The following is a 72,089-nucleotide window of genomic DNA, read 5'->3' as shown; positions in this document are numbered from 1 at the left end:
GACTATTAAGAGACACATTTTATTTGATAGTGTGTGTATACTGATTGTATACTAAGTAGGGCTGGGCACGTTAACGCATTAATTAATTTTATCGCATGGTAACGCAGTTTTTATTTTATTATTATTAGTTTGAAAGTCCCTTGCTCACTGGCTCTGAATACACATACAGTCAAACCATGGGTCACAGGAGGTGCAAGATGTTGTTCAGCCTGCAAATCATCCACCCAAACAAGAAGTGGAGGGAGGCTTCAGCAGACTACGCTTCATCTTTTTTCCATATTTTCCCACCAACACGCGCACCGACGCCACTACACGACCCCTTCCGTGGCATCGTGCATCCCGAAGTTTCAATGTAGTTCTGTAGACATCGTCCCAACCCTACTGAACAGACTGTTTCTGCTGCTCCCTGATAAAAGATACCTGTTCAGAAAAAAAAACAAACGAGAAAATTGGACTCTGATGGTAACTTGTTTTAACAAGCTAGATAAAAGGTAATGCCCTGGCAGAGGCAAATAGCTTTGGTTTAATATTTGATTTGATTACATTAATGTTTTGAGATTTACAAGAAATTTTATTGCTACTGTGTAAAGGGAATACTGCTGGTAAAAAGCACCTTATTTGTTTAAAGTGTTTGCAAACCACATGTTACTACACTTTTGTGTATATAGCAATACATTTAAATTAAAATTGCACAATACACTACTTTAGAATTCATTATTCAATTTTAAGCGTAACAAAGGAACAATTTCTTGCGATTAATCGATTAATCACGATTAAAAATTTTAATTATTGCCCAGCACTCATAATAAGATTTATTCAGTGCCCATATAAAAAAAACCTTATTGACTTGGACAGACCTTGCACATATCACACACACACCATACGTGACCTAGGAAATTAGCAGATTTACTTTGTCTATAGGGAAGCATATAGTGGCTGTATTTTTATGGAGAGAAATGTCAACTTGTTTGATAGACACAGTGAGAAGATCATTCCAATCTACAATGAACAGGCTTTAATAGTACAATGCTCAAATACCTGATGTTCTGCCTCTACTCTACTAGTTCTGTATAAATGCGGCATACATATACTGTGCAGCGCTGCCCACAAAAGCTCCACTTATCATTGAGGTGACAGGCACATAATAACATGGCTGTATGGCTAATGGCTCCCACACACTCAGGGCTTAAAATGTATTTCTCTGTGACTATATAACTCCCCCTCCTTCTCAAACATGATGGGATAATACATCCATTAAAGGCAATGATTCATGGGTAATGACTAGCGTCAATGTAGATGTACTTGTTCTTAGCTCAAAGCTAGAATCTCTACAAAATTAATTTGTTTTGTTTGCTTTCAAGTAAGATCGTTTGATAACACTACAGATTACATCCTGCAACATACAGTGTCCTTTTTTGTACTAACAGTGTACCAGTACAGTAAATACCGATACATACATGTAGGTACAAAGGAACAGAATGTAAAGTTAAGACATAATGACGTAACAATCTGGAAAATTAAAAAAGATGTACACTGTTGCCATTTTAAGAAAATAGACAGATGCTATATATTGTCATATAAAGTCAGTGTTGTTGTTCAGCCTGAGAACTCACCAGATCTGTTGCTCCGTGTGCCTGTGGTTTTCCGGCCTGCCAGGTAGTTAATTGTGTTCACCTGTTGTCCCAGATGAAAATCATGCAGGCTCTGATTATTCTGAATGACCCCATCGTTCTCCACACTTCGTTGTCATGCCAGAACCCATTCATGAGCTCAGGCCGTGCCAAAAAACAGTTGGGGTTTGGTTATCAAACAACAATTACAACTGTTTCATCATGACAAGATGACACATGACAGACTGACAGTAATAGCAATTTAGTTTTTTGTTCATCTCTGCTTCATGCTGTCCACTAAATGACAATGATTTACTTGGTCTTCTTTGACCTTACAGCTCTTATTGACAACAGGGCAGAATAGCATAGCTTGAGAAAATGGTACAAAGGACAATGAAAGGATTCATCAATCAGCCAAAATCAGCTAAGACTGAAGCTGTTTATGGGGCTAAAATGAAAACAATACATTGAAATCAGCGGAGTAGAGGACACTAAAGTATGGGATTAACAGGGCAACCGGCACTTTGGGTAATTATGAAATCCAATAATTGCAGTATCACTTCCCTGTCTTTTCCCGTGCGTGTGTCTGAGTAAAAATGGGAACATCTCCTCCCCGAAACAATTTTAGTCTAATTATTGACAACCTGACCGCGACTGGACTAGTTTATGTACAGGTAGGAGTGTGTGTATGTGGGTGTGTGCATAGCACCTAGTGATAGACCTTCTAAATCATTGTCCCAGTAGATGAGTGATCACTCAGGTGTGCTGCTGAGAGCCCTGTAAGCCATAAAATCAGGGAAAGAGACCATATTTGCCATCAAATGAACAGGGTATTTCAAATGAAATGTGTGTATGTCCGTTTAAGTGTGTGTCTGGTGATCTGTGTTTTCTAGCTTTAGCAAACAATGGGCTGTGGGCTCATGAATTGTACGTTCCTTACCTTCATATATATGTGTGTGTGTGTCTTTCCTCATATGTGCATACATACAGTAATTGTGTGTGTGTGTGTTACGGTCCAATAATTCACATTTTGCCATTATTATGGGGTAGTGAACATAAATCTGTCAGTCCTTTCATTGTGTGTGGTTTCTTATCAAAGTGTGTGTGTGTGTGTGTGTGTGTGTGTGTGTGTGTATGTGTTTGACAAGAGTAAAGGACATCTTGCCATTATCATGCTGCACTGAACTGTGGCAGAGCTGAAAATGGCTCAAAGGTCAAATTAGTTCCATCTGAAAATAAAAAGAATCTGGAAAGGTTTGTGTGCGTGTGCGTGTGCGTGTGTGTGTGTGTGTGTGTGCGTGTGTGTGCGTGTGTGAGATCGGGAACCAAGAAGGTTTATCACTGTAATGTTAGTTTGAGATGTTTTATGGCATTCATAGAGCTTCACAGCAGATGGTATGATAGGCGCCTTCTCTGCAGTATGTTGTTTGCTGTTCTGACACTTAAAATGGCTCAGACCATAAATGACTGACGGTAATGGTTGTGTGTGCATGTGTGGGCTTCTTCTACTATATTTGTGGGGTCCAAAATCTGGGCAATCGAGCAATAAATACTATCTTTGTGTTCAACATTTATAGAAAAAGATAATAATTTCTAGTGTGTGTGTGTGTGTAAGTGAATGTTTATTTAGTTAGGTGAATCAGCTGCTGGGCACTTTTTCAGGATCATGACATGATTTTCCCTGAGCAGAGTCAAAAACATCCAAAACTCTTTCCCTAGTGCAACAATAAAATTGTAATTGCACTGTGTTTGTGTGTTTGTGTGTCTGGGTGTATGTGGAAATGTATTACTCATGTTGTGGGGACAAAAATCTGTTAACATGGTGACATTGTGGGGAATCGCCCACAACAGAATACCCCATAAGGTAAATCACTTAACTTTAGGGTTAGGCAGGTAGTGTTTAGGATTAAGGTAAGTGTCCAGAAAATGAAGTCGAAGTTTGTGTAATCTCCCCAAAATGTAAAAGTAAAAGTAAAGGTGCGTGAGAAGAGTAAAACATGTGCTTCATAGAAGGAATTTAATTGTGGCTGTGGCCAAACCTGATAATCAGAATAATTTGTTTTTCAGGCTTTATACTGAAACTGACGCCTCAGTTTGAAGCAGCCATTGAGCTGCTTTCACCATCTCTCTAAATTATGGCTTTGGATAGGCAGAAATCTTTGTGTAAAATGTTGAAAAAAGTCCACACAAAGCATCTCACAATGTTTCCTTGACAACAAAGGAAACAAAGTCATTCAGGACCTGTGTGAGTGGAGTTTGTACAGCGTATACAAAGCAGCAGGTTTAATTAAAAAATTAATGCAGAAGGACAGTGAATCCTGTGGTGAGGTGATATCACAGTTTGGTTTAGAGCAGATGATTAATTATTATGGAATAATGGGTGGTGGGGTGGGGGGGTTCAACTTCAGTCTGGTGTTAGTCTGAAAAAGATAAATATTGTTTTAATTGGTGACATGATTATTCTTGAGGTTTGTTAATTAGTTTAGAACACTTAGTCTGTTACATAATACCAACAACGGAATTAGCTTCATTATTTTTAGGAGCATTTTTCGGGTTAATCAGACTGAATTGCCATCTTGTTTAACTTCACTTCATTCAGCCCGACATTATTTAAGTTCTTACATTAGTTAAGTTCTCGAGAGGATGTGTTTAATTTTGCCTGATCAATCTGTAACAAATGATGTCTTTATCCCACCAACTTTCCACCACCACAATTTTCAGTGGACACAGAAGCTGTGATAGAGGTTGTGGTTTAGGAGCAGTTTTTCACAATGGAAAGAAATATGCTAATTTAAGAGTTATAGATAGATAGATAGTGGTGAGTGACTGGAGGACCGGTGTACATATACTGAAGAGCAGGTGTGTGTAATCCAAGGTCTTCGGGAGCCAGGGGAGAGAGTGCGTCAGCGTCACAACTACAAACACAACAAAGAGAGAGACAAGGCAAACTCAAGGTACAGGGGAGGGGAACACAAAACACAAAGGAAACCAGGGGTCACCATTGTTCCGTCACTTACTGTTTCCAAGGTCATGAGTGAACTTTAAAATGATTTTTCCCCCCTGTTTTGACTGCTATATCAGTCTCCTCTTAATGTCATTAAGAAATCAAGAAGAATCCCTGTCCAATAGAAGCCAATAGCACAATTCAACACTTACAAGGTTGAGACCGTTGATAAAATTGTTGTTGTTAAAACCTTTGATGGAAAGCATCCATTTTGACAAGACACTCAAGCCTCCAACTACCAGTATAGCCAGTAACGTTGCTGGAAAAAAGCATGCAAGCTGCACTGACATTCTCTGCAGAAAATATAGGTTTGTAATTGAAATATCACCACAAGACAAATTCAAAATCACAATGTCAGGAGTTACATGACACACACCCTCACCAGCTTTGCCCCCACCCCGAGTCTGTTTTAATGATAATCTATGAAGCATCAGCGCCGAGGGAGTGTCAAAGTCCTGCTCAGCTGTCACAGCTCTTCTGTGAAACTGTAGATGGAGACAGAACATGACTGTAATTACAACACTTGTCATTTATGTAAAAGACCAGAACCAGAGAACGAGAAGAGGGCAGAGATACAGACAGACAGAGAGCAGAAAGGGAACAGCCTTTCAGTTTGTTCATGTAAAACCTTGTGCTGTTTTGGCTTTATGTAAATATGCATAGTAACAGTTACATATGCTGCATAGTGCAGATCCATTTAACAATATCTCCTTAGTCTGACTGAATGGATCATTTTGATTTATTACAAACTAGGTCTTATTTTTGCAGTTGTGACCATCATTCATTTCTATGTGTGAACAATCTGGGAACACAGTGACATCGCTAAAAAGAAATTAACATTGAACATGAAGGTTTACACAGGTTGTAATCCAACATCAATTCAAATAGAACATCACAGTTAACGGATCAACTTTCTGGTTCAACTTTAAAATACTATTCTGTAGTTATGTGCACACATACTTACATATTATTGACTTTACGGGTATTCTTACTTTTGGTTTTACTTCCAAATAACATGGTCTAGATAATCTGGCTCAACTGTTGACTTGATTACAACCTGTCACAAGACATGATGCTCATGCATTTTGCCTGTTGTGGTAGTTTCAGATTGCATTGTTGAGTAAAATGTTGTAAAATGTAACCAGAACAATGAGGGCCGAAGACACACATTTTAATAAACCAGAATTATCCTGTAAGCCAAAATTGTTGGCTGGCTAAACCAGACCTGAAGGCTGCTGGCTCAAATTCATTGAACTGCAGGTAACATTTACTGCAACAACCTGCAGCTGCTCAGTGGTCAGTAGTCTCTAATTAGACTCTAAGTGAAGGTCACCTTGAAGGCCAGTTTATGAGGCTGACTATAATTAAACTTTGAAGTACCAAAGTGGCATGTCATTGTATTACTAGTACTAAGGCATTGCATTTGCCTTTTTTGTTAGTGTTTTATCTCTTCTTTTTAGAACAGATGTGTTGTTCGTGTTTTCGTCATAAATCTTGGTCAAGGACTTTTACCAAGGGCAGAAATCTGCATGTTAAGTAACATTGTCATGTCGCATCCAGTGCTGAATGTGCATTAATTATTTTTGGCATATATATTTTCCACTTGATGAAGCAGTTCACATGTAAACAGGTGTTAGACATAGTGGGTTCCCTAATGAAAAGCTGACGATCCATGTGAATGTGAAGCAGATAGCTGCTGAAAAGGATATGCTCAGTCCACCTCTTTCTTGTAAATAAATGTTTAAAGTTAAAGTGTTTAGTGTTTAGAGTGTTACACTTCCACCAAAAAAAACATAAATGAGAATGAAACCCAGAAGTGTGTGCAAATAAAAGGGATATAAGCTTAACTTTTGCACACTTGGCAACACAGACAAGTAATTCAGCACCGATGTGCAGTTTTTATTCATTATGCTTTTTGTCTCATAAACAAATGTGTAACTCACACTATTAGTCTCCATAGTCTGAAAATGTTGCTGGTGGTCCAATGACCTTTCACTGTCCCTGACCTTGAGTGGGGAAAACCAGGGCTTCCAGCCAAGCTAAAAGACAGACGGACAGAGGATAACAGGATTATTTTATGGTGGTTGTGGTTCACTGATCTTGATTGTAGTGTACATGGTGTGGCTTACAGCTACATCCCTCCATGTCAAAGAGAATTAAAGTTACAGGAGTTAAAAGTAAATTTAATGTTCTGTCGCGATGCCCTCAGCTCTCCATGGTTCCACTTTTATCAGCCTGCTAACCCTCCTCAGTCTGGTTTCCACTGCAGGCCAGGGCTTAAACATTACACTGTTTACTGAGAGGGCTAAACATATTTAGAAAACGTTTTCCAATACACAGGTGCCTCTAAGCAAGGTTCTCAACTCCCACCTGTTTTATTAGAGATGCTCAATGGAAAAAACAAATGCATAACTAAATTTTAACATTAAACAGGTTTGCAGATAGGAACAGGAGAAAAAAAATACAGCAATTTCATTGAATAAAAATACTTAATAGTTATTGCACTCTCGGAGACCATAGATTTCCTGTGTCTGGGAGTTAGGCTTTAGTGCAGCGAGGGCAAGGGTGTAGAATTAGGGATAGCAGCAATAATTTTAATCGAAAAATGTAAATATAACCACATTTTTCTGTCAGTGTCTAGTCAATTTATTTGGTAGACTACACAAATGGTTAGTCGCACATTAACAAAAGAATAACATTAAGTAGTCTGTCAACTATGACTGAGTAATCATAATATTATTTTAATTATATAACTGAATAATCGAGATTTGAAACTGTCTGGTCTATATTTAAAGTGTCTACTTAGTTCCCCTTCGAGGGAACTCGACCTGCGTCGGTGACGACACTATGGGAACGCCTCTGGGCGTGGCAGGGCTGAAATCATGAATGAATCTACGCCAATCCTATTGGCGTTGCTAGAACGGTAGCGTGTGACAACGTAACTGGAGGCGTATGTAAGCACGCCAGCACACGGGACACATTAGCTTTTTTCTATTCAGCAGGCACTCTGGCATGTTTGAGACTACGCAGAAGAAAGCTACCACAAGAAGTTACCTGGACGGAGAAGCAGAGGAGATGGCTGGTGAGCAGTTCAGGCAGTGTGTCTTTCCATGCCCGCGCTACATCACGGCTGGGGACACTCATACAGTGTGTTTCATGTCTGGGGATGCCGCATGCCCAGGCAGCTCTCGAGGGGGCTGCTTGCAGCCATTGCGAGGCCCTGCCCCTGAGGGTGCTGAGGTCCCGTGCGGCTCTCCGGAGACGGCCGGATGCGTTCTCTCCGTGGCTCGGGCCCGGCGGTCACTGAGGCTGCGCGGCGGCTTCAGTCATGGGGCTCCCAGCGTGACATCACCGAAGGGGGACTGCCGAGGCTTTTTCCCGTTCCTCGTCTGCTGGCTCCGACTCCCCTCTTCCCCGTTCGGGAGCCCGCTTTTCGGCTTGTCCCGCTTGAGGTGTGAGCCCGGAGAGGCTGCAGCTGTTCGGCTCTGAGGAGCTGGTTGTGCTCAGCATTATGGAGGAGGAAGACTTCCGGGAACCAGAGCAACGTCATCAGTCAACGCCAAGCTATGACGACCTCTTAGAGGTGGTGACACGAGCAGGCCGTGCCAGACACACAGGCTGCCAGTAAGCTGGATGAGCGCTTCCTGCAGCGCTGCACGCCGGTCTCTGCCCTTTTTCCCGGATTTGCATGACGAGTTGTGCAAATCCTGGGGCAAGCCCTTCTCAGCACATCTGACTACTCCCCCGCTCCGGGTTTACAGCGACGTCGTGGGGGTTAAGGGTTTCGGTTATGGGACGATGCCCCGGGTTGAGGATGCTTTGGCCAGCTATCTCTCGCCCGGTCTTGCGTCGTCCCTTTAAGAGCCGGCGCTGCCTACCAAGCCATCTGCTCTGGTAGGCAAGGCGTACATGGCGGCGGGCCGGGCCGGTGCGAGCCTGCACACGATGGCGGTTTTGCAGGCATACCAGGCCGACCTGCTGAAAGACATGGACCCGGGAGGAGGCCCCTCTGACAAGGACATCGCTGAGCTCCGCAGAGCTACGGCTTTGTCTCTCCGAGTCACAAAAGAGACGGCCCGCGCCATTGGCCGCTCCATGTCGGCGCTGGTGGCCACGAAGCAGCACCTGTGGCTCAACCTATTGGGCATCCAGGAGAGGGAGAAGACCTTCCTGCTCGACGCACCGGTTGCGACCTCTGGCCTGTTTGGCGAGGCGGTGGACGCCGTCGTCAGCAGGTTTCAGCATGCCAGGACACAAGGGGAGGTATTCCAGCTGTATCTCCTGCGCCGGTCTGGGTCCAGGATGGCGGCGGCTGCAGAGGGACGGTCCCAGCCGTCATCCAGCTCCTACCGCCAGAGCCAGAGGCGGAGTGTCGCTTCTCGAGGTCCCCCTCAGCGCACCCGGGACTTGAGGCGGCGCTCTTGCCCACAGCCCCCCGAGACAACGGATCTGAGGACCGTTCTTCAGTCTCGCCGGGGTCGGGGGAAGAAGTCCTGAGAAGCCGCCCCCCCCGAGAGAAGGTGACCGAGGTCCCCTCCCTCGTGGCAGCTAAGGCAGCAGGCCAGTTCCAGCAGAGACTGCTGTCCCTCAGAGCGACATATGTCCCTGGGACCCAGAATCAGGGAGCAGACCTGCTGTCGAGACAGGGGCTGAGGCCCGGGGAATGGAGACTCCACCCCCAGGTGGTGGAGTTATTATGCGAAAGGTTCGGCCCCAAAGACGTGGACTTGTTTGCGTCTCGAGAGACTAAGCACTGTCCCCTGTGGTTCTCCCTCTCGCCCCCAGCCCCGCTAGGGCTGGATGCCATGGTGCAGACGTGGCCGAGGCTGCGCCTGTATGCCTTTCCCCCAGTCGCTCTGCTCCCGGGGGTTCTGGAGAACGGCTCGGGTTACGTATGTAACCCTTGTTCCCTGAGAAGGGGAACGAGACACTGCGTCGGTGACGACACTATGGGAATGCCTCTGGGCGTGGCAGGGCTGAAATCATGAATGAAACTACTCCAATCCTATTGGCGTTGCTAGAAGGGTAGCGCATGACGGCGTAACTGGAGGTGTATATAAGCACGCCGGGCGGGGCAAAGTGTGGCGGACCGACACAGTGTCTCGTTACATGGTGTGTGGTGAACAAAGATTGGCATCATCTGCTGGTACAACTCTGTTAAGGTTCTCAGTTATCCAGGTCAAAGAAGGTTAAAGTCAAGGGCAACGGGACTTTTTTGAAGATACTAGAAGACGTTTCGTCCCTCATCCAAGAGACTTCTTCAGTTCTGAAATGACTAGTCGGGAAACTCAGCTGTTTCTAGTATTTTCAACCAAGTGCAGTTGCCCTTGACTTTAACCTTCTTTGGATATATATATATATATATGTAACAAGTTGAGCAGATACAGTCCTGTCTTTCTTTTTACTCTGTGCACTTTCAAAGCACACGCCTGCCTGACCAATATGGTATTGGTAATATGAATGATACAAACCCTCTCAAATAATTTAAGAGAAAATGGAATGGCAATTATGAGGAGGGACTCTCCAGGGCCTGGCTTTAGCTTCCTATAGACTATATTCCACCTGCACTATACACTCAAAACAAGCATAAGTTATACCACAGGAACAGAAGCAGTGACTGTGTTCGAGATCTGAGCTCACATACCAATAAGTTTTCAAAATGTGTCCAAACCTTTTTTCTGCTCTGACATTTTCAGTTGCAGAAAGATTTAGAGTGGGGAAAAATTAGGTTGATGCATTAATAAAGTTTGACTGCAAAAGTGGCCTTTGCCAGGCCTTGTGAGAGGTACTTTGCGATGCCCCGCAAATCCCCATAGCTCACCTAATTAATTTCTAAAATCCTGGCTACGGCCCTCATTGTCACAGGTCAGGTTGGAGTTTCCTCTCACGGGTACAAGAAGTCGAGGCAAGGGTATGGAAGCCCTCTGTTGCCTATAGGCAGCATGTCTCCCCTCTTGGGCTCCCTGGTGTGTCCAAAGGAATGGTGAGCTGATACGTTTGGCATCAGTTCGGCTGCAGGAGTTGCCAGAACAATGCTTCAACTGCCCAACTGAGTGCTTGGCACTTACACATAGGTCAGTCTTAAGAAGGGCACAAAACAACAACAAACTACATTTTAAACAATGTGTGATTGTATATAATAATACATCAATTAAATATAATAATGTATCTATTTTCTGTCCAATATTACCTGTTTAATAATTACTGTGCAATATTCTCTGCTGCTATTTATTCACTAGTCCTTTTTGGTTCACCATAATAATTCTTAATAATGTAAATATTGTTCATACCCACACTCCTTATATTTGTCTTTATATTTTTATTTATATTATATTTATATACTCTTTAACTATCTACCTTTGACAAAAGAATTTCCCCTCGTGGATAAATAAAGTATTTCTGATTCTGATTCTGAAATAGGTAAATAAACAAAATTTAAAAATAGTTACGAAGGTTATATAGTCAGCAGTGATACAATATACATGGTACAATCAGATACACCCTGTCCATGCTATAAAAACAACAACAAAACAATACATTCTTATTTTTAAATGGCTTTATAAAACATTCACTGTTTCGATTCACTCTCACCATTCTCATCAACATTGTTTTCAGCTGCAGCAGGAAGCTGTTTTGAGCAAAAACGTTGATATACTCACTGTACGCTGCCTGTCCAGTACCAAACTGCTGAAAGACAGTTAGCAATTAGCTTGAGAACATAGTGGAGCATTTAGCAGCTAAAGAGCCAGAACTTTCCCTCAGGAGTTGGTGGAGCTCTGTGTGTGCTGGATGTGTAAACAAGCAACTCTGTTCACATGATTACCATAACTTTATACAATGATTGGAAGCGTTGTGCTTTTAGCTTGTTATTCTGCCCCCGACTGGCCAAATAGATCAATGAATCACTGCTTTAACAAACCATCATTTCCTTCATCTGGGTATGCCCTGCCTGGCCCTTATTCCATCTCTCCTTTCACGTTCATTCTTTTCTTTTTCATCTCTCCATCCTATGCCATCCACTCTCTTCTTTCTAAAGTCCTGTTCACACACAGCAAGTATTATCCGGGGAATTATCCTACAGCCCTCTACTTTTCATTGATAGGCTTTCACAGAGGCTAATTAAAACACAGAACTCACCAATGACTCAGGGCTTCACACAGGGCTTTCCCACTTCACAAATGGTGAAGAAGGAACCAAACCACTTTATGGCTGAAATTATATGCGCATCATGATTTGCACAATATTATCAAAGGAAAACTATACAATATCTATAGTTCTATAGTTCTTAGTGAAGAAAGAGGGATAACATAGCAGAAATGCAATCCCTTGGATGGCTTTTGCAGCAGGCTGATATAACTTTCAAAGCTGAATGTTTTGGTATTGCTTAAGGGTTAAAAGCAGTCAAGCTGCAGAGGAGAGAAAATGGAGGGAGGGGGAGGGAGTTTATATAACGTGACATCACAAGTATAGCTTTCCCCTAATGTTACCCCCAATAGCTACGCTAGAGGTGTGTGTATGTGTGCGTGCGTGCGTGCGTGCGTGCGTAGGTGTGTGCATCTGAGTATGTGATATCGCTGCTGACATTACAGGCTATTGACAAAAACCCTTCTGCTGCTGTGAGTAAAGTTAGTTTATCAGACGAGGCACTAGTTAATACTTATCCTATCATTCAAGATGCTGGCAAGTTGGATAAAGCCAATACAGAGAAAGACAGGTTTCATGAGTTCTCTCAGTTCCCATACAGTGTATTATATACAGTGATAATACTTGAAGACATGAACTGATTAACGCCCATTCAATCAAGTGATAACATTCAAAGAGAGTGAGACTACGCAACTTTCAACATCAGCAGATTGCTGTGTTGCTCAGACGACAGGAGTCTTGAAGTCATCATGACTGATCAGCAACAGGGGTCACATACTACATGAGCTGACAACGACTATCAATGACTGGTCTCCAAACCACATTTTGTCAAGAAAACACAAGCAAAAAGCAAAACGGGGAATGATGCACAATCACACGCAAAACCGGAGTTGTTCATCATTATTAAAAACAAACATTATAAAGACAAAGTATGGGTGAAAAAATGGATTATCACATGTAAGAAACAGGGATTATCTGTGCTACAGAGAGTGTTGGAGGTGAGTAAAAAATGGTTTGTAGTAAATAATTAGTTGCGTGCCTGCTCTCATTGGCTGGATGTGGATGTTGAGTCGGCTGACGGCGCCAAATATTTAGCATGCTAGATGTCTGTCTGGTGTTGGCAAACCGCTTTGATGCATCGTTGAGTAGATCACACATAACGATTGGCAAGCGCTGATTGATCGCTGGTGATCAAGTGGTGCTAATTAGCAGAGTTTCAGGAGCGGGACCACACATCAACCACGTTATCGCCAGCATTTCCATAAATACCCACACATCCTGACTCCTCCTCTCCTCACAAGCTACTCCATCCATTCACTTACAGTACCTCTTCGAGAAGTGTCGGTAAATCGCCATCAGACGATGAATTATTCCAACGAACTCATAATAATAATAATAATAATCTTTATTTGTAGAGCACTTTTAAAAAACAAGTTACAAAGTGCTTTAACAAGTGTAAAGACAATAATACCCAAGAGACAATAATACAAAAACAATACAAGATAAAAGCATGAAAACATTGAAAAGACTAAAATACACGTTTAAGATAAATATGAAATTAGTAAAATACAATAAAATAAAAGGGATAAAATAAATTCAAATAAGATCGGGAAAGGCTCTCCTATAAAAGTATGTTTTAAGAAGGGACTTAAAAGAGTTCACTGACTCAGCCGACCTGATTTCCTCGGGCAGGCTATTCCAGAGCCTCGGGGCCCTGACTGACTCTGTCCCCTTTAGTTTTCAGTCGAGACTCTGGAACAGACAGCAGACCTCTGCCCGAGGATCTCAAGGTACGTGCTGGTGTGTATGGGACTAAAAGTTCAGAAATATAACAAGGCGAGAGGCCATGAAGAGCTTTAAAAGTAATCAATAGAATTTTAAAGTCAATTCTAAAACATACTGGGAGCCAGTGTAATGAAGCTAAAATAGGAGTAATGTGGTCATATTTCTTTGTTCTGGTTAAAAGCCTGGCAGCTGAGTTCTGGACAGTCTGGAGTCGATCAATAGATTTTTGGGTTAAACAGGTGAAAAGGCTGTTGCAATAATCCAGGCGTGAAGCGATGAAGGCGTGTAAAATGGTCTCGGTGTCCTTAAAAGTTAACATAGATCGAATTTTTGCTATATTTCTAAGTTGATAAAAACATGATTGAACAAGCTTTGTGGTGTGCTGCTCAAAATTTAAATTACTATCAAACCAAACACCAAGGTTCTTTGCCACAGGCTTAATGCCTGCAGATGGCAGTATTTGATTTGCCATCTGCCGGGACCCAATGACCAGGATTTCTGTTTTGTCTGAGTTCAGCTGGAGGAAATTATTTGACATCCATTTTTTAACTTCACAAAGGCAGTTGTTAAGTGAACTCAGCATTCCAGGGTCTGTGGATCTGATGGGCAAGTATATTTGTGTGTCATCAGCATAAATATGAAAAGAAATGCCATGTTTATGGATAATATGTCCAAGGGGAAGCAGATACAAGGAAAACAAAATGGGTCCTAAGACCGCCCCTGAGGCACACCATATTTAACTGGACAGAACGAAGAGACATAGTTGTTTACAGACACACAAAACTTCCTATTTGACAAGTAGGATGAAAACCATTCTAGGGCAGTACCAGAGATCCCCACCCAGTGCCTCAGTCTGTCTAACATGATGTTGTGATCAGTGGTGTCAAAAGCAGCGCTAAGGTCCAGGAGTACCAGGACTGAGCACATGCCTTCATCAGCAGACATTAAAAGGTCGCTGGTGACTTTAAGCAGGGCAGTCTCAGTGCTGTGGTACTTCCTGAAACCAGATTGAAACTTTTTAAATATTTTGTTATTTTCCAGCACAGTGAGCAGCTGTCTGGACACAATTCTTTCTAGAATCTTTGCAATAAAAGGCAGTTTTGAAATTGGTCTAAAATTATGTGGGAGGGAGGGATCTAAACCAGGTTTCTTTAAAAGTGGGTTCACGCAAGCTGTTTTAAAATAATCAGGGACACAACCAGTAGATAGGGAGCTGTTGAAAACGGAGATCAAATGGGGCCCAACAGAATCTATTACTTTCAATAAAAACTTTGTAGGTATTACATCAAGTGGGCTGGAGGACACTCTCATTTGTGATACTGTTTTTAAAAGCTCAGACAAGTCGATGGGATAAAACTGGTTAAAACTCTCTTGTTGCTGGTGAGGAACCTCTGAGTAAGAGGCCGCGGGGGTAATAGAGGCTCTGATTGACACCACCTTAGTGGTAAAATAAGATAAAAACAATTCACAGTCATCATTACTTCCAGCTGAGGCACAAGGAGGGGTTGGGTTTACCAGCTGATCCACAGTCTTAAACAGAAACCTGGGATTGTGTTTATATGTAGTAATGAGTTCAGAAAAATAGTGTGTTCTCGCATCCTTAACCATGTTATTGTAGTTAATTAATAAATCCTTCAGACTGAGGTAATGGACTTGGAGACTGGATTTTTTCCATCGGCGCTCTGCTTTCCTGCATTCCCTTTTTAGGCTGCGAATGCTGTCATTTATCCAGGGTTGCTTACTAGCTTTAGACGTAGGCCTAACCTTTAGAGGAGCAGTAATATTTAGTGACGACAAGCAGATATGATTGAAGTGATCGACCAGATTGTTGGTGTTGGAATCAGACAGGTGTTGGCTTTGGCTCTGAAAGAATGCGCAAAACTTTGAAACACTTTGTTCATTAAAGATGCGAGAACACACGGAGCTTGGTGAGGCGGCATGAGTAACAGGCGAATCGCAGCTAAAAACAATACATCTGTGGTCAGATATGGTCATGTCCACTAATTCCACAGAGGAAATGCTGACACCCAGGGTAAAAACCAAGTCCAGTGTATGACCACGGTTATGGGTTTGGCCTTTGACATGTTGTTTAAAGTTAAAAGAAGTGGTCATATTTAAAAAGTCAGTTGCATTAACATTGGTGGGGTCATCAACATGAATATTAAAATCGCCACAAAGAACAATTCTGTCATAATTTAAAACCAGAGTAGATAAAAATTCAGGAAGTTAAAGATAAAAATCCTCCAGGCGGTTTTGTGGGGCGATAAATTATAACAAATATGATAGGTTGCAACCCTCCAAGTTTAAGAGTGAGAACTTCAAAGGAGTTAAATTCATCACAGCGTACTTGATGACATTTTAAATATTTCCTATACACGCTCACTAACCCATCACCACGACCACTGACCCTCGGTTGACTAAAACAATCATATTGAGACAGTTCAGCTAGCTGGCTATAGTCATTCATTTGCAACCAGGATTCAGTTAAAAACATAAAATCTAGATTTGCAGACAAGAAAAATCATTTAAGATAAAAGTCTTACTTGAGAGAGATCTCACATTGAAGAGAACCATTTTAAATGTGTTTGTTCTGGGTGCTGGAGTTGGTGCAGTTGTCTTAATCCTTAAGAGATTACTAATATTTCTGTGTGGGATGTGCACATTTCGGTTTACTGGTCTATGCGTGATGATGACAGGAATAGAAGTCTGTGGAACAGCGCTGGGAGCAGACAGTTTTACATGCCAGCAGGTGGAGACAGTTGTTTGTGGCAGTGAGGCAGAGATGTGTTCAGTGACCGGTGGTGTGTCCAGGTGTGCTGCATGAATGATTAGTCATTCACGTAAGTCATGTGTGGACCGCACCACATGCTGTATGTGAGCAGCTAACATTTCTGAGTTTGTTTGGGTGAAGTCCGTCTGTCTTAAAAAGAGACATTCTTTGCCAGAAAATATTAAAATTATCCACGACATCATGAAATCATCACAACGTCATTTTCAGTGTCCTCGACAGCAGACCCTGCACCAGAAGATAAACTCTTCTCTTCCGTCTCCATGCTGAGACCTCGTTTTCCACAATCGTAAAGCCGGCCTGGAAGTGGGTGAGTCCAGCTTAACTCCATCTCTTCCATGGTCCACTTCATCTCAGCAATCGGGAACATTTCACCTGAGAATCCTCCGCCTCGCAAGAACAGCCGATCCAGCGTTACCCCGCTCCAGTGAGGTCCCGCGTCGAACAGTCTTTATAAACGATTTCGAAATGGACTATAGTCACTCTTTAGAAAACTGTCGAAGATGAAAGAATCCCATTTACGGAACAGACAATACAACAAACTTTTCAACGCTATCATGTCAGCATGGCATCACTCAGTCGTCCTGAACCTTAGAAGCTACGTTCACACCTGCTAGAGTTTCACCACCCTGCATCTCCCCTTGTCTCAACCTTCAGTGTCATACTCGCAATTCAGACTCATTCCCCAAACAACACCGCATTCTACTAAAGAAACCATATAACTGGGCCTGCTTACACCCGTCTTTTCCAATGACCCTGAACCCTTGCAAGACCCTCATGAACCACTGCAACTCTGGGATCCCATAGTAGAACACGTCAGATCGTCTCTAAGTCAATTCCAGTGGCCTCTCAATTACCGGTGCCACCGCCACTTCCATCAAGCACTCTCTCATCATGCTTTCTCCCATCCATTACCCCGATCACTACCCTTTTAGCATCCAACGTCATTCCCGAGCACCCGATACGTATCATGCGCCGCTGATCCTCCCAAAACATATCATCATCACACTCATTCAGATTTCAAGACCTCAGATCAGCCAATGGTCTCACGTAACTAGAAGCTTTTGGGGGTCCGTTGTGCCCGGGTGCTACGGCGGATTTCCCTATCGTAGCTTCCCCACAACACCTCGAATGTCTATTCAGCAACTGCAAGCCTCGTACATCTTTCTGTTTCAGTCAATAAATCACTTAATCATACCTGTTGATTGTGTGGTCCTTACTAGTGAAATCAGGCTTAAAATTGTGTAGTGTGAACTAGGCTAACCTGGTGCCTTTAACTAAATACTATCAGCATGCTAACATGCTCACATTGGCAACGCTAATATGCTAAGCAGGTGTAGTGTTTACCATGTTTTTTAGCAGTAAAGACAAGGTACAGCAGAGGCTTATGGGAATATCTTTAGTTTTGTGATGAAACTATTCGAGAAAGTGAAAATTTTACACAATATAGGAGTTGGACAAAAAAACATTTGTCTGTGCCTTGCAAAACTGATACAAACAACTGCTGACAAATAATTCGATTTTATCACTTATTTTATAACAACGCTATTATTTATGACAGTTTGGTCAGATTTAGGCACAAACACGACTTGGTTAGGTATAGGGAAACTTTAGGGATTATTGTTTATTTTTCCCTTTTACATCACAAAGATCCATTTTCCCTCCTGTCAGGAGAAACAGAGGCAGTAATGGAATCTCCAGTGGAATATTTTAAATACATTTTCAACACATCGGGAAAGGAGAAAACTTTGACCTTATACAAATGTATCTGCAGCAGCGATGAGTTGAGTGAATTTCATTATCCTTCCTGAAATGGGAAAGAATGGTGGGAAATACATGTTTTAAATGTCTCTCCAACATAACATCAGTGCAAACTTGAAAATTTCAGATGTTACAGAGAGGAAAATTAAGATTATACTTAGGTTGCAGTATGTCTTCTGAGGACAAACCCCTTCTATTGGACAAGGAAAGTGTTTTTGCTGAAGGGAAATGATGAGGGCTTTAAAACATTCTCTCCTGTGGCTCAGCGGCCATTAACTGTTGGATTTAAGCCATGCATCACAAACAGGAGGTTTAAAAAGGGTCCTGGTTTATGCTGCCTGAGTCATTCTGGATGGATAGAGAAATATGACGTGTCCTCTCTGCGTTCAGTATTGATCTGGTTAGGCCATGACCAGATTAAAAATATCGCCTGGATGCAGTGATGTGTGTTGTTATGAATGTTGTGGAATAATTCATTAAAGCCTGTGTGCACGCGCGTGTGTGTGTGTGTGTGTGTGTGTGTGTGTTTTCATGTTTCTTTCAGTCTGCTTGTGTGCACTGTAAGGAATCACTGCTGGTCCTGTTTTTCTGCAGCTGTATCAATTTCCACTGCTGGAGTTTCAAGAAATTCAATGAATGAACATGTAATTCATTTAATTAATCTGGCATAACCCATGTGGCCTAATCCTAAACTATGCTGTAGAATTGATGTTCCAGTAATTTTGCAGTACCTCCACTGCCTCACTTTGGTGACAAGCTATCTGATTCCTCTGATTTGTGGTAATGTTACTGTTGGGCAGTTGCTATAATAAATAAATGTGAGATACTGTATTGGTGGGGGAGCGTGGCTTTATGTGCCATTATGTGGTATTGGGCGCCCTGAGATGACAACAGTGTGGGTGACTGGGTCTCTCTTTCACATTAATTCATTCAGATTTAATCGCAAACTCTCTGTCACAGCCTCTCTCTCTCTCTCTCTCTCTTTCTGTCACTAAAAACTAGCCTAAATCACAACCTTATTATTTTTGCAAAGTTAAATCCTTATTTTACTAACAAAGGTCTGTCTCTCTCTTTCACTCTCTCCTCTTGTGTTGTTTATTACTCACTCGTACTCTTAGCTAATTGTGAGCCCAGAGTTGAAACTGGAGCCATTTTTATCTCAGTAAATAATTTATTATCTTACATTATTCAACAAGTATAATAAGTGCAGAATGCTGGTTAAATGAATAATGGAATGGCAATCATTTATAAAACACATTTCTCACTCTAACTGGCAATAGCTTTCGCATGACTGCAGGGTGTTCAGGCTTCCTTCCAGAACCATGCCGTGTTGAGCTGTGCTGTGTTAGCTTATGTTACTTTGTGAAGCTATGCAGCTGCTGTCAATCAAACATAGTGACGGACATGCCCCTCTAATTACCTTTTTATCTTCCTTTTTATAGCAAAAACATGTTAAAAATGCATTTTAAAATATTTTGACATTATTTTGACTGCAATAAGAGTAATGTAATTTCTGCTGGACTTTAATACGTTTAATGTGAACAAAGTCGGGAATCTATGTTTCTATTAATTTCAATTCAGTTCAATTTTATTTATATAGTGCCAGTTCACAACAACAGTTATCTCATTGTGCTTTTCATATAGAGCAGGTCTAGACCGTATTCTTTGTGATATTATTTACAGAGACACAAAAAAAATCCCACCATGAGCAAGCACTTGGCGACACAGGCAAGGAAAAACCTCCTTGTAAGAGGCAGAAACCTTGAGCAGAACCATGGCTCAGGATGGGCAGTCATCTGCCTGGACCAGTTTGGGTTGAGAGAGAGAGAGAGAGAATGTGAGAGAGAACAATAAAGACAAGGTAGTAGTGGTACAGACTGAAAATGAATAATGGTACTGATAACTATAGTAATGTTCATGATAATAATAACAACAATAGGACTAGCAATAACAATTGCAGCAAAGGGTGTTGAGCAGGAACATGGTAGCAGCAGGCTACCAAGGTTATAATAAAGAAATTCTAAATAGTGTGGCTTTGAAAAATATGAGGTATGAGAAAAAGCATGTCACCTTTGTTTTTGCCTTATTTTGTCTTCAGAGTGACTGTTCATGAAGTTACTGCAGCAGCAACATATTGCCCACATTGTCCATCTACGATAGACTGGTGACCTGCTGAGGCTGTTTCCTGTACCAGTTCAAAATAGGATATGTTTTAAGGAATTAGCAGGTTAAGAAAAATTAATGGGCTACATGTTGTATGCAAGTAAAAAGTTAACCAGACTGTAATGTTTAAGTAAGACCTTTTACACATGAGCCCAAACAGTGTCTCACTGTGTCGTTGCAGCGCCAGACAGAGTGAGTAATGATGAATAATCACAGTCATGGCCAGCTCATCATTACTGCAGGTAAAAATTTGATGCTGTTTTCGGTTTTGAGCTACTTGGCCTCTCTCCCTTTACCACTGTGAAAGATGACACAGTGTGTTTGACATTAAGAGAAGTTGGCAGAGAAAGACAAATAGTAGATAATGAACAGCTGTCCAGAGGGAAGGTAGGGGGGGCTGTGGTTCAGGTGAGGTTAAATGTTCAATGTCAAGATTTAATGTAAGTTACACTCCAGGATGAAGGTAAGTTGGTTATTTTCTGTAGTACGATCTACCATGAAATGACTTTCAATACTTCCCATCCCTCAACTTTCCCTCCGCCATAGGTTACTTGCCCTTTTTGTTTCATGCTTTTATTCTGGTAATATTATGACTTAGTGATTCTCTTTCTTTTCCTCTCATCCTTCCTTTGTTCTCTCTTTTCTCCTTATGTTTTCACTCCCTCACTTTCTTTCTTTATGTCTCATTAGCTCTCGTTTCTGCTGCCTAGCACCCACACACACTTCCTCTTTTTGGTTTGCTGTGTTTCTTTCCATCATCCTGTCCTGTTTTTCATTTTTTCAAGATCCACTTAATTGACTATTAATCTCCCTTTGTTTCTCTTTAGGTCACCCCTGCCTGATGATACTGCTGGCTTTCTACAGCTCTGCCTTTGCAACTAACAATATACTTATGTACTTAACAATTCCCTTGTTTCGCCCATGCCATCTCCCTTTTCATTATCCTTTCATTCCTTCCCCTTTCCTCTTAAATTGCTCAATCCCTTTTTTCTTTTTGTTAATTCGTCATTCTCCTCATTACTGTCCCTTCCTTAATTCCTCCATCCTTCCCCTCATTTTCCTTTCCCCTTTTCCTATACTTCTACTTCCCTTCATCCTTCTCTCCTTCCAGCGCTTCCACCCCATTTTGCTCTTTTTTGTTCCTCTCATGACTAATTCCTGTGTTCTTGCTGCTTCGTCCTGAATGCTTCCCCCACCTTTTTTTGCTCTTCCAGTTCTCAATTTATCCCACAATCTCCTCTCTCCTTATTCACCATTCCTTCCCTTCCTCCCATTTCCCTTCTTTTCTTGTTTACTCCCTGCTCTATCTCCTCTACCTCATGTCCCCTCAATCCTTCTTTCCCTCTTTTACTTCCATTCATTTCCACCCCCCCTCTTTTTCATTTAAAAAACTCATTTTGTCCTCTGCTCTCTTCCCATTTTCTTCCCATCTCTTTTGTTCATGTCAAATACAGACACATACAGGCCAGGTTGCTCTCCTTTCACTCTCACACACACACACACACACATACATACACACATCTTTCTGGCTTTTCCACTCTGTATTTTTCAACCTAATTTTCCCATGTTTTTATGTCTATGTGACTAATTGGGACAACAATTTTTTGAAATTGGTCCAGTATTGAACGAGCATGCTGCAGTTGGAAGCAGCGAGACAAGGCTGCAATCCTTGCAGGCAATTGCGCCCATCAAAGCCCGTCTGCTAAAGTGCTTGTTTTCGCCACTGACAGGCTCAGAGTGTTATTACAAGTGTCTGACAACAATATGGAAAGGATCTCCACAGAAATAGACCTTTTTTCAAAAGAGCAAGATGTTATCCAGACTCCTTTAACAAAAATAATTTTACTCAGAAACTCTGTTGTCTGTCACGTTAGTGGACGTACTTTCCCGCAAGGATTACATTGCATGCCCTTCGCTGCTGCCGACTGCTGCATGCTTTCTCAATATTAATCAATTTCAGGTCCAGGTTAAAAAATACCAGTTACCAGTTAAATATCAAAGTTACTCTTTGAATAATTTTAAAAAGTACTAGAATTTGTATCTGAGATGAGGCATAGGGAAGGCAAAAACAAGGTTAAAATTAATTCATTAAATATTCTTAAAATTGGATCTATACTCCTTTACCCTCATTAAAAAACCTAGACTTTATCAACATGCAAATGCTTTTATTTTAAAAGGTTAACTACTGGACACAAGATGTCTCCTATTTCACAGGAAAGTCCTTCCTCAGTGTTCGTCGAGGTTTCAAGTTTCTACATCATGTGTAAGTTGCATACTGGACCAGTATAAGGCTAGAAGTGATGTCACAAAGTCATACTTGCAGGAAACTCTGCCTGTTTGTAGAAAGTTTTTAGTATCAAGCTCTGCACTTCCATCATTACGCAGAGTGAAGGCCAAACATCCAAGAGAAGCAAAACATATATTTTTGAGTATTAAACTGTAGATTTTCCTTAAATTAATTAATTACAGTTGTGCGCACCAGGGCTTTGTCTTCAATTTAAAGTGGCCTTCCAAAAAAAAGAGCAACAACATGTAAAGGTGTAAAAACACCCAGAAGAAAGCAGTGTGTTGAAACATCGATCTTTATAAGGTAAAATAAATAATTGCATCTGAGTTACAAGTGTGCAGGTTTCCTAGTCTTTCTTTGATGTCTGTCTCAATAAGTGTCCGCTTTCCTTCAGTTCCTTGGTAGAGGTCTTATGTAATACAATGATTTAATCCAATTTCCTGTACTTACAGTATTGCTTTAACTGTTCTCAAGGTGTTGTGGAGTCTACAGTGTTGCAGAAGTGAGAAGCAGAGAGCAAAGTCTGAACAGGCAGTCAGAGAGATGTTTTACATGTACACACAGTCAGAAGGTAAAAGGTTGAGAGTGGGGGCAAAGTGAAATGGGAAACAGCTTTGTAGTTTTAGAGCATGAATATTCAAATTAGCTTTTTAAGTATTATTGCCAACATACATGCATTCATACAACACCCATTCCACCTGCTTATTCTTCCTCCTCCTTCTATGCCTTTCATCTTCCATCTCAACCTCACCACTATAACTTTCTAGTCCTTTTTTTCCTGTCCTCTTTCTTTAACTCACCTCGTTCCTTATGCCATTTCTATCTGTTCACTGATTTTGCTTTCTTCCTTGTACTTGCTCATGTTCTTGATTGTAATCTTTACTCCTTTTCATTCTCATCTTTGCATCTATCTCCCTCTTCTCTTTCTCTCATATTCTTTCTCTCACCTTTCCAATTTAACCCCTCCTAGTCTCCTCATTTGTCCACCTTTTATCTTCTTCTGTCTTTCCAAAGACACTACTATAGTTTCCCCTTTGCTATGATTTCTGCAACAATTAGTGTTACATAATGTCTCACATGGTCAATTCTGACACTGAAGTGGCAGCATAATTTACAGTGTATGTAAGAAATTCGGAATCGTTTCTAACTGACAAGAAAAGAGGGGAAAGGACGTATGTAGGGAAGATGGACGACTCATTTCAGTAGTAATTATGGCAATTATCATCAGTGCTTTGTAAAAAGTGGCTAGCAAGGAAATGACAAAAGAGAAAATAATATGGTAGACAAACAAAGGGATTAAAGGCGTTCTAAACACAAGTAAGGTAATTTCAAAAATCACAGGAAAATGTGCTTGAAAGGGGATTAAACCACAGTCTTTATACTCACAGCTCCACGTCTATTGTCCTCAGCACTGTTACCACAGAACCTGAAAATTGGGCCCTCTGAATTCCTGCAAAAATCACCTCTGTGAGAGGTCACCAAATGACTGTGCATTTTGCACCCTAAGCTAAATTAGAACAAATGACTCTGGACTGCTGCTTGCTTCTGCACAGTAGACAAAAACATCAGGACCACCTGCTTTTTCTGTAAAAGAGCCAGATTCCATTTAGATTTCATCTGTTTAATCCACTCCACAACTCAAATACAGATAGTTTAGAAGGTGAAACGGAGAACGACAAAACCTCACTGGTTCAGTTAATGCAATGGACTGCAATGTCAGTTAATAAATCATAAATCTGAAACCTGCATTCGATTTTAGGCCACTCTAAACAAACTATTGACATTAACATATGAAGGTGACACAGACTCACATCAGTGTTCATTTAGAGTCGTGTTTCTGGCAACACGTCCTCATGCCAAACAACAGAATAGGTTGATTGCTAATTACTCCCAAAATGACATATATGACCGCTGGAGTGTACCAGGTCAAGTGATGTTTAAGTAATGTGTGTCCTATACCAGGTGCTATTTTGTACAAATGTGGAACAACTTTGGTATAATTTGATTTAGAATGGAGGTTGCTCATTGTTTCTAAATGGTATAAATTAAAATTGTTGATATTATTATGGTTTTTATTTAAAAGACATTGTCCTTGTTAATATGTAATTGGAAACATATTATGTCCTTTATTTTAAAGGAAAGCAGTGAGATTGAACGCAAACCGCAAAGTTGGGGGCTGTAAAACCAAAACAAACAAGTGACAATAAAGCACTCAAAAAGTTGGCTGATATTTTCTTTGGGTTAGTCACATTGGGTGATGGCTTTCACATTACATATAGACATTTGATCCTTTGTTAAACAAAATATATTATTACTGCAGCTTAAATGTCAAAGAAAAAATTGTGGAAACAGGGAGGTTATAGCTGCAGGGTAGCTACGTTCTGTAAAGCTAAGCAATATTCTCATAATGAGAGTACATATTTAGCCTAATTCTAAGAAAGTTATGATGTTTTCATGTTGACTTAAAAGCGAAAATGCACACGCAGCCAGTGAGAAAAGTTTAAGCTGTTTTTTATATCTTTAATCAGCCTCCATGCTGGACTAATTTCCCCAAATATCTGCTGAAACAAGGAGATTAAAACAAAGCCAGGAAGGATTTGGAGACAATTATTGGTTCGTACAGTTAAATCCAGGTGTGGTGTCACCTCCCGTCGCCTCCTGTCCCATCCTGACTGTGTGAGGAGAGCGGAGGAGAAGGAGAGGAAGAGGAGGTGTTAGAGAGGGGACAGCAGTGAGTTGCAGAATCGATCCACGTCAGGTTAAGATGACCTAAAGACAACACCTCTGGGAGAAGCCTTCAACTCGCTCTCTAACTATCTTCCCTTTTTCTATTTCCTGCTGCTTTGCGCTTTTGCTCACTCTGCTGGTGTGTCACTACTTTGTTTCAGTCAAACTCAAGCTTTAGAATTTAATAAAGTGACAAGACAATATTATGAGGACATTGTAAAATATATATAATTTAAGTAACATTCAAACAGTTGTCTATTTTTACGGCTCTATATATGATTGCTATTACAGTATTATGTTTGTTTTAGAAGTCTTTCACTATTTGAAACACACCTTTTTTCCTACCATTCCTACACAAGACGTTTTACAGTTATGGTCTGTTTGTAACCAGGCCAGTAGTCCAGCGATGATTTTTCCCACGGAAGGAAAGTGGCTTTTGAAGAAAAAAAAAATAGACCCATAAACCATAAACACAACACTGACATAATAAACTGATCCAGCACACATGGAGAAACATTAGCATTCATTTGGAGTTGTGTTTCTGAACACCTGATGAATTAAGTTGAATATTCGCTCTACATTTAGCTCCATTTTGGAGCTTCACTGTGTTCACCACCTAGGTGTTATCTTTGTCAGTCTGAATTTTGATGCTAGACAGGTAGCGTACAGTGGGTTTATCAGAGCTTTTTATTTTGCTGAAAATGGATGTCTGCTGCTGGAAAAAGGTTTGAAAGTGTTGAGTAAACTGAAAAAGTCAGTCCAACTGTGGTCTCAAAAAACAGCAATTTGACAAAAACAGTTTCAGCTTCATTTTAAAAAGCTTTCAAATACTATTGAAATAGATTGTCATATTTATAATGTGTTGCTGTGCCATTTGTTCAGTAAAGTTTTATTTAGCTGTAAAAGAGATTTTGTGGTTTTCACTCTGGTCAGTTGCTGTGCTGTTTCTTACTTCATGCTGTGGTTTTAACGGTGGATTATAAATAAAGCTTACTTAGGCACTTTCTTTTTCTCCCACACACAAACTCATACAAATAGACGTTAAATCACTACTCACCTCACACACATTGGCCAACTCTCTGGCCCATTCCCTAGAGACAGCAAGAGAGAGGAGAGAGTCTTTGGCAGGAAGTGAGATAGATGTGAACCTTTAATCTCTAAAGCCACCTGGAGAAGACAGATGATTGGAGGATTTTTCTATCTGTGTCTCTGTCCTTCAATCTCTGGCTGAATCCCAATCTCCACATTCACAGACTCACAGACTTTGAGGCGCATCCTGGTAAGTATTGGTACTGCGTGCCTGATTCATTTATTGTATTGATGGATTGTGTTGTATTTGCACTGGGATTGTTGATGTTGTGTTTTAAAAGGGAATTTATTATTGTTATTATTGAGGTTTGGAGTCTGTTTTTAGTCAGTTATATGTGGTTAGATTTGATATAATTTGGTATCTTATTTATTAAATGTAAGGTTTGGATTTGTTATTAATCTTTTATTGGAATATCCTGCACACTACTGGCACCTGTCCAGGGACTGCAGATGAGAATTAGCTTTCAGCTATGTCTGTTACAATACATATACTGTGCACTGTCCATGTCAAATAAATAAAACATAAGTCGGTGAGGGCCGTCAAATCAGCAAGTGCACGAGGGCTCTCTCGCAGACTTTTTAGCCCTTTATGCACACTTTCTGTAAGTCCACATTTCCACCGACTTTGCCTGAGGGAATTGCCAACACGTGCATTACCAGGGGGATGCCCGGATGCCAGAGAAAAATACTCGCAAAATTGCCCTATAACAGAAGACAGAACAATAAACAAACAAGTATGGAAGGAGCAACCAACCCTGACTTTAACATGGTAAGAAAAAAAAAGGTTTACATGTAAAGATAAACACAAAGCTCACTAATGGTTCATATAGCCAGAACTATGTGTAGTTTATCCTATGATGGCCTGATGAGGATTGACATATAGATAATTATTGACAATTACATCTTGTCCACTCTGTAGGGCAACAGCACGCAGGACGTATAAATCAGGCAGTTGGTCCCTTAACTGCCTTGGCAGCAAAGAAAGTAAAAACATAAAATAAAAACTCCCAAACCCACAATGGTGTGCATCATGTTTCAGAGCCGTCAGTGTAACGTGATAATGTGGCCAAGTGCTGTCCCATTCCTATTTATAGCATTTTGAGCCCTTGCAGCCTCTTGCACTCAGTCACTTACCAGGTGATGCCAGATACGTCTTTGGGGGTTCAAGGCTTAGGGTTAAAGGAGGGCATTTATATTGGGCCCAGGACTGGGGGAATGAAGAAGGAAAAAAGAAGGAGTAATTATTAAGATTTAGGCTGCATTACCTGAAAGCACAAATATTAACACGACATGTGCTGTTTTACAGAGCAGCCTCCAGGGGAGTCCAGCAGTACAAATATCAACAGTAGCTACAAAGACAGTAAAGGGTCGGCGTTGACAATAGATCATATCTAATATGGAGAAGATAGAATAATCTTGTGAGAAAAGATATATAGAGAAAAGCAATAACAGCTGAGGAGAGAGGTGGCGGGGATGTTTAAGTTCCAGATAGGAGTGCAGTGGAGTGAATAGAGGAGAGAGATTATGATTCAGCAGGTAGAGGTGATATGAGCTCTTACTTACTACAGTATTTGATGGAAAATGTGGAGTTCACATTCAAGTATAATAACTAGAGTATGAGAGTGGGAGTATAACAAGATGTAACATCAGTCATCCTGGGCCTTACAAAATATGTGTGTCTGGTAGGCTGCTAGTAGCACATTAGGAATTTTCTCTACTTTTCATCTGAATGAGATTTAAATTTGGACGTTTGCTAATTTTGAACATGCTAAACTAAGATGGAGAACAAGGTAAACATTATACCTGCTAATCATCGGCATGTTACAGGACTACATGAATGGCTTTAGAGTCCATCTTATTTACACACATTTTATGAAAGAAACAGATATTGTTTTAATGTAGTTGCTTATCTTCTGCACTTGTGACTCGTGTCTGTCAAAGCCTTGGAAGTTATCCAACTGCCAGTCACCAAACATTGTCTATGTACAAAATTAACTGTCTTTTACACCCCAGATCCTGGACGCCCATATAACTCATCCAACTTCACATTTCTTTGTAATCCAATCTAATATGCCATGCAGCAGACTAACAGCAGACTATTCTGGCTTGGAACGGCCCACTCACATGGTGCAGAAACCAAACTGCATCACCAATATTTTCTTCGTGAGCTGCACTTCTGTATTTTCAAGACAAACTTCTCTCACTTTGACTTGAGTAGCACGGAACTCCAGCAGCACTGTGTTTACCTCAAAAAAATATTCTTCCACTCTTCACTCCTCCACTCACTACGGCACAAAGCTGAGAAAAGTGACTCACTCTTTTACGTAAAGCCCTGGATGAAGCTGTCATTATGGGGCAATTATTTTGGAGAAAAGTTACTGTAGGAAAGGCGCGGATTCTTTCAACAGCAACTCCCACCTCCTGCTGTCACACAGCTGGGCGGCTGTTCATTCTTCAGCAGGTCTTTGATTGCGGCTCTCCTCTGTATTTTGGGGAAATGGGCTGTAATATTGAGGAAATTATCTTGAATAAGGTGAAATTGAGACACATACAGTGGATAATCACCAATCACTCGGCTGCGCAGCAATCATGTCCACCACATACATGCAAGATCATAAAAATGGCATATTATGGCAAAATAATACCTATTCAATACACAGAGATTTGGGAAACAGGAGGTCAGCAGGGGCCTACAGCTTGTTATGGCCGCAGGCCCCCTAGTGGGTTTATTCCATCTTGAATATACACATAACATAGGATTTTAAAAATATTCATAATACACAGAACAAAAACTCTTAATCAAATTCCTTCATTTAGGACTATTGAATTATTAGCCAATAAATGAAGGGGTACACAGATTATGCAAAAATGTATATACATGCAGGCTATTTAAATACATGAATACACAATCACATATACAAAGAAGACATGCAGTGCTGACTTCTACACATTTTTATCCGTGGTTAAATATTCATAAAATCAGACTGTATGACTATAATTTTTCTCAGCAGATTCCTACCCATCTCCAATGCAATTCATGCTGTGTGAATGATTAACATTCACTTCTTCCCTTATTTTATTACCATCTTTAAACATGATTTATTTCCTCCAGCCTCTCCCTTCACTGATCCCTCTCATACATTCCTCGTGTCTCCCCTCTGTCTTTTCTCTCAACTACTTCACCTTTCTCCTGCATCTTCTCCTCGGCTTCTCCATGTTATAATTATCTTGTTTCATCTCCTCCTGATGTGATAGTAAACATCAAAAGAAAGAAAACTCACCATTTAAAAAGCACCAAAGACGGTTCAATTTTGATGAATTAACATAATCAGATCTAACCAATATAATCAACGTAAAGTGAAGAAACAGAAACAGTAAACGCCACAGAGATACAGAGGTGAAAAGATGTGTGTGTGCGTGTGAAAGGAAATGATAACGAGTAGGAGAAAATTAATGAAGATGGAGGAGGATGAGAAAATGAGCAGAGGACCAAGGTCAGGACTGAGAAGGAGGATATTTGTGATTTTTACTAATCTATTATAATATTTTCCCTTAGTCCCTTCTATTATATTCATAATGGATCCAAAAGGTCCACAGTAAAGTTTACATCACAGATTAATTCACTGAATTTTATTTGTTACAAAGTAAACCATTTTTTAAAATAGTAACAAATAGTAAAATATATTTTCTGTGCTATAATTGCTGTAGAAATAAAATGTATTATATTATTATTATTATAAAGATTTTATTCTTCTAGCCTTTCAGTGTGTTTGTATGATTATGAGACAAATAATAATAATAATAATAATAATCCTTATTTGTAGAGCACTTTTCAAAAACAAGTTACAAAGTGCTTTAACAAGTGTAAAAAAGCCATACTAGGGAGTATAAGCTGGACAAACTGCACAAAACACTACTATTAGATAGATAGATAGATAGATAGATAGATAGATAGATAGATAGATAGATAGATAGATAGATAGATAGATACTTTATTTATCCTGAGGGAAATTCAAGTATCCAGTAGCATACGAAACATACATACATTAAATCTATATTAAAATAAAATTTAACATTTTAATAAAATTAACTTATAACAGTGCAAAACAGTAAACAGTGCAAATGGAAGTAAAGAGTACAGATGGAGGTAGAAATTGTTATTTTGTCCGTTGTCCTCCCTGCCTTGACTAGGAGCTGTTGTAGAGTCTGATGGCCAGGGGGACAAAAGAGTTTTTAAATCTGTTGGTGGAGCTGGGCTGGGACAGCTGAACACACTCCTCTGGTCGATGAAGGTGTTGCGCAGAGGGTGGTGGGTTTGTCCAGGGTCCTTCTTTCTGCCACCGCCACCAGAGAGCCCACCACTGAGCCAGCTCTCCTCACCACTACAGCATAAAAGAGGGCGCTGGCCACCACAGACTGGTAAAACATCTGCAACAGTTTTTTGCAGAGGTTGAAGGACCCTATCCTTCCCAGGAAGTACAGACGGCTGCAGACCCAGATATTGGCCCCTCCATGGACACAGGTTGGAGATGGTTGGAGATACTACTACTACTACTACTGATAATAATAATAATAATAATAATAATAATAATAATAATAATACCCGGTACATAAAAGAGAAAAAGTAAATACAAACCCTCTGCATTTTCATATTTTTAAACAGGCATAGCTCAGACGCCTTGTTGTCCTCTGAAGGACCCTTCATAATTCAAACATGGCGGCGTCCGTAAGGGTGTGCTGTGCCCTCCGCATCACATTCGGAGGTGAATTATTCTTCTTATCTTTCGCTGCCTGGTTGAAAAAGTTATATGTCGGAGTATATTTAGAGTATTTATGTTTAGAAGTGTGACTGTTTGGTTACGGTGAGTTGTGTTTACTGACACAGGGCAGGCCTGTCGTGATCAGGGCTGTCAGCAGGCAGGTCTAAGCAGCAGTAATTTCAGTGCAGTCAGAAATACTTCTTCGGTTTTACACACTTGTACAAGAAAATTGAATAAAGCCGCTGACATTACGTGTGTTTTACAGGTTGCGTGTTCCTCGCTGTCTAATAGTAATAATGGTAAACAGTCCCCCCAACAAACTTTATTCAAAATTGTTTGGATTTTAATCTCGCCCTGCTTATAAGTAGATTTAGACGCTTTTGAGAAAATAGTTGTGCAATGGTTGAGTAACTTACATGCTTTAATTCGGAAACACATTTGTTTCACCAGAACATCACTTTATTTCAGTGAAATCTCAGCTTTTATTAGGTTTTACTTTCCTCACTATCTCTATCTATGTCTTCTCTGGGTAGAAAACTTTTATTATGCAGTCTATGGTAGAAAACTGGGGAAGTGGCTGATGCTCTTTCTAAAGGAGAAGCCAATAAAAGCGTTGTGCTTGATTTGACGGTCTAATCCTTTAAATTATAATTTATAAGCCTGATGTAAGCTGTTGTCTTGGTGTGAAGTGTTTTCTGTGTGTGTATTAATTCATGTGCGTCTTTGTATGTTAAACCTGCTCGGCATTATGCACATAATCTAGTTCTGATACATCTGTCTTTCCTTTGGTGGATGACTCTCTCTCTTTCAGGTGCTGCACCACTCCGTGCAACATGGGGAGCAGTTCAGGTATCCCACTTTGCAAGTGGAGCCTCAGCTGCTTCTCTCCAAAGGACCCCCGCACCTCCACTGTTACCTGCAACAGTGTGGCAGCAAACTAGACATGGCAGCTTCTTCAATAAGTGTAAGTATTTGAAAAGCTTCCCATTATCCTTTCGCCATTTTAACTGTATAATTTATTGCTTCAAGTTGCTGTAGCTTCACTATGCTTTTCTAGTTGATCCAATACAATAATATTATAATTCTTGTAAACCAATTAGACCAAGGTGGAGACCCTTGGTAAACTTTTTTGAAGTTGTTGTGTTGTGAGTTTCAGTGACCCCTTAGTTTCACCGAAGGGAAATGATACAGCATGCAGTAGTAATTTAAACAATAGCATGGCAACTTCTAGTCCCTTTCCTGTTTTAACATGAAGAGAGAGTAGTTAGTTACCTATTAAGTTACAAGACGTGGATATTTTACAAGCACAGAACATGTAAAGCGAGTAAACACACCAGTGCAGATGTCATTCAGGACCACATTGGTTTTGTTTGTACGTCGTTAAAAAGGCTCCTCCACATGCGGCGTACCTGCTGCTTTAATAATGAATCACAGTAGAAAATCCAAAAGACAAGTTCTATGTCTTTTCAGCGACTGTAAAAAACATACTGCTGAGGGAGAAATTCATCAGGGCAGACACATACAGGGAGAGAGAGACAGGAAGAGTGGGGCACGCTGCTGTTTACAGCAGAGGTGTAGGTGTGTGCGTGTGGAGAAAAGAGAACTGAAGGTAAAGGCAGCAGATTCAAGTAGCCTCGGCTAGTGATTAAACACTAAAAAAAGAAGGATAATGAAGTGTAATTAAAATAGTGAAATAAGAAATAACCTAGGCTACTAAAAATAGAAATACACCCCGCTGATTTTCCCTTTAGCAGATGCAGGTACATGTTAGCAGAGCTTATTTGGACAACATGTCAGTTTGATGACAGCCTTTTTAAATGGGCATATATGGAGCTGCTATTTACAGTTACTCAGACATGTAAATGTGTTTTCTAAACATGTCCGCCTTGTGATCACAGGAATACGCACACATAAACATTGTGAAACACCAACAACCTATCGTGTTCCACTGAATCTGTATCTGGGCTCATATTTCTCCATGAAGAGTTTTAAAATATTTACTCTCAGCAGAGTTTTGGTTTATTAATTTATTTTCATTGTTTTCAAATGGGCCTTATCTGTTGATGTACTACAGGTGCTAAACTGGACCTGCGATACTGTATCTCCACTTTAGGTGCCAGGTCTTTGTAAACACGTGTTCAGCAAAGTTGTTGGTAGCCATTTGTCTCACAATCGTTGCTCTTTGTTTTCTGTTTTTACACTGATAAAATGGAGAAAATATATTGACTGATCTTTAGAGCTGTTTATGTTTGTTTGCTCATAAACGTGTGTGTTTACAGTGACGGCTGAGGAGTTGTGGAGAGGTGTGTTGGCGGAGTCAGGCGCCGGAGCCAGGAAGGGTCGAGGGAAGAGAACCAAACGCAAACTGAAGAGGGACCTGAACCGAGGACAGAGCATTGGAGAAGGTGAGACACCATCTGTCTGTCTTTCTTTTGGTAAGAGCAGGGCAATAAAACAATAATGATAATGATTGCAATATAATTTTCCTCAATAACAATATAACAAATTTTGCTATGTATTGTTAATAAATGTTTAATTTAATTTATTTGAATCACGAACAAATTAGCAATTAATTTTTCTATTAAGATGTTTATTTTGTTGAGGAAAAGGGACTGAAAAAAGATGTACTAAATATATAAAAAAGATTTTATCATGATGTTCTACCTCAGATTTGTGAAGTGATCCACTCTTTGGCATAAGTATTTGTCACGTTTGGACCATAAAGAGTAGTTTAACCACTCTGTTAACCATATGTTTTTTTATTTAATTTTCACTCAGGAGCAAAAAAAAAACTGCCTTTAAACTTGAAATAAATAAGGATTTGACATTTATTGTGAATTATCAATATCAAACAGTATGAAATGTTTTTATCGCAGTAACATCTTTGGACATATCGCCCTACTTTTGGTCTCTGCTTGATAACATTTATCTGCTAAAATTTCTCCTCCTTTTCTGTGAAGTTGTGTGCTGCTTTGCTGATGGACACGACACACTCAAATATTCAACAAACAATGTTGATGAATTTATTACACTGCTCTGCTAGGAGAGCAGTTAGTCTTAATTCATTCTGCCTGTTCTCTTTTTCCTGTTTTCACTTTTCTTTTAAGAGGAAATATCAGTCTGCATTCAGTCTCAGTCTCGATGTCACTGTCTTGTCAGCTTGTCTCTGCTCGTCTTTGCTTTCACTTTAATTAAATGTCTCTAAATTATTACTCAATCCCTACTCATGATGGTGGTGAAAAAGTATTAAATTATCTCATTTAAAATTAATCAAATTAATATTTTGTATTCAATTGTAATGTACTTAGGTATATTTAGGAATACTTATACTTAAATAATTCTGCTCATACCTCATAATCATGAGGAGTATTCTGGGTATTTCCACATAGCAAATTTTATACTGTCAATTTTTTTTAAACATGTAGACACCTTAAACTCAAATATATCTGTGGTAGATTACCTGTTTGTTGATGTACTGTATTCAAGTAAGATGTAAATTTTTTGTTATTCGCTCCTCTCTCAGTTCTCCATGTACTAATAACAAAAGACATGATGTACTCGCAATAAATAGGTTTATTCTATGTTTGTGCTGGAATTTATTTTCTAGCGTGAGATATATAGCGATCTTTCCTTCTCTTGCACCCTTTAAGTCTTCCTCTTCTTGTGTTCTCCAATTTCCTGATTGTTTTTTCTCTCTGGCTGTATCTTTAACCCACAGGTCGCGGCGGTTTTCTCTGGCCTGGTCTGAACGCTCCGGTGCTGAAGGATGGGACTCTGCAGAGCATGAGTCGAAGAGGCGAGACTGAGCAGCAGGAGGTGCAAGCTGAACTAGGTACAGAGGCAGAATGCACCGAATACTAACAAGCAGGCTTTAGCTTCTGCAAACACAGACGTACAAAATTACATAAATTATTTATCACATACTGATGCACCTTAACACTGCAAGACTGACAGGCCAATAGAAAAAATACCCCCAACATTTTTGTTCTCTTTAGCAAAGCCAAAGAGCAGTTATTTTATGGGAAAATAGTCTTTTCAAGACCTACTAGGAAACAACAGCTTGGGAAATTATGTCTTGAAGAGGCCCTATGGGGTTGTCTTGTCTAAGTTCAGTGTTGCTAAAACCCATTGTGTGTATCCTTAAGGTCTAACAAACGCCTCAAGTGCATTTCATTCCTTTTAAATTTAAATCCAGCATTGTTTACATCCATGTTTACTAGCTTGCAATTTCTGGGAAGTCAAAAACGCACGTGCTCTACTGAACTGTTCGGAACTAATACATGTACTGTTACGTGAGGACAAAAACTCCACAGGGCACCTTTTAATTTTGAGAAACATGAGCAGCAACAGCACCACTGGTGTGAGATGAGAAGCTACCAGTTTGTCTCCCCTGTGATCTCATTTGTTAACAGTAATTACACAGTTCATTTGACGATGACAAATAGCTTCAAAGTTTCATGTGTATCATGTGCTCTTGGAAATAAGTGGTGGCCTCGGCCTGTATGTTCTCGGGGCTTCAGCGCTAAATTTGTTGGTTGTGTCTTTCTGCAGTGCGACTGAGAGATGAGTGGGAGAGGAAGAGGAAGATGAAGGTGAAGAGGGAAAGAGGATGGACGGGAAACTCCTGGGGGGGCATCAGCCTGGGCCCCCCTGACCCTGGACCAAATGGAGGTAAACAAAAATGCAAAAACTCACACAGTGTAGAAACATGTAAATGTTGGATGGATGATGCAGTAGAGGAAAAGCCTATTAGGACTGATGAGAATGTGACTAAAGTGGGACAATTTCCTAATTTTGAAAGACACAGACTCTGTTTTTGGGTGAGAAACCTAAATGACCACACTGTTTCATTCACATTTAGCACTAGGGATGACAATGTTGGTTGGTCAGTCACCTACTTTGGTCCCGACTGAAAAATCTCAACAACTATTGGATGCATTGCTAGGAAATGTTGACTCCTTACTGTTAGTCAAGCGCAATCATCAAATAAAATTTCTTGTTGTCCGACACCTGAAAACTCTTATCAGCCTTATCTAGGGCTAAACGACTTTGAAAAAAATATCTAATTGCGGTTATGTTTACTAGCATTGCAATTACAATAGGATTTGCGATATTGGACGGAATGATAATTTTTACATAATTATTCTCATTTTCATTGAAAAACTTAATTTAAATGATTATAGTGTGATTTATTTTTTATTTTTTTTGCAAAGATCTGTACCAAACAAAGATGTTTTCTTAAGTCTAGAATATGATGCGTAGGCCAGGACATCTCTGCAACATGACAATATTTAATTTAATATGGCATTTTCACACATGGCATTTTGATTTTGATTAACTGTTCAGCCCTAGCCTTATCTGTACTTTATGTTAAGTGCTAATTAGCAAATGTTAGCATGCTAACACCATAAACCAACTCAGGGAACATGTTGGACATTATAACTGCGAAACATCAACATGCTAGCATCATCAGCACTCTGGTGGGAGCATATAGATCGAGTACGGCCTCACAGAGCTGCTAGCATGGCTATAGACTCTTGTTGTGTTTTTTTAAATAAGTCAAGTGGGTCTGACTAATGAGTTTGCAGATGCAAAAGTCTATGTACATAAATGGACATAATCAGGATCCAGACCCAGTGGCATTCACTGCAGTTTTTATTTTCATGTACTATATTGCCTACCAGTTGAGTTCAACACGTTGCTCTAACCTTTCAGATTAACTGCAGGCAGAGACAAAAAACAGCCAGCACCTGTGAGTTTGTCTGACCGATTTAGTAAGAAAAACACGAGAGAGTAGCAGGAAGTCTATGTAGTGCCCGGGGGTCATTTTGTAGAAAAAATATTGGCGGACAGATTGGTAAACCAAGCAAATTCATTAAAAAACTGTACACGGATTATCAAACTTAGTGAACGGATTGCTAAACTGAGTGCGTGGTTTAAGGGAAACTTTGCTTCTGGAATATGCATCTGGCATTCAACATAAACACGGGGAATAGACACAGCTACGAGTGGCTGATCGTCACTCTACAGAAGAGGACACGCATTTGAAATCCTTAATTTATTTGAAAAAATTATTAGTGCATGTTGATCGTTCTGTGGGTATAAATGACAAATCATATAACCATAAAACTAACTAATCCTGACTCCTTTTGTTCTGAAGGCCAGAGGTCCTTATCAAAAGTCTCACTGTTCCATAAACACAATTTGACAGAGAGCTTCTCCAAGTATTGTTGCACCTTACAATTTGTGTGCTTAATTTCCATTGTGTGTGTATATATATATTTATTTTTTTCTAGCAAATGACCCCAGGGGCCCCATAAAAAGCAGCCAGTGTAACTAATTAGAGTAATGATGGCTCAGTTCCATTCAGGTGTGGCAGCGAGTCACAGTGCACAACACCGGGTCCCTGGCACACATAAATGCCATTATTAATACTATTAGTTACACCTGTTGGTTTTCCTGCCTTGCCTTATAGGTGGTTTTGTTTTTTCCTCATGATCTTTGTTTTTTAATTGACGGCCAGCTGTACAACGAATTCAATCAGTTTTCCCCTCGCCATCTTTTCAGCTGTGCCTGCTCTACCAGGAGGATTTATATCAGAACTTTGCGTTGAGGTTGATGTATGTAATATCACTTTCAACACTTTATTACAGTCCTGAGGAACACCTCTGGTTGAAATCAACCTGATTCACTGATGGAGCTGCTAGCCTGCTGTTCCCAGCCCTATTACACTGTTGGATTTAAACTTTGATCTTTGCTTGAGTTTAGTCCAATTACCTCAAATTGCCGACAGATGAGGGACGAGGCTTTGCAATCGCAAAGCACATTTTCTTGCTTCTTGCTCCATCTTCTTGTAATCAAGTGTCTTCTTTGCTCGCTGTTCCTTTCGCATCCTCCTCTGGTTTCTTTTTTCTAATTTCCTATTGATATTACGTTACGTATTACGCCGTGCTAACAAGCGCTCACACAGTGAAATACACTCGTGCTCTCTCCTGCATGTATTAACACTTTCTGTCGCTCTCACTCACACACACAGTGCACACTGGGACTGGTGACTGTGATGTAGTGAGAGCTGTAACTAGGTTGCTCGTCTCTGATCAGGTTTAGTTTCTAACAGATGGTGAGCTAATGTCCCAGCTGAGGGGTGTGTGTGTGTGTGTGTGTGTGTGTGTGTGTGTGTGTGTGCGTGCGTGCGCGTGTTTGAGCGAGAGAGAGAGAGACTGTGTGTGTGTGTTCTCTCTCCTTGGAGCCTTTGAGTCAGCTCTCCTTTGTTTGTTGTTAATTGGTTAGAAGTGAACAGGCTGCTGTTGGGAGACTAACACCCTTCAGAGGTCACTGACAATGAAAAGTGTCAACTCTTTACACTGCTGCAAGGACATCTGGGTATTTGTTACGCTAGCAGGAGTCTGGCTTAATCTGTTTACAGGGTCTGTGAGTGTGTGTTCTTGTGCCGAAATATGTTTGTGTGTAGAAGCTTTTTTTAATCTAAACATCTTTCTTTCTTTTCCCCTCTCCACAGAAACCTACGAGGACTTTGATTCACGTGTCATTGAGGTGAGTGTCTCTCTTTCTGTTGACTAAACAAACCGACATAATCAAACAGAAGCTTGACTTGTCAGCCAAATTGTTCTACTTCGACCGTGTAGAGCGCTGCATCACAAGTTTATATGTTGTATTTTTCTACTTACATATTCATTAATTCTGTTATTTTTATTCCTGAAACATTTCCTGTCAAGTAGCCTTGAAAAAAACTTACCAGTGGATGTTGTTCCAAATAATTACACACAATGATCAGTCAACACATAAAACTAGACAGCTACATCGATAGATACGTTATTGATCCTGAGGGAAATTTAGCTACATTCAAAACTGATTAAAATATTAAGAAAACAGCACTGAATTTGTATGAAAACACTACCATTCCGCACACAAACATATTAACTATCATAAAAGTGTCACATTAGATATATTGAGAAAACTAAGAAGGCCTCATAGTGGGGAGCTGTTTTCAGGAAACACAAAATGGTGGAAAATCCAGTGTTGCGTGTACACATGGATGGTGTTGGAGGCACATTTTCTGAGCAAGGATAGCTGCAGTTGAGCATTAAATGTGATGTTGTTTTGCAGCTGCAGTGTGGGGAGATTACAGTTCAGTCATGACTTGTTTTTTTTAGCGCTTCCTGAGGCCAAATAGTGTAATTTCTAGAAAGTCACATTTGCATTCATGTTTGAAACATAGGAAATGATTTCATCAACCCCAAAGCAGTGTTCACTCACACACCTAACTGTCCACCCTGCCAAAAAACAAAAAGATTCTACAGCAGGGAGCTCATCCAGACCTTTTCAGACCTGAAGAGAAATTAGCATGTTTTAAAATAATACGTTAATAGGTAGTTATGGATGATTCATATTGAGAAAAATCTTGTTTTGAAGTTAGAGAAATCACCTCTTCTCAAATGAGAAGTGTTTTTATTTATCATGTTTTTATTAACACCAAATCTTCAAGCTAAAGTTGCAGTGGCCGAGTAGTACTAACTGAAAAAGATTAAAGAGGGAGAATCAGCCGTATGGACAGACCCAGATCATTTAGCTTCTCTCTCTGTCGTACTGTTTTTGTCTTAATTCAGTTAGCACTAATGGACCCCACTAAACTAATGGGGGTAATGCCACAAGGTCACACTCATGTACACAGTAGTTTAATGCAGGAAGACCCAAATGTGCACCTGCCCCACAAACGCACACACTAACTTGCACCTGGGTATCCCACCCATGCACAGATTTAGTCAAATACACATTCCGTACAAAGACTTTCGCGCCGTATCCACACACACACAACATCAGATTGTGTGTGTGTCACATTGCTAGTCTTCCCTCGCCCTCCTGCCTGCATAAATAAGAATGGTGTCACAGACATTAGGCTTCCCCCTGGAAACAGACGCTTTTATGGTGCCATCTCCCTCTATAAATATATCTTACATGTGTGTATCTCGGTGTGTGCGCCACCACTATAAATTCAGGCCTAATGAAATGAAAAGGGCTTACTGGAATGAAAGCCTTGTCTCCCAAGGACGATGATGCCGGCATGCCATTACTGAACACTTCCGAGAGGGAGGGAGGGAGGGAGGGACAGAAAGTAAGGGAGGTAGAAGGAAAGTTGGGAGAGAGACAGAGGAAAGTGAAAAGATAGAGGAGAAAGGTTAAGGATATTTATTAAATCTATATATTCAAACATATTTAAAACATGGACTCCTATAAACTGTTCGGGATGTAATGATAATTATTTACTGTAAAATATACTTATTGTTGGGTACATTTTACAATACTATTGGTATTACGTTACACACGTTCAGGTACAGATACCATAATGATACTTTTTTCCCATACTTTATATTACATACATATATTTGAGGAAACATGTTTTTTTTTTTGTCTTTTAACAAAAAACATCTAAATCAGCCCCACAAGAACTTAAGTTACAAAATTAACTTTAAATTTGTCAAAATTTGAATTTAAATCCTGCTTTGTCCTGTCTCTGAACAGACATTTGATGCCAACTTCTCTTACTTGACCGTTTTAAGCGCTCAGTGCTACAGACATATTTCAGTCGAGTTCCCAAAATCATATTGAGGTTTGACGACCAGCTTTAAAATAGATGCTTCAAAATGAATCATTTTAGCTGTATAGATTCAAATGTTTACATCTAAAATTTGGGGTACCTAAGGGATTATTATATTCTCTGAAACATTTCTAGTGCAGGGTTTTGTGCGTCAGTTGTGTGTGACAAGGTCTTAACCCAGATAACTATATTTATTACGTTACTAAATTAAAAGTTAAAAGTAGTGGTAATCTTTCCAGGTGGTTGGTAAATTTGGGTGTCAAACAGCTAGTTTATACAGTATCCATTACAAGGCTAGTTTATGCAATTTCTACTTGTTAAATAAAATGAAGTTCAGGTGAAACTAGCAAAATATTAAATCGCATTCATCAATATATTATATGTAAAATATAATAATAACACATGTGTTATCAATATGAACCTGACCCATTGTGGGGAAAAAAACAGTGAGTCAAATTTACAGTGTGTAATGTGAGATGGATCACCTGACTTTGCAGCTCCCCTCAGCTTTATGGAGCTTTCTGCTGTCTTTAAGTACATCTTTTGGTTTTCCAGCCCTCAGCTTCACTGTTTTGGTTTAGTCTCACTGCTCTCATCAGTGTTGTTTGCAGCAGTAACTGTTCTGAAAAATATCTAATAAATCCACTGTATGCTACCTGCCCAGCACCAAAGTTTGGTGGAGTTTCTTGAGAGAAAGTTAAACAGTTAAAGAAAGACTCTTCTTCTTTTCAGTATCAAACATCTAACAAAGCATTGCAAGCCTTCTGCTAACTGCTATTGGCGGTCTTTATGAGTAAATGAACACAAATACAGCAATTTCATGGTGGTAGTCTTCTGTTCAGTAACGAGACACAGCGAAATATTTCTTTAACTATAAATCAAAACCCAGGCCGGAGAGAAGTATGGCGGGAGTCCAATTAACCCCTTGCATTGGCTATAAACCCAGCTTCACATGGACCAGAAATCTAAATAAATAAATTTTGTTGATGCTCCTATATGCTGGATGTGTAAAAGCAAGGTAAAATTTAAAAATATGTCAATGTTGTCTTTATAAATTGTTGTGCTGCCCCAAAGAGGGCAAAATAATATAATAAATGCAGGATCAGGTAGAGGTGTGTTAGGGCATGCAAGAATACATCAATTAAAAACATACACAATAATGTATACATGTAATCCAATACAATAACTTACAAACTACTGCCTCGAAAAAATCTGCATGTCTGTGGTATGGTCTCAGTAAGAAGTGCAATCAGTTGGACCTTCGAGAGATGAAAAGGAGAGCGAGGGATGACAGAGAGCAGAGGTAAGAGTAAAGAAAAGGAGGACAGTTAGAGTGGAAGAAAGAAAAGAGATGTTCATGGCCTCTCTCCAAGTACAGCAGCCACTTGGACAGGACTCAGTGATTTCATTAACAGAGATGGAACGTTGTCTGTGTCAGAACAGGGGTTTTTCTCTTTTTTCCGAAGTCAACAACCTTGAAAGTTTTGCTGAAAGTAAACAGACAGCTGGCCGGATGAGAGAAACTTTGCGAGGACATTCAATTGGATTAAATGTTGTGCCTAGTGGAGCTCACCGAGGCACCCACAAAAGTAACATCTAAAATTCATTTCACATAAAGGGTATTAATACAGCTTGATAATTAATTGGTTAAAAGCATTACTTGTGATTCTGGCTTTTAAAAGTTCATATCCTATCTCTTCTATATGTGTAATTTGAAGAAATAAGATCCTGGTGCAATTCATGAAGATGTTTTGTAATTCAAGAAACTACTGTTGTTTTTGTCTTAACAACATCAAAGATGGCCACTTTAATTATAGTACTTAAGATAATAGAATTTCATGTACTTTCTATTCATACATTTGAAGATTAAAGCCTTTCTTCAGGAGCAGGATGGTTTGTCAAAATTTATTTGGGAACATTGCGTTCATTAAAGTTCATCGAAGTATACACATCATGGTGCATAATAGTTTGTTTTAAAGCACACTTTCCAAAATAGTTAATTATAAGTTTATTTTAGCCACCAGTTGGAATGATGTTAAGTAAAATGTAGGCCTGTTAAAGAAGAACAGAAATTAATCACATTATTATAATGGTGAGTTGTAGCGTTGACCCTGATATGAAATTGAACATCCAATAATACACATTTTACTTTACAAAGATGTTTATAAGGACAATAATGTTGAGTTGTTGAAGAGCACATTTCTCATGAAGTCTGTATATTCACTTAATTTGACTGTAAATTGCTGACAAACAGCTGTTTCAATTAATTGTGAGAAGTTCTGTTGTAAGAGATTTATTTACACTTTTAACTGGTTTAACTTTTCCTACATAGTTCATACACCATGTGGGAAAAGTTAAGACAGATTATGTCTGTTTAAATTATTGTGGACTACTGTGGATTCTCTTTACTATTACAATAACAAACACATTCACTTCTGTGTGATTTGCATGACACATGGTTTCCTGAGCCTACAGGATTTCTTAAAATACTTCACAACAGACTGTTATTTTGATGGTCTGTGTCTGAGATTTCGGCCATTATTACCTATTTTTAGCCCAAGTTTTTAAATTAACACAGATTGTAGACATAAACAATTAGCATAAAAATAGAAGAATTTTAAATCTATGAACTATAATGTACAAAAATATCAGAGCAGGTCCTGAGAATAAATAGGCTACATGACCATGATATTAAGTACTGATAAAATGGATGTAATGTATTAAGTCAGATATTAAAGCTGCTGTAGGCAATTTATTTCAGAAGCATTTTTGAAATTTTCTTTACATCCTGACAGCAATCAGTAAATCAAATGCTCTGACACAAAAAAATTCCAAAATCCAGTATCTGTGGCTCTTGCAGGACAGTAATAAGTATGGTCAATTGGCTGGCCTAGCTTCCTTAACTAGCTACCAGCCTAACTAGCTACCAGCCTAACCAGCGCACTCTGCCCGGGCACTCATGCACATGAAATTGTATTTGGGGGGTGTGGCTTTGGAGGCTTGAATGGGGGTGAGTGGGATTTTTTTGGTTGGATACCTTCTTCTTAGTTTCTCCAACGTTACCTATCCCAGTGTTGATATGTAATAATTCTACAACAGGGATTTGTCCTCTACAGCACAGGATTGAAGAAATCCTTTCAGTTGTGCTGGAGTAACTAGACTCTTTAAACTGTTCAGTGTTTTTGCAGAGTCAACAGCACTTCAGAGAAGTGTTATGCATTGTTGGAGGCTTGTGCTCTCGCAGCACCTTCTGCTTCCATGTGGTGAAAACTCCTCCCCCTGCGCTGCAATGTTACAGACAGATACAGATAGGGAGACATGCAGCAGCAGATTGAGAAAATAAGAGATAAAACAGAAGTGAGAGTGAGCTAGAAGCATCCTCCCACCGCCATGCTGTCGCTCATCTGGTGGGAAAAAAATCTCATCTGCCCATCTGCTCTGCTGCTAGTGCTGCGCCAAAAACTGCTGCTTCTTCACCTAAAATGAAGAATGCAAAGCCCAAAAGCTCAACATCACCAGAGACATTCACACACACTTCTATTAGAAACTGGCTGTAAGTAGCTAAAAGCCAAGTTGAAACATGAGAATTAATAACTTGTTGAATTTTGATTTACAAAAACAGCGTTTGAGATCCCATCTGGTCGGGATTCCATGATCTGTAATTACACACAAGCGGAATGCTTACACTTCAATTTAAGCGATAGATAGAACTAGTAATTACTGTATACACTTAATGTATACGTGTTTGTTTAAGGTAGAGAAAGGTAAGAAAACATTACAAGTCTGTGGACCTAAAGAGAGACATCACCGTGTGTGTGTGTGTGTGTGTGTGTGTGTGTGTGTGTGTGTGTGTGTGTCCTGCAGGGTTGTGTTTTCAATGTTTGGTGTGTGCTGCTACCCTGACCCCAATCCTGCTGCGGCCCTGCAGTCAAATTATAAATCCTTTACTGAAATGTGTGTTATATAACTAGCGAAGCTGAAGGCAGATCTTGACTTTGAAGTTCCATCAACTGAAATTCAACACTGTTCGGTCACTTTACGCTTTCTCTCACTGATGAAAGCGTTAAGGTGAACTGTGGGGCGGGGAGGGCTTGGCCCTGAAAGGCTGCCGGTGATCTATGTACAAGCTGCACGTAGAAAAACATGGCACAATAGATATAAACAGACACATAGCACATGTGGATCCACTTAACGGTGGTTCTTTTGAGATACTGAGTGGAAAATTGGCTTTGGTGGATGTTTTGATGATAGAGGTTTAGTTTTATGCTTCTAAACTTTTTGTTTTTGACTTTTATCATTGGTTTTAGGGTCAGTGTGTAAAATTTTTTGTGCCTAATTGTTGATACTTATTGATACTGCTGATACTGTTGTATAAAGGGGTTTGCAGTATAAATTGTCAATATGAATTCTCCCACTGTCTCGTTTGCCATTGTTTCTGGTTTTCTCTCTTTCTTGGTTTTGCCCATTTTTCTTACTTCATTTTCTTACTCTCTGTTTGTCGTACTCGCTCACACACAGTCACACTCACAATATGAGCAGCGAAAGCTTTAAAATCTCCGAAGTCATAAAAGTCATGTTTGCTTTCGTGTCTTTTCCACAGGTTGAATAAATATTTGATGATGGATTTTATTGAATGTATTTTCACTTCTTCACTTGTCTTCTCACCTCACTGTTGGACTAAATATTCTTGTATCTGTGTAGAATTTTAGATGCACTGTTGGGTGTTTACTATTAACACAACATGAATTCAGTACACCACCACAAACAGAAATAACCACAGTATTTTAAAGTTGTTGTTTTTTTTCCCACAACAACAAATCTGATATCGGCACAAAAACAAAACCCACCCACTACCACACAGCCTCAGCAAAGCTAGCACACCTCCAGAAGACGCAACACAGATTTATAAGTGAGTGTTCAAATGACATCTCTGACTTTTCAGAAAAAAAACCTTCACAAAGATAATATTTCCTGCAGAGCTTCTTTATGAAATCACATTAGATTATACAGGTCTTCATATTATTGTGTACAATAAACCCTGTTTATTTTAATGAAAACTAATACCTGTCACTGTAAATTGCATCATTTCACTCTTTTTAGAATTAAAGCTGCACTAATCAAAATGTTTATATGAACAATGGATTGAAAAATTTTCACTTGGAAAGCATTTTAGTAACATACAAATGAGATATCTCCCTCAGGAGGTATTGGAGCTAAAAAGAGTGTTTTTATTGGACTCGTATTCGCCAAGAAGCTAGCCGTTAACATGCTAACGTTGCTCCATATCTGTGAGATGTGTAAACAGGCAATTATTTGCTATCATGTTTGCCATAACAACGTTATAAGGTTATAATTCATAGCTTGTTGTGAAATTCTGAAGAATCAAATTAATGCAGCTTTAACTATAAAATGATAAAATAGCTATAGTTGGCTTATATGCTTAAAACTACTTTTTTTTCACACATTGTGTGAAGAAGAGCACGCCATGAACATATCTCAGCGGTGCTCTAATTATATTAATTAACTCAGCTTAATTACCTCATAAGTTGTTAGTTTTATATATCACAGTGAAATTCAGCACATCCGCTCACACTCTATGTTAGATTTGTGGTGCATTTATATCTCCGCTACAGAAACCTTCTACTCTTCTCACACTCATACTCAAAACACCATACAGTCTCTGTTTCATAATTTATTATTTTTCTCTCTCTCTAACACACACACACACACACACACACACACTGCATGCACCTATCTGCATGCTCAATAAAACACACCCAAACTGTTCGTGACAGAGACCTTTTTACTGTCTGTTGTTCTGCTGTGTCACTCTGCCTCCTCTTCCCCTTTTTCTGTTTCTGTTGTTATCTTCTTTCTGACCGTTGCATCTCCTCCTTGGCCCACTCTCTCTCTCTCTTCACTGGTCAACTCCACACCTCCTCTTTCCTCCTTTTTCTAATTACTTACACCTTTGCTCCACTCTCATCTTCCACTCCTTCTTCCTGTGAGTGGTGTATCAATGCTGCCCCCTGGTGTTTCCAAAGTCATATTGCAGATAATTGATCGTACTATAATTGAGACCAACACCATAATACTTGTTGGGGCAGCTTTGTGGGAACCAAAAAGCTAGATCTCACAAGTTGAAAGCGCTGTTTAAGGGTTAAGACTTAGTTTTAGGGTTAGGAGTAGAATCAGGTTAGAGTTCAGGTTTGGTTAAGGCATATGGGAATGCATTATGTCAATGACGGGTCCCCACAAAGATGGTGACCCAAGGGTGTGTGTGTGTGTGTGTGTGTGTGTGTGTGTGTGTGTGATGGATGACTGTGAGCTCTGCTTACTAACCAATCAATGAAGGTCACTTTAATCTGGACAGGCATTCCAGACACACACGCGCACATACACAAATGAAATGCTTTAAAAGTCTGTCGTAGAAGAAGCTGCAGCACAACAACATGAGGGAGGTCTGGGATGGCATGAAAACCATCACAGGCTGCAAGAAGAAGGGCAGTATGGCAGGAGAGGGGGATGCTGGGAGAGCAAACCAGCTAAACTGTTTTTTTAACAGGTTTGATACTCCATCTCCCACAATCAGCAATGGCCCACTTCACACCCCCATGTCCATCACCTCCCCCAATGCCACCCCCATGTCCATTACCACCTGCAGACCACCCCCACCCTCCACACACATGGACAGTTCAACACCTCTCCCCACCACCATCATCAAGGATCAGGTGAGCAGAAAGCTGAGGAGGCTCTGTCCAAGGAAAGGAGCGGGCCCGGACAGAGTGTGATCAAGGATGCTTAAAACCTGTTCTGCTGAACTGGGGGAGCCACTCCAGCATGTCGTCAACCTGAGCCTGCAGCTGGGGAGGGTGCTCTGGAAGATGTCTCATCCCGGTTCCAAAGAAAAAACACCCCAGGGAGCCTGGTGACTTCAGACCAGTAGCACTGACATCACACATCATGAAGACCTTTGAACGGCTGCTGCTACATGTCCTCAGACCCCAGGTTCACCATGCACAAGATCCACTGCATTTTGGATACCAGGAGAAGGTGGGCGTGGAGGATGCCATCCTCTATCTGCTCCACAGGGCCTTTCTCACATCTGGACAAGGTGAGCAGCGCTGTGAGAATGGCGTTTTTTGATTTCTCCAGCGCCTTCGACACCATCCGGCCGCTCCTGCTGAGAGACAAGCTGACAGAGATGAGGGTGGACCCACGCTTGGTGACATGGATTACGGACTACCTCACAGAGAAACCACAGTACGTCAGACTGAAGGGCCACACGTCAGACACTGTGGTCAGCAGCACCGGAGCACCACAGGGGACCGTGCTCTTTCCTGTCCTCTTCACCTTGTACACATCTGACTTCCAGTATAACACCGGGTTCTGCCACATGCAGAAATACTCAGACGATACTGTGATAGTTGGCTGTATCAAGGATGGACAGGAGGAGGAGTACAGGAGCCTGGTAGAGGACTTCGTGAGGTGGTGCAGGACCACCCATCTGCAGCTGAACACCTCCAAGACCAAAGAGATGGTGGTGGACTTCAGAAGGAAGAAACCACATCTCCAACCTTTGTCCGTCGAGGGGGTCGATGTGGAGTTGGTCAGGACTTACAGATATCTGGGGCTGCATCTGGATGACAAGCTGGACTGGACAGAAAATATGGACACTCTCCACAGGAAAGGGCAGAGCCCTCTGTACTTCCTGAGAAGACTGGGGTCCTTAAACTTCTGCAAAAAACTGCTGCAGATGTTTTACCAGTCTGTGGTGGCCAGCGTCCTCTTTTATGCTGTAGTTTGCTGGGGAGGAAGCAGCAAGAAGAGAGATGCCGGTCGACTGGACAGACTGGTGAGGAGAGCTGGCTCAGTGGTGGGCTCAGAGCTGTCCATACTGGACAACACCAACCACCCTCTGCACAACACCTTCATCAACCAGAGGAGTGTGTTCAGCTGTCCCAGCCCAGCTCCACCAACAGACTTAAAAACTCTTTTGTCCCCCTGGCCATCAGACTGTACAACAGCTCCTAGTCAAAGACAAAGCCAAGACAAAATAACAATTTCTACCTCCATCTGCACTCCATTTTGCACTGTTTACTGTTTTTGCACTGTTTTACTGTGTTATAAGTTATTTTAATTCTTTAATAATTTATTAAATTTAATAATTTTCTATTTTAATATAGGTTTAATGTATGTTTAACGTATGTATGTTTCATATGCTGCTGGATACTTGAATTTCCCTTGGGATAAATAAAGTATGGATCTATCTATCTGTAGTGTTAAATCTGCAGATGTTTTCACACACACACACACACTTCTTTTTGTCAGTTTAATAACTATTGGCCTGATGAGCACTGACACAAGACACTGGACATTTTGAAAGGTTTGCTGTACAAGAATATTTAATGATTATAACATGTTATCTACATTATGAGCCACATATAGTTGTATTAAAGCTGTGGTTGGCAACGTTGGACAACAAATAAGAGACAAAACACCCCTTCCCTCAAGTCTCCCCAGAACACAATTTAATGTGCAGACAGTGCACAGACAGAGAGAGCAGGGAGGTAGAGAGGCAGATAGGCCAGCCAATCATTTCAGGCCGTCCTGTGACTTTGACAGATACCAGATTTTTTTTAATGTTTGTCAGAGCATTTGATTTATTAATTGTTGCCAGGATGTAAAGGTAATTTCATCCTCCTTCTTCTACCTTAAGTAGGTTTAACATGATGGCGAAGCAGAGCTGAAAGCGGCCTGTAGAGGTTCGTTGTTGTTTATTTTTGTTTAATGTCATTTTACAGGTGAAGAGTGTGTTCAACATGACCGCCAAGGAGGGCAGGAAGAGGTCCATTAGCTGTCTGGTCGCCGTTGGAAATGGCAACGGAGCTGCAGGTTTGACACTGATAATTAAGCATAGATTATGACTCTGGGAACAACTTTAAAATTATATATAAAACTTTGAGTTCTAAAAACATGGAACAGATCCAGAAATGATTTTGACTGTTTGAATGTTTTTTACAAAAGTTGAAAAATATCTTAGAAACCCTTCAGCGTCTATAGATGGGGAATGCAGGAAATGGTTTTGACAGTTTTTTAGCTCTTCAGAAGTGCGCGGCAAAATAAAATAAAACTGCTGAGGAAACTCCTGAGATTCACCTGCCTTCAGCCTCAGCAACAAACAATACCATGAACTTTTCTTCAACTTAATCTCTTTTCTGACACACTGAGCTCCTCTGCCAGTGTGACCTTACAGTGTTATTCATTTTACTCCCAGAGGTGTTTTAAAACTGACTCTCCCTCCCTCCACCAGGTTTTGCGTTGGGTAAAGCAGCAGACAGAAACACAGCTCTGAGGAAGGTACGACTTCTCATTCTAAATAAAATAATCATTAAGTCAGTTTTTGTGTTAATATCCCCCAGTTTGTGGCTTTTGTAATGTCTTGTGTAGTGTTTTGTCGTATCTTTTTACATGTTACAACACTGCAAAAACTGAGCTCTCAAAAACAAGAAAATATTATATATAATATTAATTAAAATATGCAAGATATTTTGCCTTCAATTAAGATAATAAATCTTACTAAGATTTTAGTTTTTGCAGTGATGTAAAATCAGACATTGAGCACCCCATATACAAAATGGCATGATCCTTGTTTCACTGCGAAGCTTCGACTGTGAGATTGGCAGTCGAATCAGACTCCGCTCATCGAAGCATCGAATCTTAGACTATTCGGCGTCAGCCCTACCACATTACAATTTGTTGGCCCTCATTTTATGCATACAATCCAAAGATCAACACAAAAACAACTGAATTGCTATGTGGCCTAATTAACTGATATTTGCTCCCATCAAATTTTTGTAATACATTTTGTGTATTACCCTGTGTCTGATTCAATCCTGGTACATTAGAGACGTCATAAAATCTACTTAACCTGGGGCGCTTAGTGACAAATCCCCAGACCCTTTCCATGTTAGAGTCCCTGTAGAGTGTTCTGCTAATATAGTAACATAATTCAAACTTTCCATCAACAAATGACACTGTGTTTTTGTTTCTGCCTTTAACTGTGATCTGCAGGCCAAGAACAGAGCTATCCACTACTTGTACTATATAGAACGATACAACAACCACACCAGTAAGTGATTGTGTATGTCCGTCATTCACTTTTCCTCCTAAACCTTCCCCATCCTCCTCCTCCTCTGTTCATTCACATCCTTCCTTTTCATGTTTTCACCGCCCTTGAGCCACTCGAAGTGTTTCACTGCCTTCTTTTAACAACATAGTTTCTGATATGTTTTGTCCATCAGTTTGGAAATTTACAGCTCTAAATGCATCAATATGTATGAGTCCGGCTGCGTGGCTATAAAGAAAATGCTAGTCTGAGAGGTGAATCAGAGCATTAGCTAATTCAAAACTCTTCTTTTTCGCAATTTGTGTACAAAAACAGCACCATAGTTCTTGTATGTATCCAAATTTGACCCAGAATCCAAAAGTTTATTGTAGGAATGCACCGAAATGAAAATTCCGAAAACCGAATATAATGAAATACTTTCCTGAACACTGAATACCAAACAAGGTGTTTCAAATTTTTTCCATTTATTTTGCCTTTCTTTTTACTGTTGCATAGATTGAATAGTCAAAATGTGCTTTTTACTCAGTGTTTCCCACAGGATTTGGAGAGACTATGGTGGGTGGGTCCGAGGCCCGAGAGGGTCCGATAAAGGAAATTACATGTGTCCGGTTACTTTTAATGGACACATGTAATGTTTTATGCTATCTTTGAATATAATCCAATTAATCTTATTTCCATACTGTATAGACACCTTATTGTGAAAACCGGACGTTGTCACATGTGTATCCTCGCTCTAAATTCATAAAGTCCGACCCAATATGATAAATGTTGTATGTGGTTCTCGTATCGTGTAACATGAAGACTTCATAGCCTCTCTTCAGGTAGGACTCTCCACCTGAAACACTTGTCCTTGTAAAGAGAGAAAATGACAGGATGAAGTTGCCAACCTGCCTGTCAGCTCGCACTGGTCCATTTCGGTGGATTTAACATAAAGGCTTGAGTACGTGTGCACTCCAAATGTAGGTGTGGCTAGATTAATTGCCTTCTCATAAACGAGTGACAGAAACACTAAAAGCGGGTCAGACCGTTTGTTTTGTAAGAAGTCAGCCACAGATGGAGTGGATGTGCTAGGAGACAATTCAGCGGGACAGTGTCTACAAATGGCGATTTTTGCGTCTTTCACAGACACTTAAAAATAACCTAACCCGGAATGTATATGTTTGCAGCGGTGATGTGGAGAAACTCTTGACTATGGCGATCCTACAGAGACTGATTAAAAGCCTTTTAAAAAGGTTTTTACAGTACAGCAGGATCAGCCCTACTTACTTCCTTTAAATGTGTTTAATATTTTTTATTTGCTCCCAGTCCGTTTCATACACCCTGATGCAGCCGTTAAAATAAATGGGTTTATGAGCAGTTTGGTAGGGATATTGAAATACTGAATTTTAATATGAACATAGGCTATCTGTTTAGGTTAGTATAGCTTTCTAAGGCCTACTATAGAGACTGTGTTCATGTTCCATCCCACCTTTTGCGATGTGGGTGGGATGGTGAGCACATTTTATGGCAATGAATGAGTTTTCATTTCATTGCTTTATGAAGTTAATTTAGAACAATGTTTGGAACACTTTTGAGTGTGTTAAATAAATTAATCTCATTTTTGAAGTGGCGACAAGTTTTTTTTTTTTTAAAGTGAGGGAGAACGGCCCGAGTCTTTTAATGTGGAAACGCCGACACACAGCCGAGCTGAAAGAATAAGGCTGATAATTTTTATACAGCTCATGAGAACACTTTTTATCAACGCATTATTATAGACTAAGCCTGTTCATTTAGACATTCACACTGTCAACGACTTTCTGTCTCCCTGCATGTGTCAGATGCGGGCATGCTACTGTCGTATTTCTGAAGTGTTAAAGTTTAATCCTCGTTTGTGAGCAGAGCGGGACACAGCAACACAATAAATCTGTATGTGTGTAGGGGAGGGGCGCTGTGACTAGCCTATCACAGAACACGGACACAGTCAGCTACCCAATGAGGATTTTTATTCAATCCGAGCACAGATATTGACTCGTATTACTCGTATAATACTTGTACTCGGCAAAAGTGCTTTATCCGTACCGGATACTCATTTTAGCCGAGTATCCGGCTCAACTCTAGTAATTGATTTACGCTGTAGACCGCGTTAATAATTTTCTCAACATCATAATCTTTAGCTTTCACGTCAGCAGCGTAAGTAATACAATTTTAAGCTCGTTGATTTTGTATGCAGTTGATGACCTTTTGTTCTCATGATTCAACTGGTTTTATGCTGATCCAAGCTATAGAAGTGCTCCAACTGTGAATCGCATAACAACGTCCAAAGGAAAAATTCAAAATTAATGGGACTTAACTTCCCTTCTCTTTTAGTCATACTGCCCCTACTCTTTTCTTATTTTCCCCTTCTTCCTCCTTAATCTCATCCACTACGGGGGCTCTTTCTCCCGATTCCTCTTTCCTCTCCCCTCTTGTCTACCACTGTCTGCTTATATCACCTGCTTGTACTCTACAAGTGACAAAAAAAGATTTGTGAAAGGTATCAGAGTTAAAATGCATTGCTTGTACTTTATTATTGTAAAATGCCATTTGGCTGCTGCTGCTGCTGCAGGAGAGCAAAGCCAGAAAGATTAATGTGTATGAGTCATCAACTCTCCACTGCGCCCACCGGAGAAGAAAGTTAGCTTCCTGCTTTGGCCCCAGACCAGACACAAAGTGTCTGTGCAATCCTATATTTCCACCCAGTTTGAGCCTTGAAGCCAGCTGTCACCGTGCGACCATCTGCAACCTGTCTGGACCGTTATGTGATTGGTTGTTTGTTTAGTTTGTAACATAACATTAAATTTAATGACAGATCAGACAGCATCAAAGTCATTTTGTCATCATTCCTCTGTCACCTTTCAGGGGGCACTCACCGAAGCCATTGTCGCCTTTATTGGGAAAAGATTTTTTTAACCCAGCTGTTTGTTTCTAACACGGTCAATGTTGTGAATGCATCAGCCGTCACTGAATCCAGGGACCAGATTACCTGCAGGCCGGTAATCACTCGGGTTTTGGTGGCAGTCCAGATCTGGGATGTCTTCCATCAGAAGATTAACAGTTGTCGTAATTGTTATGCTGTTTCAATGTGTTGGGTCGGAAAGTCCAACATCTGGACAGCTCCGAGTTGGCCACTAAACATGTTTTGATGGGAAAACAAACCTGATCTTTTTTTTAAAAGGAAAACATAAGGGAGGTTTGTAAGTTGGAGAATTGGTAAGATCTGACAGATGTTTTAGCTCCCCCGACTTTCCACTTGTTGTTCTGGGCACTAGTATTCACACTCTCTCAGGACCAGGTGAATATTCATGTGGCTACAGTGGTGATCAGTAGAAATAATTGAACAATCCAAAGCCAAACAGAATTAGAATAAATTTGAATGTGGCAGCGAGTTTGGTTGTTTTTGTTTTGGGCATTTCCAACCTTTTGGACTGAACAACCAAACAAACCATTGTCAGTTCTTTTTGTTTTGGCTTCAAAGTCAGGGTTGACTTTTAGATTGGAGTTCTTGATTGAAAAAAAAATCCTAATATCTGAAATATATGTGCCAGGGAAGAATGTGTTTTTGTCTGCTTTGAGTTTGTCGCTGTTTAGATCTGTGAGTCATACACACTCTTCTAAATGAACCTGGACCTCCTGCAGCCACAGCAAATGCTCAGCTCCCTCTGTGGTATGCATGTGTGTGTATTTGACATTTAGGTTTGCATTTTAGATTTCTTCACCCAGCGGGATGTCTTCTTAGCACCAAATGTTCTACTGCTTTTACTGCTTCTCTTCCGTCCTCTCCTTTTATTCCTCCCATAACTCCTTCCTCTATTATTGTCACAGCATCCAAGTGCAAAACGTACTTCATTAGGGGTATTAAATTCCAACTGGATGTCTAGAGGACGCAGGGACGGCAGTCAGTGAGGTGTTTTTAAGAGTTGCACAAGAGCAAGATTTTAACCTCAAGCTGTGGGGCTTTCTCAGGATTAATTTAGCAGCACACAGCTCCCATTCAGGGACTGTGTTTCTGAATAACTTATTAGCCACAGCTGCTGCAGTGAGCAGGAGGCGCTGGCAAGTGGAAGGACATCTGGTGGGCAGGTAGAGAAACACAAGACCTGAGGGAGAACAGGAGAAAAGATGCATAACAAAACACAAGTGCCTTCACTGGCACAATACACGCGAAAATAATTAGAATTTTTGTCCTGTTTATTATGTACCAGTTTGGCTGTTTTGTTCTCTCCCTTTCCCCTGGTAGATGTCCAGCGTGCGTAATTGTGTAATTCAATTGTCGTTGTCTTTCCTCTCCCAACAGTTTATCATGACATTGAATCCAAATTCAAGAGGACAACGCTCCGCATGAAGAAACAAAACGAAGGTGCGTCTTGAATTGCTAAGTATTTTGTTGGTAGAATATTGGTTAAGTTTGGTGTTGAGGGGAAACTGGTTTTACCATGATAAATACTACAATGATAGAATATAGTGCTTTGTTTCAATGGATTTTTTTTTCTGTGGTTGTGTGTGTGAAAAAATTATAGAGAAATTACTATATTACACTGGATGTCAATATTAAAAAATGTACACATACCATAATAGAAAACTTAGCATTGTTCACCAAAATCAATGATATCAATGTGTGCATGTTTGTGCTTGATTCTCTGTCTCTGCAGGTTATGGTCTTCACTGCCACCGGGCGGTCATCACTCTTTGCAGGCTGATCGGCATACAGGACATGTACTGCAAAGTAGAAGGATCAGTCAATCTCCTCAACATCACCAGGGCCCTCTTCACAGGATTAGCCAATCAGGTGAGGTCATGTTGTGATAGTGGGAAGGAATGTGGGAGTTTTCAGGAATTTGTTTTTATTGCTACTTGAAAAAGCACCACACAATAAAAGAGAAGTTAGGACCTGCTGAGTTTGGAGTCTCCATAACATCTCTCCTCTTCTTCCACTCTGCAGGAAACCCACCAGAAGCTGGCGGACAAGAAGCAGCTCCACGTCGTCGAGTTTCAGTCGCAGCGAGGGCCGCTGCCCATGGTGGTTGCGAGTCCTAAAGACGGGGCACGACCCAACCCGGAGCCTGAGGACGAGATCCCCAACACCCGTCTGCACTGGGACGACGTACGAGCCGCACAGGGAACCAAACGCTCGATCTGGGCGGGTGTCAAGCGTACCATCTGGTAGTGTGGGAGTGGGAGATGAACCACAAGACAGATGATTGGACTGATAGAGGCCACAAGTGTCAGATTGAGGGTCGGACTTTTGGCTTTGTCCAGAAAAGCTAAAAAATATCTGTGGAAGAAGAACATTTTTTTCTCAAGCAGAATATCAGTTTTTGTTAATTATCTATCAAATCTAGTGGATTGTGATTGTTATGTCAACTGAGGACTAAATTACATGTTTCTCAAACTGAAGGCATCTCATCTGAAAACATAATTCTCCGGACACACCCAGAATTGACGCTCAGCAAAATATTAACTCCCAAGATATCAATGTTTCCTTTATAACTGTAAAAGATTATTCTAGTTCCCTATCCACATGAAATTGTACTAATGGAATAAAGTATGGATATGTAAAAACGTGATATGTACCTTTCTGTCTCAGATGCATTAAATAATGTCTTGTTATGTACTCGTCCTCCATAACAGAAAGATTACCAGTTTGATCATCAAAATAACAGAGCTTTATTTATAAAAAGTGATTTTTCTGGACTAGATGTCTTTCACGCTAAGCTACTGATTGTCTAGACAAACAAAGAGCTCAATTACTGAAATTAAGATTTTCTAGGGGACTCGGGATCTGATAGAACTGTGTGTTTTCTAACATGGTTTGCACCTTATTTGTTTTAAATAGGGTTTTAGTCTAATTGTAGGGGGAACCAGACTGGTAATCAAGAACAAACTAGCTTTTTCCAGTAGTTGAGGCATTCTCTGTTTGTGTCTGTGTTTTTAAAGGAATAGTTCCACATAATTAGATGAGAAGATCTACCACACTTAACTATGGAGCAGATGTTTGGCTTTATTGCTAAAACGGGTATTACCTATGATAGAAATGTAATCAAAAAGAGCAGCTGACCTTGAGAGGATCCACCCAGCCAGATCAACCATACCAGGCACCACGGCCGGTCCTGTGATTGTCCCAGAGGAGAGGAAATGGAGCCAGGATAGGAGACGTGCTGGCCTAGCATATAGGCTGCTCCTGGCTAATATCCTGTCTGCATAAATTGGGACTCGGTTAGACCAAGCAACAGGAAGTCCGACTGTTGTGCCCACATCTTTACAGAGACCTGCTATATCAACATCCCAGATCATGCACTTTCTGGGCGGCGGTAGATACTGAAATAGGTACATAAATTAAATATATTAAGAAGAAGAAGCTCATCTGAAATTTTACAAGGTTAATGATTATGAATGTTGCAATTTGTGGTAAAAGAAGCCAATATGGAAGATTTTATTGGACTTTAATATTTGTAACCCACAGAAAACAATCCACAAATGTGTACTATGATGCGCAAATATTTCACTATCTACAAATATGTATTTTTAAATTTGTGATGTGTAAAATCATATCCACAAAAATACAGTTTTTTTTAAATATCTCCTTAGTGTAATTGATGAAGATATCCGTTGTGATGTGGATGAGAGTCTGTGACCTGACAGACAGGAACATCAGCCTAAGGAGTGTTTCACACTAATTTTGTAATTTCTACCGTTGTGTTATCCAGTCAGTCCTTTCTTGTTCTTTTCTGCATCATCATTATGACATGGTCTGTCAACAAATTACAGTATGAACAGTAAAAACGTAACTGTGAATCCTTTCCATTCTTCTACAATGTATAATTTTATACTGTTGAAATTTTTATGTCATATTGAAAAAGTGCATCCTTGTGCATTTTCAATCATTGTCATCAAAACATTAGCCATAATTTACATCAGAAAACACTTATAGTGTTACTATACAATACTGTTATATTGATAATATGACTAAACATTTAGACTATCTTGCTCGTAAACAATGACACAAAGACTTGCCATTCTGGTGGCACTGACATGTTCAATGACATAAAGATTGCTTTTGAGAGTGTTGTGCTGTTTGTTCGATATGTTACGAGAAATGCACTTACTGTTTTGCAAATGTTAGGGATGGTTCGAGAAATGTACCAAAGCAAGTGAGAAAAACTGTAAGTGTGCATTCAGTGTGTAGGTTTTAGTGGCATCTAGTGGTGAGTGTTGCGAATAGCAACCAGCGGTTCATGGTGCATTCACGTGCATTTCCCAAGTTGTGAAGTCCTTCTTCATTGTGTGTTCATGTGCTCTTATGTCGGAATGTGGAATCAACATGGACGCTACTACAAAGATGTGTTGGATTAGCATTATCAGAGCATATAGACAACATGCAGACATCAGTTCACCGTACATCTTTCCATCTTTATGCCCCATGTACACTTTATTTCTCTTTTTGCAATAAAGATTTAAGGGAAAAAAAAGATTCTGATTATTCAGACACCCCATGAATGCAACATCAGTAACCGCTCGCCCCCTTGTCTCAAGCATACAGGAGAAGAGGTGGCCGACACGATCTGCTAAATAATACGATTGGGTCTCTATTTGTTCAAATTTCTTGTTGTTGTTCTTCTTCAAACATCTTCAACGTAGTGACAAAATGCACTCTGTAGAGCCGTTTGTCCATTTGGACTACTGTAGAAACATGGTGGCGCAACATGGCAACATCCCTGTAAGAGGACCAACAATATATGTAGATAGAAATGCTCATTCTAAGTTAATAAAATCATAACCGTCCATTATGTTTTTTTACATTGCATTTCTGTCAATAGATCCTCCCAAATATTACACACTGAAACTTAAACACTGGAAAATAAAATGTAAATACCATACAATAGTACAAATTATGGTTATAATATATCTGAAAATTCAGCATTTTTTCAATTAAATTCTTTTTTTAATATGAAATCAAATTGAGAGACAAACTCTTTTACTGTATAAAACCTATAGTAATCATTAGCTGATGCTTTCTTTCTAAATGATAATTATGTGAAAATGACAAAGTTAATTCTAATAAACTAATTTGCCCATTATCTAGGTAATGGTGAAACTGTGGGAATGGGTTGAGTGTCTTCACTATTAGGCCCCATCCACACTACTACGTTTTCGAATTAAAACGGAGACCTTTTGCTACGTTTGCACCTCCCATCCAGACTACGATGAGAACGAAGACCTAAAACGGAGAAGTTTGCCGTTTTAGTGAAGACGGGCCAAAACGGAGGACTTTAGAAACAATGACGCTGCCGCTCACGCTCAGCTCTCTGATTGGGTCTTGCAAAGCAGAAATGCAGTGCTGCTGACCGGGTTTTTGACATATTCTGTAGTACCGTGCAAATAACACTCAAATGCTTACACTTGTACTGTGCATGTCGCCGTTTACTTTGCAACAACTCCCAGTCTATTTTCTGATGCCACACTCCCGTGTTACATTCAGTAACAGTCCCAGCTCGTTATTGACAACACCATTTGACAACAACAAAAAAAACTGGTCTGATGCTTAGTCTGTATTTATTTATTCTTTCGCCAGATCTTCTGTAACTATGGAACAGACCATCTGCTTCCTGTTTACACTGGCACGCGCATGCCCAGTGCACCTGAACGGTCGTTTTAATGTAAGCGGAGATCAACTCCAAGTCGCAGCGGAAACGCTTAATTCTCCGTTTGTAAACTAAAACGGAGTAGTGTGGATGGGGCCTTAAGTGACTCTCACTGAAATGAAAAGTCTGAACAAACAGAGCAGCCGGGATGTTTGAATGGCCAACTAATTTATTTCACGTTATAGATTCCAAAACTCTGTAGTCAAAGTCAAATCATCAAAATATTTAAAGAATTAATTTTTTCATAGAAATGCTCACAATAAATCATCCATCCATATTGTATCAAAACCAAAGAAGGAAAAAAAAAATCACAGTTATTATATTGAAACAGATTAAAAAGATGTTGTGGTCAAGAGGGAGAGTTATTTATCCATTTGTATTTGTATATCATTCATTGTAAACATGGAGAAAACATGCAAGAAACAAAAGGCATTTGTCTCTCCAATCAAGTCTTTTAAATATTTGACAACATACAGGTTTTGAATGGTACAAAGTTCCTAGGATTTATTAGCAATTTCAATGAAATGTGCTATATCAACACTAAGTTACACTGTTATTGACTGTTTCCACAATTTTTAGTGAAATACTTTACTCGCTCTTGCAATTAATGGTGACTGCAAGGTGGAGCCAAAATGCATTTCTGATCCGTAATACATCTTTATAAAGATTATAAAGTCACCAACGACCATAGACTGTATATAAAAAGCCAACGACACCTTAATTAAAGTCTGCTGAGTAATGTTAAGATACAAAACGCTCCTGTGTGTTCGGTAGTTTAACAGCTAACAAGTTATATTTTCTTGTTCCCTATCAGATGCTAAAGCTGGACAAAGTCACCTGGTCTCTGTAATTGCCAGGCGTCAAGTTGAAATGAGCCTTCTCCATAGACTGTATGGCCTTCTCGTGTGTGTGGAGTTTAAAAGACGTAGGAGTTTTCCGGGGGGGAGGAAGATGGAAAGTGTAGGATCTAGTATTATTTTTGAAGCTTGAGGAAATAAAAGTCAATGAAAGTCAGGACATTTAAGCTTTTGCCACTTCACTTCTGACAAATCTTTTTTTTATCTGTCTCCTTACTTCCACTAACTAAGACTGCACCAAATGAGGTACAAAAGGTAGTTTATTTGGTTAGTGAGAAGGTTCAAGGATAGGATGAAGGGGTTGAGAAGTTAGGGATGAAAGGGGTTTATTGGGTTGTGGTGGCCGGAGTGGCTAGGAACCCGGGGCTGGATCAGGTTGGGGCAAGGAGAGAAAGAAATTGTTGCTTGGTACAGCGGTAGAGGAGGTAGTTTGGAATGTACAACAAATAATGATGGAGTTTCTCTGGTTGGGAGGGAGGCTTGAAAGCAAGTGGATAAAATATCTTTGGGCTGCTCTTGCACCCGAATGGGGGGCAGAAGGTTAAGTAATATGAACCATTCCAAGAAACGGCGAAAAGCAAAACTCTAGAAATCCAGGTTTGTGGGCAATGCTTTGGAAGTGCTGGTAATGTCAGATTAAGCCGACCAGGCACAGTGGCCTGATAGATGGTTGAGGTTGATGACGCGTGAGCTGGTTACGTGCTTTGTGAGGTTATGGCGGCAACTGCTTCTGGTGTTGGCACTGCCACAAAGGGAACAGGTGTGGAGGAAACAGCAACTTGGTACATTGCAACCTAATCATTGAAATTATTGCAAACCCTTCTGCCGCTTTAGTACTTTACAGGCCTTGCCTTTGTCAACATTTGGGTTTGGGGATCATAGGAGGTTGAGGCATGATGGAACTGAGTGTTGGAAGGATGGGCAAGTTGTTGATGGGTGGGGCGTGAGGATGGGGTATAGGGGAGGCAATGACACAGCTGGATGAGAAGGGGCGCGTGGATGATGGATGAATGGCTGGCCGTGTGGGAATGGTTGTAACTATGGACAAAGGAGATTCAGAGACCATGGACTGATCATCATAGAGATTGCTGTCCAAGAGGCTGAGAACCAGCTCTTGATCCATTAAAGTAAGCAAACATTATTAGTTTCTTGGGTGTGTGTCTGAGTCTAGAGAGAAAGAGGTATGACAGAATTCTATACCTATGTGCAGATTATGTATTAGAGAGGCACGGGTGGATGAAATGAGTGGATTTGACAAATTGGGGGGATTGTCTACCAGTAATTAATTAAGATTTAATTAAAAGGCAGCAACTTTGTTCTGGTTATTGTGGATATTATTCAGAAAAAGCTATGAACAACCTTTACTGGAATAACTTTCTACCTCAAAAATAGCTCAATGAAAACTGTGTGTTCTATAGGTAAGCAAGAAAATATGTTATTTTTGTAATTTTGGCAAAATGACCCTTTAAGGCCTTCCTGTCATTTTGTGATAAAATACAGGATGTCATCATAAATGTCTGTGGTTTAATTAGTTATTTAGCATTACTATAACATTTATTTCTTTTCTGTTTACAAGAAATAAATGTTATAGTAATGCTAAATAACTAATTAAACCATCATTTCACTTTCATCTATTCTGACAGAAGAACTGTCTTTCTGATTAGGAAAAGAGTCATTTTTGGGGTAAAAATGTGCAGACCAACCTCGCTAACCAGACCAATGAACAAATAACATTAATATATTATTAATAACCACTTTTCCACTCATTCATTTATTTGATGTTTTAGCACTTTGATTCAAAAGTTACTCTTGCTGACATGAAAAACACACAAAAAGAAAAGGTCATTTTGTGTTTAGTTCAATTACAGGCCTGCAGGTAGTTTGGTCTTTGTTCTCTTTTTGGTCTTCTTCTTCTTGGTTTGCGGTTGGGTTGATGTTTTGTTTTATTTGGACCTCTTCCATCGGATGGCAGAGAAAATGGCATGGAAGAAGTAGAAAAGAGTGGCCATAAAGGACAGCACCTGAAAACACATACACACAAACACAGATGGATGATTGTCAACATGTGGTCAGAAGAGGTGTCACAAATCCTGGGTGCCATGAGACCACAGGTGTCAGCAAATTGATTCAAACAAGACAAATAGAGATGTATGTTGAATATCCACACAAAACTGCAGTACAGCTGCAAGATGAGTTTGTACATTGAACTGTCTGCTGTGCAGCGAAACATTATTCAAACCCACATTGCTTTATTTTGAATTGTAGAGGATATCTTACATTTTCCAAATATGCCAGGCTGATTTGTGGAGAAACATGTATAACATTATACAACTAGATGAAAGGAAGCAATTATTTCTCATTTGATTGAATGTAGCAACGTAAAAACAGAGTGGAGAGCTGGGAAAAGCTGATACAGAATGTATATGATACTGACAAAAGAAAAAACTGGGAAATAGGTTTTTACAGAAGATAATATCACAAACTTTATACCTTTTAAATAGCTTTGTAAATTTCACATTGTCTCTTAACAGACCTAATTTAAGATGGAACAACCACAAAATGCTGTTAACAGTGGTGTCTTTATTTAGTTACAGTATATCCGAATATTATAGTACATGTACGTATAAAAATAGGATCTACACGTGTGTGTGTGTGTGTGTCTGTGTGTTTTTGACATACCGCTGCAGAAATTCCCATTCGGTAGAGAATTAAAATTCCACTGTGTGAATGTTCAATCCAGCTAGCCAGCACAGTGTCAATGAACGCCAGAGTCACCAACACACTGAGGTAGAAAAGCGCCGCCACAAAATGGTATCCCACATCCTGCAGCAGGGGGAGGACAAAATCAGAGGTCAGAAATACGTTTTACCTATGTATCCACAAGAGTTGGGTAGTAACAAGTTACAGTTACTCCGTTACATGTACTCAAGTAACTTTTTTGAGTAAATTTTACTTGTCAGTAGTTTTAATGCATCATACCTTTACTTTTACTAGAGTAGTTTTTTAAGAGAAAAATCATTACTTTTTCTCCGCTACATTTGGAGACATTCATCGCGCTACTTTGCTAGGCTAATTTATTTACTTTTTACCGCAGACACGCATTCCCACAACTCTGTTAAAGCAGAATAATGACTGAAGCTACAGCTTGATAGTGTGGCTTTCAAATAGCGCTATCAGTTAATATTTAGGTTACAGATTAAAGTTGAGCACACCATGTGGCCAGCCCCGTCTCATCGCAGAACATCCGATACCGACGCTTTGTCTGGCTTTCTCAAAGCGTTGGTATTTGACACCCTGGGTTGAGACCATGTTGGTGACTGTCCTCCACAGAAAAACGTAGGTTGTTTTTAAGCCTCGAATATACTCGGGAGCGGACGCGGTCTGCGCGGTGACAAAATACGGGAGGCACGCGGATGTCCACACGCGTAAAGTGCAATTTATACTACTACACAGAGGCTACGCAGAGGTTACGTCGCCTGATGTGCACCTCCTCAAAAATGTAACTACATGCTGAGTCGACGCGGGCCGTAAGCTCTGTGATTGGTCGGCTGGGTAGCCCCGTAATGCCTCCGAGCCGACCGGAAGTACTCCGCGCTTTGAAGTAACATTTAAGTAACTAGCTGCCAAAACGGCAGCTGTAACACAGTGAATCAATATATTTGACCGTCGTAACCCGAGCGAAATGACTCCTTTTGCTATCAGAATGTGATCCATTCAGTCGGTAACATTTGCGGAAAGTATAACCCTTGCCTAAAGCCTCGAATATACTCGGGAGCGGACACGGACAGCTGGGGACCTCGCGGACACGGGGTACTTCTGCTTATACTACTGTCTGCAGTCAGCTTGGCAGACACGTTCCACACATGCGCAGTAAATTGGTTGGTGCCCTGGTAGCGCTAATCTCAAAAATTGGGAGGCATGCGGACATCCGCACAGACCCTGTGCCAGGGCCGTTACCTCTCTGATGACGTTTTTTTCGTCACGCGGATCCTCGCGGACGCGGAAAGTATAATCCTTGCCTTAGCCTCACAAAATTATGACTCTTGTTCATGTTTATTGTGGCTGCGACCTCTTGTGGCCATACAACACAAACACATGACAACGATGGTCACGTATAAAGCCAGAAAGTTGTTTTTGGTTTGGGGCTTTACCCTTACTTCCTAATGTTTTGAAATGTTTGGTATTTCTTACATTTCACTGAATAACGTCTGTGCAGAGAAGATGACTTTGAGATTATGTGTAACCAACTACCTAGCAACATATTTCTACATCAATTTACATGCAGAACAGGTTTTACTATGGTGTCAAGGGCTATCTATCTATCTATCTATCTATCTATCTATCTATCTATCTATCTGTCTGTCTGTCTGTCTGTCAGTTCACTGTGAACCATTTATTCAAATTAGCCAAACAGCAGATGGTGCGTGTGTCTAACCAGTGAAAGCCAGATGCTTTTCTCATTGGCTCCTCCGAGGAAGATGAAGAACCAGACTGTTGTCACTACGAAGCAGAAGACGGACACAAACATCACCCAGCCCACGGGGCTGTACCAAGACTGCCCACTCATTGCCACCAGGATCCCCACCGAACCTCCAAACAGCTGCACGGTCACACGGGAGAAAGCAGTAGAGAGAGGTGAGGCAAAAGAGACAGAGATATGGATTTAAAATTTAGTTTTTGTTAGCTAGTGAACAGTTTCATGATAAATTTGGTCGGCGTTCGTGATGTACTCATGTGGATCCAGTTCCTATGGTAACTAGACCCATATTTCCTCAACGCAGATAGAAAACATCAGACTGGATGGTTAAAAAGCTACACATGATGCTCTCAGTGGACAACAAGCCAACAATAAAATGAAGACACCAGACAAGAGGTGCAAGAGTTTGTATAGCCTAATCTACGATCAGGTAGATATTTTTATTTATTTTATTAAGGACACACTGTTTAACACTGTAAAACTAATGCCTCTTGTATAGTAACAATAAAGTCCAATTCATTCAAGTATTTCAGAGTTTTGATCTTGTATGAATATAAAAGACTAACTGATTTTATTGGCCACTAGGGGTATCAGCTCAGTTTTTCTCCTAAAGGAAATATCTGACTCTGTAGTACTCTGTAGTACGCTCCAGTGTGTTCAGAGTAAATACAACTGTTTCTGCATGTAGTGAACAGTGAGTTAATCCAGCTTTTTCTCTGCCCAGAAATGACCCAATCAGAGTGCCTAAAGTGAACTACTAAAGTTGCAGGCCAGGCAGATAAAAAATTTGTTGAAAACTGAAGCGCTTTCTGTTAGAACCTAAATTTGTAGTCTCCAAGTCTGTTGGCTGTTTTCAGATGTTGGAAAATCCCTCTTGTGCTTTATGTGGAGAGCCCCTTTAAAATAAGGTTAACACTCTTGGGCCATTTCCTTTTAGTGTTCATTTTTATTTTGTCTAATTACTATTGTACAATTAGACTTTCTCTTTGTGTTGTGATAGGCCTTTTTTGTGGAATACAACATCACACAGTCCATTATAGACAAATTTCAGGTGTAAATACCTATATAAATGGAGACACTTAAATAGAACAGAGCCATTGTAAATATTATTAGTACCAGCTGTGCTTTACATTTTTCTCTGATTTCGTAGGCACAATGTTTGAAATTATTGGCTGTTGCAAAACTCTACACACTTAACAACAAAACCATACACCAAACAAAACGTTATATATTTCTTGCAAAAGCAAACAATTCTTGCAAAACTCTTCAAACTCTTTTAAAAGTTTAGTTTTTGCATCATTAAAGTACTGACAAAATGTCTTTGAATAAGTACATGAAGCAGCAAAAACGCACTGATAGTATTAATGAAAAAACATGTGGCTTTTGTGTTTTCCATCTGTAGGGCATATGAGAATGCTTATTTCATAGTAGAATACATTATTCTTAATTTTTTTTACCAATTAATGTATATATTCAATTCCTCCATCGTCAACCGCTTATCCTGCATTATACTGCAGACATTGGGCGCAAGGCGGGGTACACCCTGGACAGGTCGCCAGTCCATTGCAGGGCCACACATAGACGAACAACCACTCACACCTAAGGACAATTTAGGGTCGCCAATTAACCTAAACTGCATGTCTTTGGATGGTCGGAGGAAGCCGGAGCACCCGGAGATAACCCACGCAGACACGGGAAGAACATGCAAACTCCACAAAGAAAGGCCGGGGCAACCGGGGTTTGAACCCACGACCTTCTTGCTGTGAGGCAACAGTACTAACCACCGCACCAATATATATAATTATATAATTATATATATATATAAAGAAATATATATATACAACTTTTTTTAAACTTATTTTTAACTTATTTTAAATGACTTAGGTCAAAATGGCTTTGATCAAATAATTAAAAAAATTGTGATGAAACAGGAAATTTTTAGCTCCGTGAGACTAGGGGCAGCCACAAGAAATGTTGACTTTTGTGTTTTTTGTTAGAATTACAAAACAGATGATTTAACATCTGTAAAATGTAAAAAGATCCTGTCAAGAAAAAACGTCTCTCGATTTGTCTTTGTTGAACATCTTATACTGTTACTGTATTTTTCCATTTGAAATATTGTTACATTGCTACAAAGGTCATGTCAGTATAAACTTAATTGTTTGGCAAGCTTTCTGAGTAAGCTAATTTGTAATTCTGCAATCTTTACTAAAAAAGAGTAGCTGAAGAGTAGAGTTGTTGTAATGGGCGAGCCCCTAACCTCCTCACTAACCAGTTTTTGTAAACTTTTGAACCAGACCTTACTTATCAATCACTCAAATCTTTCAGCTGATTTGCTGGTCACTCTGTTATGTGTTGACTTCACTGATAAAACACCGATGCCTACTGACCAACATAACAAGACTAGACCGATTCCTATCTCATACAGAGTCAAGGAGACAAGATCATAATCTAAATGATGCTAAACCAAGTGAATTAGGAATGCTAGGAAATAATGTGAAGAAGGATCAGATGTTAGACTACGACTCACTTAAGTAAGCAGAGTAAAGATGAAGAGAATTAAAGGGACAATAAGGGATAATGTTTCAAAGGGAAAGAGAGGGAAAACTCCAAAGGAAAAGAGAAACCTCAAAATATAGCAAAATGACAATGAACAGATAAGAAACTCACAAACTCAGGGATGAAAAACACATCAGGAATGGAAGTGAAGATCCTGCAGCCACTGGGCAGAGCATGACCTGAAGCAACAGAAGCCATAGTGTAAAACACTGTCTGTTAGACTGAGATGTGCAAACAGTTTTAATCCCCCCACACACACACAACACCTCCTCCACTTTTTAATTTTGCTGCAGGTGTGATTTCTCTGGTCGGCATGTGTATGTGTGGGTGCTTCTGTGTGCGATTTGTATCAGTTTGTGTGTGCCCTCACTGGTTTTTAGTGGTTGTGTGTTTTCCTCTACAGTAGCCACCCTGTATGCCTGTTAACATGCACACAAAACAAGTGATGTAAAGCATCTAATGCATCTTTCATGTAGGATATAAAAGGAGTACAATTAAATGCATAGATCCAGTAACTTAATCTCCACTCAGATCAAAGCACTGTCTATGTTCAGGATGTTAGAATTGAATATATATATATATAATTTCAGTTACCTCTCAACATCAGATTGGTACATAAGTTTCTATTTGATGATAGCTTTCTTGTGCAGCACCAGACTGAACAGGAATCTGCACCATAAAGCTATAAAATTATTATGATTGACAGGTGATGTGAATAACACTGATCTTGTTACCATGGCACCACCTGTCAGTGGGTTGGATATATTAGGCATCAAGTGAACATTGTGTTATCATAGTTTATATGTTAGAAGCAGGAAAAATGGGCACGTGTAAGGATTTGAGCAACTTTGACATATGCCGAATTGTGATGGCTGGACGACTGGGTCAGAGCATCTCCAAAACGGTCTGCAGTGGTCAGTACCTATCAAAAGTGGTCCAAGGAAGGAAAGTGGTGAACTGGTAACAGGGTAATGAGCAGCCAAGGCTCACTGATGCATGTGGGGAGCAAAGACTGGCCTGTGTGGTCCGATCCAGCTACTGTAGTTGTAGTTGAAATGCTGAAATAATTGCATAAAACGTATTTAGACATGAAACCAACATGAAAAATAGCCAAAACATATTTGTAAGGAATGTGTGTCTGAAAGGGGCTTTGAAGTCCGATATTCAATAATACATCAATGGCCTTTATGCCTACTTAATGTGTATTGCAGTTAATATCAAAACTGATGTCACATTGTCAAAAATCTTCACACAGGCAGCGAAACTCTGGTGTATGTGGCCCAAACTGTGAATCAGTTTTCATTGCTTTCACACAAAATGCATTCAGTTACCACTATTCTTATGGAAGATTTTATTGGACTTTAATATTTGTAACCCACAGAAAATAATCCACAAATGTGTACTATGATGCGCAAATATTTTTTTGTGTGTATGTATTTTTACAAAATCAAAATCAAAAGTAACAGTCAGTATCTGGTGTGGTTCTGTGGTCTGGTGCAGGTGTTGTTACATGCCAGGATGATCAGCTGTCCTTCCTGTCTCTCTGCAGTCCTTTCTTAGGCAGCTCACAGTACAGATATTGCAATTTATACTGCTGCAGCATGCCTAAGGCACGTTCACACAAATGAGCAGGTACCCTGCGCATCTTTCTTCGAGTCAGTAGACAGGGTCGGGGGAACGGATTACATGTAACGGCGTTACGTAATAAGGATACAAAAATAAGGTACAGTCAGTGAATTCCATTACAGTACAAAACATAAAGACGTAATAAGATTACAGGTACATTTTGTAAAAATTGGGATTACTCACAGGGATTACTTTAAGCAGAAAGTTTCCATTAAACAGAAAACGGAATTCTATTTGTCGTTTACGTGTATGTTTCACGACACAAAGCTAGGGAGGGATGTGTTGCAGATACTGATTGGGGTGTAGCCAGTAGTTGAATTAGGTTGAGGCACAGTTTCGTTGCTCACTCGCCCGGTTCTGCTCCCCGCATTCATTCCCCACCAGGTTCCCCTGCCCCTGGCCTGAAAACCTCCAGTGCTTGAGCAAAGGTGTAAACCTAAACCCACACTCCGGTGTTCTGAGTTCCCACTATGGGCAGAGTAAGCTAATTTGACCAGTAGTTGCAGGCTAACTGAGCTAATTAGATAATGCCGCTAGTTAGCAGCAGTTAGCTGACTTGTTACAGCAACAAGCAAAGCTATGTGTCCATCAGGAAACTCATAAATCAGAGTTGAGGCAGCGCAGCCGGGGAACATCAGAGAGAAAACCAGAAAATATTTTCCATCAAATATGATCTATTTTCGGTAAAATCAGTGAATAAAGTTGTGCTTTTGTACAGTAATCATGGTGCCTGTCCCAGAAACATTATTTTTCAGCAGCTTAAGAAAGCTTTTCACCGGACACTAAATTAATCCAGGCCCCCCAGTGCAGGATGATTCATCAACATTTTAAAATCGTTTTCCAGGAAATGACACACTGTTGTCATTAAGAAAACCTACAAAACAACATTTATGTCATTGATGGGCCAGATCCTGCCATATGACTTATAGGCCCAGTGCAAGGCATATCATTATAAAAACATTTAAATATCGATTTTCATTTCATGGAATGGGATATTTTATAATTATGTTTCTCTGAAAATACAGTGAACAGACAAGACATCTTTGATACTCTCTAGTCTTTATTTGTGTATTTGTGATTGAAATAATCGAAAAGTAACTAAAAGTAATCAGTTTTTACTTTTATTTTCTGGTACTTGGATTACGTTACTGATTACATTTTTAACAAGTAATTAGAAATTGTATCGGATTCTCCCAACCTTGTCAGTAGAAAGGTCTCTTTAGTTTTCTTTGTTTTTATAAATGTGTCCTTCGTTGCCTACTGTCTGTATACTGTTAGGGTCTTAACGACCATTGCACAGGTGCATGTGATTGCTTATGGTTCATTGAACAAGCATGAAAAACCTTGTTTACACCCTTTACAATGAAGATGTGTAAAGTAATTAGAATTTTTACAGAACTATCTTTAAAATGCAGTGTCCGGAAAATGTGTTCATGTGTGTAGAGAACTGCATGCAGTGTTTTTCACACTGTGGTTTAGAACCGCATTCTGAGTGTGAAGCAGGAAATGGTCTTGGTTTTTAGCAGAATTGAATCTTGGGGTTGGTACATGAATTGCAGATTGTGGTCACTGTTTCTCAGTAGGCTACCAATGTTGCTGTGGAAACAACTGAGAAAAACTGGCATAATGATACAAGTATCTATTTTATTAAATGGCAATCATTTCTTTCATCCATACATTTCTAAAAGCGTAGGAGCTTGCTAAATTTTGTCACTGAAAACCATGTCCTCTGGTGTGACACCACATCTTATTTTTAATCGGGCAATTCAATGGACAACCTTATTGGCGAAGCCACACGCTGATTTATGGTTCCCCGAGAAGGGGAACGAGACACTGCGTCGGTTATGACACTATGGGAACGCCTCTAGGCGTAGCAGGTCTGAATGTGAATGAAATCACTCCAATCCTATTGGCTTGTTGCTAGAACGGTAAGGTGTGACGGAATAACCGGAGGAGTATGAAGCACACCTGTACACACTCATCATTAGCTTAAACTATGAAGCAGGCATTACATACGTAACCCGAGACGATATCTATGGTGAAGCCAGTTTTGGACCAATAAAATACTACTATAGGGCTACTTCCTATTGGCACCAGCGTCTACTGCGCATGATCGCGCAGCATAACTGTGGTTTAATGACGTAGAATAACAGCAGAAACACCATAATTCTGATAGCTGACAACCAACAAGAAGTTTCATGGCTCAGTGTGTTTGTCTGACTCGGATCATCACTGATTAATCAGCCCACCTACGAGGCTCACCTGTGAAACACCAACGCAGCGTCACTGATGGCCGAATAGTTTTTTTAGATTGCTGAGAGTTTATAATCTAAGCAATACGGTTACATCTCTCATGTGTGACGGGGTGTCACAGGGTTTGACGTCATTTTTGGGCCTACAAGGATCCCTCTATGCAGGCTTTGGTCGGCTTCACTGTCCGATCTCTGGCTTACCCCCTTGGTGAAGCCTATGATGTGCACATGGTCGGTTTTTAGAGTGTGACAGTCCCCCCCCCCCCCCCCCCCCTCAAAAGGACGGCCCCCGACGTCCTAAAACGAAACATCACAAACAAAACAAAACAAACAGGTCAAGTCGGCCCAGGGTGGGCGGAGGGAGGCCAGGCGGAGGGCCAGAAAAACAAAACAGTCTCAAAGGGCCAACTACCGGCAGGGCAAGGCAGTTCAGGAGGCCGACCAAGGCGGCCAGAAATGAACAAAAGTTCAGGGGGCAGACCTGGAGGTCGACACAGCACACCAGGAGGGCAAGAGCCAAACAAGGGTGGGCGGAGGGAGGACAGGAGGAGGGCCAGAAAAAACAAAAAACCCACAGTCCAAGGAGCAGACAGAAGGGGACCAGAGTACAGGGGGGAGGTCAAACAGGCAGGGCAAGGCAGTTCAGGAGGCTGACAGAGGCATCCAGTGGAGAACAAAAGTTCAGGGGGTCGTCCTGGAGGATAACCCATGAGGCTGGGCAAATCAGGGGGAGAACAGAGTTCAGGAGGCCGTCCCGGAGGACGACCCAACAGGTCGGGCAGAACAGGAAGGCAACAAC

At 40.2% G+C, this 72,089-nt stretch overlaps 2 protein-coding genes across 2 annotated transcripts; one reads left to right on the top strand and one right to left on the bottom strand.

Annotated features, from left to right (window-relative positions):
- The first annotated feature begins 31,020 nt into the window (after nucleotides 1–31,020).
- Nucleotides 31,021–56,444, top strand: mrps5 (mitochondrial ribosomal protein S5). Its single transcript, XM_038737785.1, has 12 exons — nucleotides 31,021–31,120; nucleotides 31,929–32,081; nucleotides 33,397–33,522; nucleotides 34,836–34,949; nucleotides 35,669–35,788; nucleotides 38,637–38,671; nucleotides 49,538–49,628; nucleotides 50,047–50,093; nucleotides 50,808–50,865; nucleotides 55,175–55,237; nucleotides 55,530–55,666; nucleotides 55,820–56,444. The coding sequence occupies exons 1-12, from the start codon at nucleotides 31,072–31,074 to the stop codon at nucleotides 56,042–56,044; spliced, it is 1,218 nt and encodes a 405-aa protein (XP_038593713.1). The 5' UTR covers nucleotides 31,021–31,071; the 3' UTR covers nucleotides 56,045–56,444.
- Nucleotides 56,445–59,658: 3,214 nt separating this feature from the next.
- On the bottom strand, nucleotides 59,659–67,763 carry LOC119917475 (myelin and lymphocyte protein-like). The gene is made up of 4 exons (XM_038737821.1): nucleotides 67,524–67,763; nucleotides 64,812–64,976; nucleotides 63,056–63,199; nucleotides 59,659–62,397 (listed from the first exon to the last, which is right to left on the bottom strand). The coding sequence occupies exons 1-4, from the start codon at nucleotides 67,608–67,610 to the stop codon at nucleotides 62,320–62,322; spliced, it is 474 nt and encodes a 157-aa protein (XP_038593749.1). The 5' UTR covers nucleotides 67,611–67,763; the 3' UTR covers nucleotides 59,659–62,319.
- Nucleotides 67,764–72,089: the final 4,326 nt, after the last annotated feature.

Source organism: Micropterus salmoides, unplaced genomic scaffold, assembly GCF_014851395.1.
Source record: "Micropterus salmoides isolate LMB-PRFRI ecotype aquatic unplaced genomic scaffold, ASM1485139v1 Ms_hic_scaffold_22, whole genome shotgun sequence".
Classification (NCBI taxonomy): Eukaryota; Metazoa; Chordata; class Actinopteri; order Centrarchiformes; family Centrarchidae; genus Micropterus; species Micropterus salmoides.
This window is presented reverse-complemented; position numbering and strand designations above follow the sequence as displayed.

What these genes read in the sequence shown, in the direction of transcription:
- mrps5 (XM_038737785.1), top strand. Translation starts at nt 31,072, where the DNA reads ATGGCGGCGTCCGTAAGGGTGTGCTGTGCCCTCCGCATCACATTCGGA. An exon ending in TGACCCTGGACCAAATGGAG is followed by an intron (nt 35,789 to 38,636) that starts GTAAACAAAAAT and finishes CCCTCTCCACAG; the next exon opens with AAACCTACGAGGACTTTGAT. An exon ending in ACGATACAACAACCACACCA is followed by an intron (nt 50,866 to 55,174) that starts GTAAGTGATTGT and finishes CTCTCCCAACAG; the next exon opens with TTTATCATGACATTGAATCC.
- LOC119917475 (XM_038737821.1), bottom strand. Translation starts at nt 67,610, where the DNA reads ATGGCTTCTGTTGCTTCAGGTCATGCTCTGCCCAGTGGCTGCAGGATC. An exon ending in TGTTTTTCATCCCTGAGTTT is followed by an intron (nt 64,977 to 67,523) that starts GTGAGTTTCTTA and finishes GTGACCGTGCAG; the next exon opens with CTGTTTGGAGGTTCGGTGGG. An exon ending in GAATGGGAATTTCTGCAGCG is followed by an intron (nt 62,398 to 63,055) that starts GTATGTCAAAAA and finishes ATGTGTTTTCAG; the next exon opens with GTGCTGTCCTTTATGGCCAC.